Raw genomic sequence first — 72089 nt, 5'->3', positions numbered from 1 at the left:
TGATCCTAAAAGGCTTTACAAATTACACTGCTCATACTCAGACTTATGGTGGACTAAGGCCTAATCCCTCTCAGTGCTAGAGGAGGCCCGTGCCTAGCAGTGGGACAGTATATAATACAGGGCTAAATTTATTATTAATATTACTATTCTCAGACTTATTTTTCTGATGATCCCTGATTAATTCGGTAATAAATCTTCTGTCTTGAGTTTCAATCAGAATATTTTTATTAATAACTAGTTTTTGCTCGCGGCTTCGCCCGCGTGAAGGAGTTTTCCGGGATAAAAGTCCCACTATATATTTTCCGGGATAGTAGCCTATAACCTTCTCAGGGTCTTATACTATCTCCATACCAAATTTTGCTTTCTTCTACCACGTCTTATGTCACATCCCGTTCCCGTGAGAACGCGGTAAAATGTATCCTATGTCCGTCTGGTGGTTCTAAGCTACCTCTCCACCAATTTTCAGCCAAATCGGTTCATCCTTTCTTGAGTTATAAATGGTGTAACTGACACCACTTTCTTTTATATATATATATATATATATATATATATATATATATATATATATATATATATATATATATATATATATATATATATATATATATAAAATAATAATTTATATTTTATAGACTATTTTATCTCGGTACTCTGTAAAAAAAACAAATAAAGTAACAAAATTGTGATTCGTTAACATTTTATAATATTCTTGCTTATAGGGTTACAATCGTATTCCAATTTTAATATGGTTTAAGATATTTATTTCTCAAAAAAATTATATTCACTTACATTAGAAATATGTTTGACTAATATACCAAATTATACTGCATTATTGACGTTAAACTATACAAATAATACTTTTTTTCCATTGCCAATATAAGTAAACGATTTAACGGTCACCTATAGTATGCGACTACCAACTCTCTTTAACGCAGACAGCTCACCTATCGTGAAGAAAATAAATCACAACAAAACCACAAGTATCAAAACCGTTCCAGCGCCACTACATCACAATCCAGATTCACGGAGGTGTGAGCCGCGTGAATTACCGCCGCAGCGGGGGACGGGCCCCCGGACCGACCCCCACTCCGGCCCTGTTCTAAGAACTGATGAGACGATACCAACAGAGTCATTTGTCTACGCTCCCTAGTCTTAAATGTTTCGTGATCTCGCATCCAATCGGATTATAGGTTCGATTCCTAATTTGGGTAGTTTTGAAGATTGTTTTCAAAGTATAATCTGAAATTAACATCATCTGCCACTTCTATAATAGTAGGTTTATTTAGAGAAAAGGTCGAACTTGGCAAGTACCTCTGCATTTTTTATTGTTGTCGGTAAGTAGCCAAGGACCCTTATACTCTGGTTTGAAGGACATACTAACCAGTTAAAATTCTGGGCATCAACAGCACATCAATGACTCATTTAAAGGCAATCACTCATTTATTTCGAGACAGGAATTGAACTCCAAACCCATCGATTTCACAATCCCATAAAACTGAAAAACATTTAAATAGTATCTCAATCAATATCGAAAGCATTACACGAGAAAACGCATCAGTAACGCGATACGTTCATACATAAAACTTAAACGGTTTTATGTGTTTGAATTGTTTTGTATGGATAGTTTAGGGGTCCGTGTGGTACGGGAAATAAGGTTCAAAATACGGCCAAATTACTATCTTTGTATCTGTAGGTTAGTAATTTGTTACTACAGTTATTGTTGTTGATTCAAAAATCATCCTAAATCTGAATGAGATTTCCTTGGCCGACTCAAATAAATTTTGTTGAAAGTTCCTCTTATCAAGTTCTTTGGATACGTATCTTTGATTTGAATTCTGCATTAAGTCGACCTTTAAATATAAGCTGAACAGTTGCTTTATCAGAGGCAAAGCAAACCCACAGTTTTAAGCAATATTTGTACCTAATATATAACACAAAACTGGACTTGTCAACAAGACATTAGAAATCTCATAAGAGACAGATATAATACTAATCACAATACGACAGTGGTCGCATTGAATCAGTCCAGGAGCAAAAATAGTTATTCATTTTAAAAAAATATAGCAGTCCAAAAAATTACAAACTAACGGAACCCTGTGTAAAATTAGTGGGCGTTCAGCCCACCTAATTTTAAAACCTCTAAAAATCGTTTCATGAAAAAATATAAAGTAAATCCTTTGATTAGTTTGCATACCATATCAATGCTCAAATATAAAGCTGAAGAGTTTGTCTGAACTTGTATGATAGGAACTACTAAACCTATTTTGAATTTATTTGATTAATAGAAAGGTTCATTACTCGTGAGTGTTATGGGCTATTTTTATTCCGGAAAACCTGTTTACGCTAGCAGAGCCGCAGGCAAAATATAGTTTAATAACAAAAGAACTAGCTCAAAATCGTAGTATGTACTACAATATAATAATTAACAAAACCCTGGATGGTAGGCTTTGTCAGGAACCGGCCTATTGATCACACTACACTATTAATAGTTTGGTCAGCTTATGTATACAGAACCCCACACCGATCTCAACAAGGATGTTTTATTGCTCACCTGCGGGTGTTGGATTGAGTTATCCTCTCCAAAAGAATTCCAATAATCGTGTACGTGATATATTGTACGAATTAAAACGATATACCGGTATTTTTAACGCTTTCGACGCACGCTATTTACAAAAAAAGCGGTTATTTATACAGTCGCGTATTATGTTACGCTAAACATGTTTTATCGGTGATCATTAGGTTTTAAATTGTTAACTGGCTAAGGTCGTAGTTTGTAATGTCAAGTTTGACAGCTGTCATAAAAACTAAATTATTTTTCGAAAGTACGTTACGTTCTAGTTCAGATTTTTTTTCACATTGCAATCGTGTTTTTGGCAGTTGTAGAATTGCAATCATCCGTTTATTTATATATTTTATCGTATTTATATGTATAATCGTTATGATCATCATCTTCATCTTCCACAAGTCGATTGCTGAAAATAGGCTTTCCAAAATGATTGCCAGACAGTAAAGTCGACAGCCATTGACCTAGACGACGCAGCTCTCTCGATACTGATTTGTGGATTGAATTCAAACAACCTGGCATAATTGTGTTGAGTGGGGCGAGCTAATCATCCCTCGTCAGTCAACCCTCTATTTAAACCCTACTTTTATAACCATTATGTGTAGTGGGTCACATAGGCTTAGTGATAAAACAGAATTAGCGCTGGTCCCTAAAAACTATATAACCAAAATGCATGCTGGAATGTTGTTATAAAAATCTATGTGAGTAGTTACAACCACTTAAAACTAATAACCACATTTTTATACATCAAATGGGAATCAAACCCAAAATCGGCCTCTGCAATTAGACCAATAAAATATTTCCCAAACGAAAATATTTTTATTAGCTCATCAAAACTCAAATGACCAATAAAGATTTTCAAAAACAAACAACAATAAACAACGTGAATACGTCTATCTGTCAGTACGTCTGTGCCAGCACATACATTCACATCAGCTGTCTCGTCGCGAGCAACTTTACTGCCGGTGTCACGTTACACGGCGTGATGATAATGACTCTATTCGGAATATCGTTTGGAACATCGGTGTACAATTTACATCGATTGTGAGACTCCAATGGGCACCACTTATATTGAAATGGAGATGTCGGAGAGTATAGGCCGCTGTTACTATTGCTTGCGGCTTCACTCTCCTGGGATTTGGTTTGGTAAATATAAAAGTTGTTCATGTCCTTTCATGGGATTTAAGTTCACTACGCTTCGACAGGTCTGTCTGGAAATCTTTAGGAGAGATCTATGTTCAGCAGTGGCCTTTATGTGGCTGATGATGATGATGGTGACGATAAAGCTTACTACATTCAGTCAGCCACAAAAACTGAAGGTGAAGTATTCTTTTTTCTTTGTAATTTTAATTCCCTTTCATTTGATTTCTATGAAAAAAAAATTTAGAGCACAAAAGTATTTGAAACTTTGAATTGTAATTAAAATGTACTACATTTTATCATAAGGAATTCGGTGGATAACCCCCGAAATCAAAAAAGATCGAGTTACTTTCGCAATTATAATATTAGTATCAGTTTTAAATTATACTTTTAATAAATAGTAACTTCAAGAAACGTCAAGAAAATTCAGTCTTACCAAATGTTCATAAGACCAGCGATAGCTTAGTTGGGTGTGGAACGAACTGATGAGACAAATGTCCGCAGGTTCAAATCCCAAGGGCATACACCTCTGACTTTTCTAATCATTATGTGTGTATTCTTTGTGAATTATTGCTTGCTTTAACGGTGAAGGAAAGTATCGTAAGGAAACCTGCACACCTGACAAGTTCTCTATAAAAAATTTAAGGGTGTGTGAAGTCTACCAATGCGCACTAGGCTACTGCATACCTGAGAAGTTCTTTAAGAATTTTAAGGATCTGTGAAGTTTTCTAATCCGCACTAGGCCGACTAAGGCCAAATCCTTCTCAATAGTAGTGGAGGCTCTTGCCCAGTAGTGGGATTAATAATACAGGGCTGATTATTATTATATTTAAATTTTCATGAGCTAATCTTGAAACACGTCTCGGAGTGAATAAAAACCTCTGAAAACCATAAACACTAGAATGAAATTAAAACACGAATTATTAGATATTATGCCTTGAAGACTAGATCTCCTCATGCATCAATTTGTGTCACCAAATTCCGAAATAAGTACTTAGTAACAAAGGATTCCCCGTTTTAAATCATTCAGCATACTTACTGCGTAATGTCACGCGGCATACGTTTTGTCTGTCATGCGGGACCAGCTGGTCTAGGTTGGTACTACTGTCTTCTATGCATTTTGTATATTTTAAATTGCCAGAGGTCCATTCCATCTAGCTGTGTTTCATAAGTGATGATCCATTTACCACTAACTTCCTCGTTTATATCCAAATAATATGTCCTATTCCTAAAACATAGATTACTTGAGTATATAGAGTTACCCAGGATTGGCATTCGTGCTCGACATAGCGATATACTTAAACCATCACAAAACCAAAATTAATTTTGGTGCGTGTATTAGATGCATCTCTGTCTACCTCCTAATAAAAGCGTGTACCCATGTCTATTAATCATGAACACCGAAAATTCCAACATATCATTACACATTTTAATATTTCCCCAAATCATATAGTTAATCATACAATAATCATATTTTATTATACGCCATTATAGCTTGTACCGTTCCTAAAGATCTCGGCTTTGAGATGGGGTATTACTGTCTCTTTTCCACGTGTTAATCAGGTAATATTCCATCCCTCTCTAAACAGCAAGTTGTGTCCATTCACACCTGCGCATTATATAGTTTGTTTATTTGTTTGAACGTTTAAACGATCTTATTTTACTGTCTTGTTAAACGGTGGACGTTGGTAGAGCGGTAATTACAAAATATTTGGTTTATTTCTTAATTTATAATTATTTTTAATAACACTCTAATTGTATATAAAGGTGAAGATTCTGAGTTGGCTCATAATGGTAAGTATGGAAGTACCTGCTGACTCGAGTTTATTTTTTTTAAATTATGTTAACGCCATGAGTAACTGAAGCGAGAAAATATTTGAATACGTCTTAAAAAGTCGCGAGTAAAAGATAAATGGAGACCAGAATAGAATAATTATAATTTCAAAACGTTAGTTTTCTTAACTAATGGGTTTAATGTAATTGAATGTGTGACGACGATCCATAAACGGTAGTAATTAACGTCTTGGTATAGCTTATTGCTTAATTTTTCTGCCTGGATTAAAAACTTACATAATATCATCGTAATAGTATTATCGGACAAAGTAATAGTGAGGTTTTCTCTTCATTATCAGACCTGAATCTAGAACGTATATGGCGAAAAATGGTTGCACTAGTTGCACTTGTGCCTACCCGTTCAGGGATAAAATGCATGATGTGTGTTTCTTTTGTTGTCTCAATAATTTTACCGCAGTAACGTTATTAGCCTTTAACATATTTTTTCCATCTAATAGATTTTACACCTATAAAGTCGGTGTTTTTAAATAAAATATATCTGCAGCTGGCCCCAGTAGCTACGAAATTACTGGGAACCAAGTGTCATCACTTCAACAAAAAAGACTTCTACCAAGTTCCGCGAAGAAAAATCAATTTCGATAAAGACATAAAAAAGTAAGTTACGTCCTGATACGCGCGCGCAGCGGGGTTGTACATCTCGTTAGCGGCCGCTTATAAATTTGTCCGCTCGTCTGTCCGTGCGCACCTCCTGCGCCCGCGCATATCTCACACCAGAGTTATTGTGATCAGTAATTAAATATTGTGTTTTTAACTCGAATTTTATTTTTTTTTTCAAAGAAATTCTGTAATTGTTTTTGTTTAAATACAGATGCCGTAGCAGTTTGGAATAACAAAATACACAGATGGGTAAGCAGCGGCTTGGCTGTATCTCTGACAATTGTTATAGTCCATGAGCGACCACGACCTTTTGCTCGTTTGCCTACTAAACCAAAAAAAAAATAAAATTCTGAAAGATCCTTCCCGTGTCCTTTACCCGTCTACTTTTTCTTTCTTCGGGGCTTGACAATACTTTCTTTTCGAAAGTAGTGTTGATATTTCGAGGCAAACGTAATCACTAACCATTATCATCTAATTTCTCCTCCGAGAGTAGTTTCTTCTCAATATTTCATATGTCTGAATATTGATTTAGGTTCTTGTAACACTACTATAATGGGTACAGTCTTCATTGGCAACCGATGTAGTTTTTTCTTCAACAGCTCGTCCTTCGACAAAAGTTTCCTCTGAAGATATACACTTTTCCCTATCTTTTGCAAGTTACATTCTAGACCCGCCACTATTTTGGTACATTACTGCACCAATCATAGTTATTAAATATTAAAACTCAGTACATAGGTAAAAAAGGATTCAGAAAAACAACAATAAACGCTATTTTATTTTATAATACTAATAAAAAACTATCACCCGCCATTAAGTCGCTTTATCGTGAACTATTAAATTGGTTCTACAAACGGATTCAGCAGATTCAATGAATGGATCCCTTCTAGCCGAATTTTCGGCCACAGCGGCCAATCTCAACGGAGATAAGTGTTGTACGCAGGCGATATTATAGTGCACAAGTGTGTGTACAATATACAGGTGCACTCCCTGTTCCTTCACTCTCATAGTCCGGTGAGACTAGACTCAATAAGCTACCAGCGAAGATATACATAGAGATGGGCTGTTTGTCGCTTATTAGCGAAAGTTTGTATAGAGTGTCTTGGTGGCGTCGTTGTATTGCATGAGCGGTACATAGCGCTGAGGTCCCGGTCGGGCAGTAATATTGGATTATCAGCCGGGAGTCTAGAATTTCTGCCTGATATGCTCTATCTCATCACAGTACGGAACACACTTTGGGTAAAGTGCGTGCTCTGGCACTTCTGCCTACGCCTATGGAGATAAGACGTGATGTATTTTTTATGTTCTTCTACATCAGCTGCTAAGCAACATCTCATGCAGCAGTGTGATACAGTACCCTTTAATTGCAAACATATTCATGTTACATTTATGACCCATCAAGCCAGTTACTCCTCTCATCAACCAACCGTCTTCATTTCGTAACAGCTCAGTAACCCAAAAATATGGAATATTAAAACACTTTATATAAAACCTCACCCAATCTCGAATATCTCAAAGTGTCTGAAGAAATATATTTAATGTTATCATCGTTTGCGGACAAAATGTTTATTATTTAATTATTAAACAAAATTACCACTTTTAAAGGCTTTTACGACAAACCATGATCGTAAAAGAACACCGAGGCATGTTTGTGCTGGAATATAGGCTTAGGACACACTGTCAGATTTGGATTACTAGGCAGACCTTTTGTTTGCGAGATTGTTTTTTTTTATTGCTTTGAATGATAAGATAAGTTTGCCGTTCGCCTGGTTGTAAGCGATACGACAGCCCATGAACAATAGAAACACCTTCCAACACCTTGAATTACAAAGTATTGTTTAGTATTCCACTGCGCTCGCCATCCTGAGATGAGATGTTGAGTCTTATTATATCCAGTAGTTACACTGGCTACAATGTCCTTCAAACCGGAACACAACAGTGACTACACACTGTTGCTTGGCGGCAGAAATATTGTGTTGGTAACTACCCAGGCGGACGCTCACATATGAGAGACTTAACACAAGTAAACTATTGTGTACAACTTCGTCTATATATAATACTAATACTACTTATTAAAGTTAATATTCGGATTCAGTTCCTGGTTCCGTTAAAGACGTAGTAAAATTCCCCGATTTAAACCCGTACTGATTCCCGAAACTCTAACTGAAGAACGAAGCAAGAAATCGGCATTATTAAATCTCCACATCAGGTCTGTGTGGTGGCGATTAATATCAGCAAAGGAGATCATTACGTAAAGATGCCACTGTAAGGCTACAATAATGTCCTCCATGACGTGCGTGGTGATGACACTTACTGTCTTGTAAGATAAACACTGCAACGAAATACACATCGACGGTTGAAAGGGCCATTGGCATAAGCGCCATATTTTTCTAAAAATTTTAACTAGTTTAAAAAAACATTAAAAAGTGCTGATTTTAAATATGTGACAAACTTAGTGTTGCAATAATACCGTCGATATGTATGAGAGAGTAGTACCATTCTTGCTAATTTAAAGTCTTTATATTGTAAGACACTTTTTACAATACTTTTACCATTAACTAAAATCTTCCATACTCTATTAGATTCTAAAAATAACGATAAACGGACAACATAAGTAGATTATAACCAAATAGAAGCCATTAGTAAAAGTAAATTCCCGTTCAATAGTCAACGCCAAGAATTACTCAATCAATCCTCCCTAGTAATTTAAAACCCCTATAAACATACTATAGATAATAATAACTATAAAAACGGTGCGGAATAACATTGTAACTCCCAAACCGAAAACGGCCCTTCGGCATTATTCGCTATCGCTCCCTCGTGTACACTCACCTTAACTGCAGTTTTATTATAATGTCTTTAGAGGTGACAATCAGATTTCATAACATGCCACTACAAAATGACCAAACTTTTACCCTCGACACTTAATTATATACCTTATATCAATAGGGATAGAGTTAAATTTACTGCAGCCCCGAAAATGAGCTTACGATCTTACTTTTTAACATGAAATTTGAGCTGCAGAGTGTCATACGGATAGTTTATGCGAAAAAGAACTTAATTTGTGTCTTTTAGTCAGTTTATAAATGACTTTTGTGTGCGTTGCGGATAGGTTGTTACTTTGTTTATTTTTTAAAACTTCTAGAAGTTTTGCGTCATTAACACAAATGTTATAAATAGATGAAGTTTGAAAAGACGGTGGTACTAATTACTGAAACGATGCTAAAACATATTTTAATTATTAAAATAAACTTCTCCTGTTCTTGACATATGTAAGTTATTTTTTATAATTTTATGATTTAATATATCATTCACGTATAAAGATCGATGCAATTTTTTATACTATATTGATTTTTCTTTTCTTTATTTCTTTATGTCATTGCTAACCTAACTATATTGTCACAATACAGCTCTGCCAATAATTTTAAATGCTGTACTCTAATATTAACTTTTTTATTATGCATTATCAACAAAATAAAACCTATCACGCGTCACATCCTTCAAGAGACGGTACCCTACTTGGGAGGGGAGCGAACTGCCGAGACGACGAAGCGCAGGTTCAAACCTCAAGGGCAAGCAACTCTGACTTTTCTAAAAGTTATGTGTGTATCCTATGTGAATTATCGCTTGCTTTAACGGTAAAGGAAAACATTGTGAGAAAACCTGCATACCTGAGAAGTTCTCTATAAGAATTTTGAGGGTGTGTGAAGTCTGCCAACTTGTTTTAGGCCAGCGTGAGGTCTAAATCTCTCAGTAATAGAGGAGACCAGTGCCCACCTGTAGGACAGCACATAATAGAGGACTGATATTATTACGACTCGTCAGATCATCCTAGTATAATATCACGAAAATTTTCAACATTATATAGAATTCATTTATAATAATAAAAAAAGAAATTAAACATATTCAAAGTCTACTACACCATCACCAATATAAAACTGATGAAACCTGCCCGGACTTTTCGCAACACTTCATTTCCTTTCACCCGCCCGCGACGTAGGTTTTACTGTCGATTTGCTCCGACGCCTACACCCAGTGTTTCGGCGCTGAAGCGGGTTTATTGGCCATGGACATAGCGGATATGGCCGTTTGGGCCATATTACTCCCCAATATTCAATAAGCTAATACGAATGGGCCGAATTAAAATTAATTCGAATAAATTTTGGAATCGCATAATTGTAATTGTTTCGAATTTTAAATGATTAAGATCAAAATTGTTAAAACTTTTTTGTCGAATTATATTTTATTGTTATTCGTTTCGTGAAACAGGCAGAATGATTTATTTATTTTAATTAATATTTTTTTAGAGTGCTTGTGACTATTAAAACAAATTATAATATTTATTTTGCAACAACTCCAGAAAGAACTTTATTTTAAAATTAAGTACAGGCTATTAGTCCTTTATAAATTAAAAGAAGCTTTATAGCACTTGATTCAACGGTGCAATCTACATCTAATAAGCATAGTAATCAAATTTAAAACAAACAATAAAACTACTATTTATAGCTGTTACTAGCTGCCTGTTTAATTTTTATAAATAACTTTTATTAATTGTAAATATGGCATTTGTTAGTTTTAGGTTTTCTTTCATCTACCACTGTAGCCAACCATAATTGACTAAATAATATCCTTAGAAATTAACCACTGTATAGTCAAAGCGAACATGATGAATATAGGCTCTTAACTGCCAATTCTCTATGCACAGTAAAATAATTCTACTTCGTCTGACAGCAAGAGGAGAGCCGATATAAAGTGTAGACTAGGCAAGAGATGTAATCACCCTTTTCTAATTATTAGCCGCACATTCGCTTTATCTCTCTCACACGTTAACTTGACACTTGGATAAACCAAAAAAAGATTTATTTAAAAAAGGAACATACATTTACATTGCCAGTATTTCTAAAATAAGAATGATAACACATTTTTTAAATATTCCTCCCGCGAAGCAAATATTTAAGGCGTCTATAACTTTACTCTATGGCCCTTTTAAACGAGCCCAAAATGACTCATTACCCGACAAATGATAACATCTCATATAAAAAACCTTCGCGTAAAGTATTAAATGACCGACCAATCGTTTAATCAATAAAAAAGGACGCGAGCGTGCAAAGCTAAATTAATTCTTCGGATGAAAAAAGTCCGATTCGAAGCTTATGCTGTTAATGTCGGAGGAGGTGTTGTTTATGGGCCGCTGCGGATCGATCGGGTGTGGGTTTGCTCGCGTTTTGTTGGATTACGAATAATAATATATTTAAATAGAATAGAATAGAGAGTAACTTGAAAGAAGATGACTGTTATAAATACTTTAATTCTTCTAATAAATGTGTATATGTGTGGAAACGTTTGGATGTTTGTTAGAAACAAATGCATTTTTCTGAACGAATATGGATGGAATTTGGCACACGGATAAAGCATATCCTAGAATAACATATAGACTAATTTTGCAAGGAATTTGTTTCGAGAGACGTATAATTTTTAATAATTTTTTGCGTAGATGGGCGCTATTGACCGCTGTAATTTAGGATTTTTAAGCGAAAAGACTTTTACTCGAACTCATATAAATGGAGAACATTTTGGTCTACTAATATATAGAATGTAGACTCATGTTTGCTTTCGATTCGTTGTTTGAATTAATAAAATATTTTTAAATAAAAAACTGAACTAGGAAATCGCACACGTTGTAGCGAATGGTGTTTCCTCGCAGTACAGATTTTTTATTATTCAGATTATTTTTTTTTATATAATACAAGTAAAACGTATAAAACAGTACAATAATTATTTTTTAGTGCTACTAGATGTGAATCCGACATGCACTCGGTATTTTTAGTTAGTCACATAAATAAATATCATCGCAGGACAGAAATATTTTATATGATACAAGTAAAAGGTATGAAACAATAAAATCATTTCATTATTTCGTGTTAAAATAAGAGTACAGATCCTACTTGATCGAAAGAGTTTCATTTGACAGATATTATCACATACCAACCAACGGTATTTTTAGCCAAACATAATCTTCTAAAACTAATATAAATCACTGAGAATTTATAAAAGGGTATTTTTCTATGTTTGATTAAATTTATTATTGTTTGTGTAACAGAAAATAATTTGAAAAAAAATTCTTCTGTGAAATCAGCATCAAAATTGTTTGAATAATAAAGTAGTGATTCATATTTGAAATATTGTCGTGAGCAAAAGTGGGAGCGTGGTGGGGTTATAACGCTGTCCTTTTCTCATACACGCAGCTTTAAGACCGGTGGAACTGGGTGACGTCACATTTCACTATTACTGTAGATTCCTCTTTCCACCAAATTTCAAAGCTATTTTATTATTGAGTGGATTTTAAAAAATATTTTTCCGATAGATTTTGGTTGAAATACATTTTTAATTATTGTATTGTATTTAATAAATGTATTGTACCCTATTCTGTGGCGAGAAATACAATCATGTATTGCTCAATATTTAATAAAATATTATCGTCTAAGAGCCAATATATTATAAATCAGTGTTCATAGTTCTGTGGAGAGAGATACAATCTGCGCAGTGTTTGTCTACGCGGCAGATGGGCGGCGCGCGGCGGCCGAGTCCTACACTACTACGCACCTTATTGTACTATTAACCGTTAGTTGCTAATGGATTTATTGCACTCTATTTTAGTATTGGCTTTAATTGTGATAGGATAGTGTGGTGTCATTTCGTGATAGTGCCTAAAGTAAGCAAAACTTAGCGTTTTTTTTTATCTCAGTAGGGGCAGTGATGGTTGTAATACAGTTTAAATAGCGGCTTACTATAGACGTTGCGTCCCTCGGAGGTCAAAAGAATGATGCTGCAAATGTTACAGGACCCCAGAATAAGACTTGTAGAGATATTTACTATGCCTAGTTTTGCAAAACATCTACAGATGCAATCGAGGTATCTTTACATTTAACCATTCATACAATCAAATAAAGAACTGAATAAAGAGTAATTATCCCACTAATTCCAACTCAATATGTATCGTAACTGCAATAAAAGTATTGCAAATAGTCCTTGAATGTCACGGCATAAATTGATAGGTGAGGCGGGAAAGATCTTTAACAGAAAAACAACCTTTCGAAGCTTTATTGCTATACGTTTCATGCAGTCAGTGCCTCGTATACAATTCCCTTGCCAATTTTAACTCTTGAGAGTTCGCAAAGCACTTCCCTAGTATTGCAGCTAATGACTCTCACTTTCAAATGATCCTTTACATTAAAGCCTTTGTCATCGAAGTTACTGCTAAAAAATTCAATCAAAACTCAATTAGGGATGTGTCGGATGTGTGTGAGAGCGATGGCGCGTGACACAGCGCGGACGAGATTACCGCGGCCCGTGTGTGGATCATCCACCGCTAAAACAGTTTCCATGTTCCCCGCAACTGGTACAACTCTGAACAAACCAACCGCGAGGTTGTGGTGCGGCGGTCAACTAGCCATAGCCCCTACGACATAAACGAGTGGAAAGCTATTGTTATGGTTAGTACTACTAGTATTACTAGCTCTAAAGCTATATAGATATTTACATAAGTGGCGAAAGGCGAAATTTTCCCAAAGGGAACACGATGCAACATACAGGTACTAATATGTATGAATGCGGTCTGCATCTCGTTCTGATAATAATTAGATTCTACAGAAAAACTACATAAAGTGAAGCCGGCAGGAAGCGAGTTATATGGACTCTTCCCCACTGATTTACATCTTATATCATAATGCGAAATTTTGTGAAATATTTTTGGATGTTTGTAAGAAGTAAAGGCAGAAACAACTGAACGGATTTGTATAAAATATAGCACACACGTAAACCATGCCCTGGATTAACACATAGGCTACTTTTGTTTTAGTTAACTTGCACTCGTAACAAATAACTGATCTTTAAAAAGATGGCGGATCTCTATAGTGATTTAGGGACTTTTATAGCGGGAATGGCACAACATGCAGGCGAAGCCGCGATAAAAAACTACTACTTAAACAGAAATAAGTAATGCTAATGTAATGTAAATAATTATAAAATTAATTGAGATAAAGATTAGGCGTATTAAGACTTGTAATAATATTAGAAATACATTAGGCATAATATGATTTAATTCAACATATTATTTGATATTTGATTTTACATTGGAATTTGTCGGTCATACTAATATCGGTTTTGGGCATTAATATTGTTTTTTTTCTTATTTCTTTGAATCACGAGACGAGCTTACCGTTCGCTTGATGGTAAGCGATACGACCGCCCATAAACTCTAGAAACACCATAAAACACTTTGAATTAAAAAGTATTGTTTGGTATTCCATTGCGCTCGTCATCTTGAGATGTGAGATGTTAAGTCTCATTATGTTCAGTAGTTACACTGGCTACAATTAGTTTAGTATGATCCTAGTATGTTAAGGAAGTAAGCTATCTTCGAAAGAATGCTAGCGCACCGATGTTTAGTGTGTGTAGTGTACACATTTTATGACATTATAAGGGTCGTGTGCGGTGATGCGCGAGGATCCCTGCGACTCGGAGCTGAGCTGCGCCCGCGCCGCCCCTGCCTCTACTGTGATAACAAGCTTATGTACCAACTTAATGGAAATATTGAAATGTCAAATTAAACTGTGAGAAACATTTTTATAAAACACGAGTATTGAAGCACTATTATTCAAAACAAATATACTCGGCGTAGCATGGAGGAATTAATTGCATTTTGCTTACCGCATCAAAGACATGAGCCTATAACTAGAAATAAAAAGCTGTGAATTATTAGAAAGGTTGGTAATTGGACAAGGACCTCTACCAACAGAGGGTTATCGACCGAAGCTACAAACTAACACCTGACCATCCATACTAAACGGTCGTAAAACCGACCTGTTAACTCTGCAAAGGCTTTAACCCTCATTTGCCTTCCTTCTATTTCCGACAACCACAATATTTGGCATTTAAGGTGGTAGCTCAAGGTCCATTTTCATACATTTTGTTTCGGCTTTAATCTGGGTAACTAAACAAGTATTGGCAAGTAAAGAATTTAAATTCACGTCTAGTTAGTGATTAGTTCTCGCAGTTGAAGAAAAATGTAAAATAATTAATAATCATGGATATTTCGGCCTTTAAAATTTAATATGACGAAATTTTAAAGGCCGAAATATCCATGATTATTAATTATTTTACATTTTCTTCAACTGCGAGAACTAATCACTAACTAGACGTGAATTTAAATTCTTTACTTGCCAATACTTGTTTAGTTACCCAGATTAAAGCCGAAACAAAATGTATGAAAATGGACCTTGAGCTACCACCTTAAAGCGTCCCATTGCCGACACCTTCCCTCCTGGGACATTAGCCGCGGGTCGGAGGGACCGCGCGACACCTCGCAGGGTTAACCGAGCCCGTGAAACACAACACTCGGTAACACAAGCCGTGCACAAAGCACTATTTAAATGAGCTTAGTTTAAAGCGCTGTATTAGCTTACATCTGATTTCGCGACGCCGTTTTTAGGGTTAAGTGGAGGCGTAAGACCGCGGATTAATTTGTATGATGTTTAAAGGGTTGAGGCTGTTGATTGCGAGAGTGTACAGTGTACCTATTTGAGCTATACTATGATATGTTAATTAATAATGTGTAAGCTTACGGTTAAGTGAAGTACATAGTAGCAACAAATGCGCTCGCGCATCGCCAAACTTACCTACTTCCGTTTTATGTGATAACTGACTAGTTTAAACCTTTAACGTCCGCACTAATTCTAGGAAGTACATGGACGTTTTTCGAATTGAAACGTTTTGATTATAAAATAAACGATGCGAACTATAAACATTACATCGGGATTTCCGACGCGGCCAATTAGTTTCGTAATATCAATTACCAAGTATAATGCGGTCAATTATTGTCTGAAAAACCCTTAATGTTTAGTTTATATTTGTTGAACAATATTAATATCGGAAATCGAGTATTGAACGATTATATTTTATGTACCTACTTAAAATTTATGCGATTTTCCCACCCTTAACGTGTCTATAAAAACCACCAATGTTTTGTGGGATAAGCCCCATTGTGCAGCTTTGTATCGCGTTTCCAAAGTGTTGGATGTCAAACGCGCCGAAATCTGTAAATTCGCACTGTGAGAAAACAGGTGTCGCAGAACGGGTGAAGCCTCTTTACATGTCGCTAGTGTAGCCTTCAAACCATTGCTTCAGATTAATGCAGCCGATATAATGTTACCCATTCATTTATAATCGCAAAAAATCCATCACTCCATTCGTCCAACATAATCTAGTTTAGACTCCATTAATCAAAAACGTATCGATTCCCATACACCATACACTATTTATTTTTTTTATTAATTTGACAGGTAAATGCTTGGCATTTAGTGTTCGGTCGGGCCTTTTTACTTTTTTCACTTCGTAAGGTTTAAAATAAAGACATAAGGTTCAATATCGAGTGTCGTTGAGTCCACGATCGTTTGTTATTTTATCTTTTTGGCGGCTGGAGTCAATTAGAGAGGCGGCTTGTATCGATGTTATATCTCGATCGGTGGATAGGGAACTCGATTTATTAATTAATCGATAAAACAAACATGGGCCCGTCATCGTTGCGATGTCGACTCGTAGATGGATTGCTTTGTAATGACAATACCGATGCGGTTTATAACATTTAGCTTTTCGTACTACATCGTTGCCAAATGGACGATGCCCACTTTTGTTGACACGCGATAAGATGAGTTTTTTTGTATTTCAATTATCCGTATATTTAAAGGCATCATATTAAATGTAAAAGTATTTTTTTATGCAAAAACTATACTTATTTGTTTAACAAAATACATTTACAATTTTTGGGAGTATTGGATTTTTTTGATGCTGGCGGGGAAATTGCCCTACTTCGGACGTGACCGGAATTATAGTACTGAGAATTGTAGATAATGTCAACTGATGGGAGACGTTAGCGTCGTTCAACTTTTTCCAGAATAATGCCGACTTGTTTTAATAAAGTACGAGATTTTATATCACCAGATATTCAACTCGAAGGACGCTGAAAAGATTCAAAGTTCAAGGTCAAATAATAAATTATTTAGAATTATTGTTATGAATAAGAATGGATCGATTAAACCTCTTACAAATAATCGTTATTAATATGTGTTTTAGCCAATCACAGCACCATAGTGTTAACCAAAAATTGGCAGGAAACTATCAATTTCTTTGTTACACTAAATCATTTCACTCAACGAAACAAAAGTTTTAACACGTAAAATATTGATTGATTGTTCATTGATGAGGCACTTCTTATATTTCTTTTATATACTTTAATACTTTTAACAATTGTTACAATGATGATGTTGATGTTACCATTCCGCATGACGATAACTTTGTTAAGGCCGAAAAAATAATGTTTAAATATTTAGACTTGGCATATGAGGTTACGTATATCTGGGTTGCGGACTCTACAATTATTGTTCCGATTGTCGTTCCTACGCAAGCATAGATAACAAAGAGCCCCGACCAACATCTTCAGAAGTTTTCAATTTCTTGTTAGGTCAGAGACCAGATGCAAAAGTAGTATTGCTGGACACGGCACGCATTGTGAGGAAATTTCCACACTTTAAATTCCTAGTCGCCGGTGGAGTGGGTCTTGAGCTTCGCCATGAGAGGGTGATTGATTTTTTAATATTTTTACATGCATTGTTTTTTCAAAAAAAAATATGTATAAAAAGGTAAAAAAGAATTTCAGTAATAATGAGGAATATATTTATTACAATGAAAATATATTCATATTTATTTAACCACATTACGTGTAGTAGAGAGTTTGAGGCAAACCAAACTGACTGTTGCCTATACCCGACTAACTCCGCGTGTAATCTCACAATAGAATTAACAAAAGTTCCTAAAAATCCGATTAGGAAGATCAAAAATTCACAGAAAGTAACGTCGGAAACATAATTTTTAAGCGTTTTTAAGTACTTTTTAATTTTTTGTTGGTATAATCCGTGCTTGTAGATTATTTGGTACGTGAAGGGTTGTGTGTAATAGCGCGTGAATATTGTGCCGTGCGTGTGTGCGTGCGTGTCTGTGTTTTTGTATGTGTGGATGTTGATGAGCTTACACTGCGTCTTTATTGCAATATGTGTAGGGGCGCCACGTATTATAATTAATAGAGACTTTCTTCCTGTCTAGTGGAAATTCCTAATTATTGATTGGTCATATCGTCATCATCATCATTTCAGCCCTTGAGTCGTCCACTGCTGGACATAGGCCTCCCCCATTGAGCGCCACAGGGACCGGTTCTGGGCCGCCCTCATCCATCGGACTCCGGCGACCCTGACCAGATCGTCGGTCCATCTCGTGGGGGCCTGCCTACGCTGCGTCTCCCGGTTCGTGGTCGCCACTCCAGAACTTTTCTGCCCCAACGGCCATCAGTTCTACGAGCTATGTGCCCTGCCCACTGCCACTTGAGTTTCGCAACTCTAAGGGCTATTTCGGTTACTTTGGTTTTCCTGCGGATCACCTCGTTTGTGATTCGATCCCGCAAGGAAACTCCGAGCATAGCCCTCTCCATTGCCCTCTGAGTGACTTTCAACCTTCTGACAAGGCCCATAGTGAGCGACCACGTCTCACTTCCATATGTCATCACTGGCAACACACACTGGTCAAAGACTTTCGTCTTGAGACACTGCGGTATTCGGGACGAGAAGATGTGTCGGAGCCTCCCGAACGCTGCCCAGCCGAGTTGGATTCGACGAGTGACCTCTTTCTCGAAGTTGGACCTACCTAATTGGACTGTTTGTCCCAGGTAGACGTACTCGTCGACAACTTCAAGTGTAGCGTCTCCTATCTTGACAGGGGTGGGTCTGACATGGTGGTTAGACATGACTTTTGTCTTATCCATGTTCATTCTGAGACCCACTTGTTGGGAAACGCTATTGAGGTCATCGAGCATTGCGCTAAGGTCTTCTAGGGTCTCAGCCATGACTACGATATCGTCGGCAAATCGAAGGTGAGTCAAATACTCGCCGTTGATGTTGATGCCGAGTCCTCTCCAGTCCAGAAGCTTGAAGACGTCTTCCAGTGCAGCGGTGAACAGTTTCGGAGATATTATATCTCCCTGTCTCACGCCACGCTGTAGCTGGATAGGTTTCGAGTACTGATCCTGGAGGCGGACTGACATGGTGGCGTTTTCGTATAGGCACTTCAACACTTCAATATACCGATAGTCAATTTAGCACCTCTGGAGAGACTGAAGCACTGCCCAGGTCTCGATCGAATCGAAGGCTTTCTCATAGTCCACAAACGCTTGACAGAGGGGCCGGTTATACTCCTCGGACTTCTGTATAACCTGCCGCAGCGTGTGTATATGGTCTATGGTACTATAGCCTTTTCGGAATCCGGCTTGTTCGTGAGGCTGGAAGTCATCGAGACTGTTAGCAAGACGATTCGTGATGACTCTCGAGAACAGCTTGTAGACGTGACTCAGGAGCGAGATGGGTCTGTAATTCTTTATTTAAGGGTTTTATCGCCCTTTTTAAAGAAGAGCACCACCACGCTCCTGTGCCATGCCTGGGGCGTGGTACCCTCGTGAATGACGGAATTGAATAGTTTTGGAGAGCCTCTAATATTGGCTGTCCGCCCGCTTTTAGAAGCTCTGCTGTTATTCCGTCATCACCCGGAGCCTTGTTGTTTTTCAGCTGCCCGAGAGCCATACTAATCTCGCACAGGTCGATGTCCGGGATGTCTTCGGTATAGTGTCGGATTAGTGGGGCTCTTGGATCTGTGGCCGCACTGCAAACAGGTCGTCGTGTTGACGTGTATAACTGTCCGTAGAACTTCTCTACCTCACCCATGAGCTCCGGTCGGGAAGATATAATCCTGCCGTCCTCGGTCTTCAGTTTGGTCAGCAGGCTTTGCCCAATGGACAGATCCCTGGCGAACACCTTAGAGCCCCTGTTCCGCTCAATAGCCTCTTCAACACATTTAGTGTTGAATTGGCGTATATCACGTTTCAGGGACTTACAGATCTGTCGATTGAGCCTCCGGCAGACTGTCACGTCACCAGAAGACTGCAGGACCATCTTGCGTCTTTCTACCATGAGCTGTAGGGTGGGATCTGAGATCTTTTGAGTTCTTTTTGGACGCTGGGTCTTAAAGAACTTAGACCCAGTCGTCTGGACAGTTTTCACGAGCCTGTTGCTATACTCATCCACATCTACGCACTCACCTAAGCACTCGAAGCGGTTCCGGAGTTCGAGCTGAAAGCTCTCGGGGTTTTGATATGGGCAGATGCTGGTCGGAGCATGGACTTCATCAGTCGAGACCTCTCAAGCGATACGTTAAGATTCAATGTGCCTCTTACCATTCGGTGATCACTCCCGGTTTTCACCGCATTGATCACAGAGACATCATTGAATATACGCCGTTTGGTCGACATGATGAAGTCAATTTCATTTCTGGTAGCACCCTTGGGACTCAGCCAGGTCCACTTGCGCTGACTACGCTTTTGAAGAAGGAGTTCATCATAAAGAGTCCCTCCCTCTCCATGTAGTCGGCCAGCAGCTGACCCCGCGCGTTCCGTTGCCCATACCCAAATTTCCCCATTTTCAGCTCGTTGCCGCTACGTGTGCCCAGTTTCGCGTTGAAGTCCCCCATAACAACGGTGAAGTAGGTCTGGGAGCTATGTATAGCCCGAGATATATCCTCGTACATAGCCTCCACCTCATCATCGGAGTGTGCCGAGGTCGGGGCGTAGACCTGAATAACCTTCAGCGAATACCGTTTGGTGATTCTGAGTATCAGGTACGCCACCCTTGCCGACACACTCTCGATCTTCACGACGTTGTTTACGAGGGACTTGTGGATGATAAACCCGACACCACCTTGGGACTGCTGGTCGCCCTCCCGGAAATAGAACAGGTTACCTGACTTGAGGATTATCGAGTCCTCTCCCTGCCTTCGGACTTCAGATAATCCTATAACGTCCCACCGTAACCTGCTCACTTCTTCCTCCAGTTCGACTAACTTCTCGTCGGTCCGCAGTGTGCGCGTGTTATATGTTGCCAGGGCCAGTTTTCGTCGGTTGTGGTAGCCTGGTCTCTGCCGGGGATTCTTAGCACCCCTTGCCCCGCCGTTACCATGACCGCTACCGTAGCCAGGAATAGCGGGGCCGCCGGGGACTAGGGGCCGGTTTTTTATGTGGCCTTACCATAGGGGTTTTGCCGTAATCGCCACGCTTGGCAGGCGGGTTGGCGATCGCAGTGGCGGAAGTCTCATCACAAGACGCTGCTGCCCGTCTTGTGTCTTGTCACTTCCTTCCGCCGTGTTGGAATGGTTTTACCGCCATTAGTCGGTGGACTACTTGCACTAGTGGTAGTGAGCACCACTAGTGAGCGGTGGGGGTCGTCACGCCCCTACGCCAAAATACGGTCATATCGTAATTTGTGAAAATAATCAAATGTTACAAGACTTCCGCATAAAAAAGTTTCTTATCTGTGCTGTGTGACCGAAAGTTGGTTTTACTTAATTATATTCATGCTTATAATATAAAACGAATGTGTTTGATAAAGAAACTATGGGAATGTACTATGTTAAGTGTAATTGTTCATTAGGAAAATAGGTATTGATAAACCTTTAAATTCCTTGAATATATTTATAAAATAATTACAAATTACAGGAAATATGGTATAAATAATTTGTATATCTGTGTTTCCCCCAAAATAAAGGAAATTAGTGAACGATCACGAACATTGCATAGGAAATAAAATTAATTAACAAAATGAAGTTTTAGATAAATTTTGCACCTTAATTGACCTTGAGAAATTTTCCTCTAGGGTTTTACGTTGTTATGTCACTTACAAGGACTTTACATAAACATAATTATTTTGCTTGGCAACTAAATTGGAATTTTTATGATGTAATACGTACGGTTGTTGGTGAATTTTTATTACTAATGGACGAAATTCTGAGTAACATCGACGTAGGAGGATAAGTGTGAGTTATTAAGTGGAGTCTAAGGGAATATATGCATTACTTGAGAGGAGTAAACACAGGTTCACCTAACTGGTCGTTCCTACTTGTTTAGTTTATGCTGTAGCTGTGTGAATATAAAAATCTCGTTTGAAGTTTTTTTTAAATCCAGTCTTTGATGCGTTGCTACTTGACTGAAATGCAGTAGATACAGTAAACTTATGCAACGTTGACTCTATATGTAGAATGTAACTAAAATCCCCAAATGATGGTAACCTGACGACACTCAACCCGGATTTGTCCGCTTGGCCGCATCCTTTGCACTTATTAACTATATCTCATATTAATAAATCTGCTCAAGCTCGTCGCGCCGAGGCTGAAGTTCAAGATGGCGGCGATTTCATTGGATGCGCCTGCGCAGATGTGTTACGTCTTTGTTGTATAATTTGCGTTTTCCGGTTTAATGGTCGCGTCGAGGAGGATCACCTCGTATGAAGGATCAAAGTTACGTGTTATTTGGTTACACTGGGGGAATGAAAGAGGCTTTGTAAAAATAACCGATGGTTATACACTGATGGTTTGAGCGCGTCAAGCAAAAGCGAAGGTTTGTGAACAGATCATTAGAAGTGAGAAGTTACTAAGTGGTTCTCTGGCATTCGTGACTACATATTCATATGCCACTGCTTCATCTGTTTCGACTGGTAACCGGTAACTTTCTGTTTTGATATACTTTGCAACCAAAAAAATATTTATCGTTAACATTTCCCAGGATATTGTGAAAATTACCCATGAAGATATTTGTAAGTCGACATTACCGCGCGGCGTAATCATCAGTTTATCTGTAGTCCTTGTTGATCTCGTTCTATTAAAGAAAAACCCATTACGGGACCTGGAAAACTACGTGTTTGAATTTATATGAATAATGCGGACTAATAAAAGGAAATCTTATCTATTCTTACAGTAAAACCTTTTCCTGCTATAAAAGTAAAATCTTAAGAGTAAATCAAATAAACAAAAGCAAATTTTTCGTAAGGAAATGTATTTCACTATAAGTATTCGAATCACTTCAAAAGTTCCGAAGAACAATAAATACCAATTTATTGGCGTAAAGTTTTCAAATATTCAAACAATAGTTGACTCAGAATTGGAATTATGTAATATTAATATGTTATTAGGGTAAAAGTGCCTATTGTGGTCGCGTTAGCTGTCGACGCTCGGTTGATTTATGCCGAGCAATTATTCCTACACGGGTATAAGCGACCGGCGACTTTATAACGTGTTTCATGTTATACAAACACTTCGGAGGTTGTATTCTGTAAGGGTTAGAAAACCGTGTTCTATTATATATAACTTGCAATAATGAAAATGATTTTTGTAGTCAAAGTAATATTGAAAATAGGTATGCCAATGTCTGTATGTTTGTGTTTGTTATTGTTTAATAAATAACACAGTTTATAATACAGTAAATAGGGCCGGTATCATTAACTCAACTTGTAGCATATTTTCAATTTATCTTTTGGTCAGTCCTATCATGGGCAACAAATTTAAGAATCTTCTGAAATTACATCACTGCGTAGTGGTAAACATTAACTATAAGATCATTCACTTGCTCTTTTGAGTATTATTTGCTAAATCTCTTAAGGTAAATTTACCAGTGGCGCTTTTTATTACTTAACAAGTATAATAATCGCTAGGTTTTGCAGATAACAAAAAATCATGGGCCAACAATCGATGTAAAACGAATCGGATCAGAATAGGGCGGTGTGTGGGAGTGAATCGACGGTCGGCGCGGACGCAAAGCCCGCGCGATTGAGTCATCCGAGCCGGCTTCAAACGTACCGCGCCGTGCCCCTTTGCCTATCGACAATAGGTGTTTTTACCTTACGTGTGATGACAACAACAAAACTAGACATCAACCTTACTGTTTTAGAAATACGGTCCGTTTTTCCATCGTATTTTATTTTCTGTACAAATTTAAATAAATTTGTCAAGCATTATCCATTTAACCCTATATTGTTGTTGGGAATTTGTCAGATGCGTGATGTGTAGGACATCTTTTGATCGTTTTTTTTTAGTTTTTTATCCATTGTTGGTACATTAGGCGTCGTTATCCGATCGGTGCTGTGGAGTGCTAATGTGCTATTGTGGCTAGATATGCATTGTTGAGTTTTTAGATACTTTATTGTGATAATTGTGTATGGGGCATGTCATGACGCTTCAGGGAACTAGGCAGTACTTATGTAGACCTTTTGCTTTCACTGTAAACTTATTACTTATTAATTATTAATTAGGGACATTAACAATGCGAACACAAACATATTATACAATTAACTTAACAATGATATGTTTAAAATAGTGCTTACATTTGTAATAGATATGCATAGACATATTTTTTTTTTATTTATAAATGTACAAACAAAATTTAGAATGAGAAGAAAAAAAAAATTCAAATAAAAAACAGAAAGAAAATAATGTGATTTTAATGAGACGAATACTTACTATTAATAAGTGTTTAATTGTTTTGTCACTTCGTTTCTCGAGTTGATTCCATAGTTACAAGACAAAACATTGAACACAAATATTTATAAGTATTGGATGCAGGTTAACTGGGACTGAAAAAAATATCAGAAGAATGTACGAATTAAAAAGATATTTATACTACTTAGCGACCATTCAGGACGTCCACTAACAGGTTCACTTTCACATCTAAATATCGGATGCTTTTCGCCAATAGCGGATTCACAAACATAAATGTCTCTGGAAATTATATTTTTATATTAAGTATATATTTTATCGTATAAGTGTACCTGTGTTTATGTAGAATGTATGTTTTATATAATATATGTATTATCTTATTTTTTTTTATATACTTACACTCACACTGTCTCATCTCCGCATCATCAAAAGGTTGACTGTTAGAAAATGCCTCAGGCATTAAGTCCACCTGTATAGTGTATATATCTACTGTATATAAAGTTTAAATAAAAAGGAACAATATAACCCTCTTGTAAACTAAAATTTTTCATTACCTATATTATAATTATAATTTGCTAAAATTGTATAAAGAAAGTGGTTGTATATTGTTTGTACAGTTGTTAATTGTTCCGCTGTGCCGGCATACAAAAGTAAAATTATTTACTTTGTTAAAAGGATCACTCGTTAAGTTCATGCTCAATACTAAGGATGAGCTTTTAGTATCGACAGTCGATTAATATAATATGGCATAACTTTTTCAATTATTGACAAAAAGATGACTACATTATTTTTTGTTTGTAACGTTTTACATATTCATATCGATTTATGATTAACACCTCCTAATCAACACGCATTTAATAGGTGACGCATTATTAACTTGACTAAAAAGTGACATTTAAGATTTTTCAGTAGTTATCGTTTTTAATCAAAGTGAATGCGCGCAATTTCTGGCGGATGCGCTTGGTCTATTGACGTACAGATAATTTTGGGTGTTAGGTCACATGCAGCCCCGAATCTTTATGTTTTTCAAGATGGGACAAAATCTGGAAAATGCCGCCTCCATCCACCTATATTTTTACCGTTGTCATCATCATTTCGGGCCCCGCGGAAAATAATTTATGTGTTTAATGTACTGGACGTGTCATTAGTCAGATTTGCGTTAATGATGACTTGGATATTCGTCTGCCAAGTTAGAATTTGCCGCCCGGGGCATGGACCCGGCTTGCCCCCCCTAGATCCGGGACTGGTCACATGACTCCAATGTTCTTTTTTGTTTTAATTATTTGGGATAATAACATCTGCTTATTCTACTGATTCGCTGTACGTTCATCCGCGTGCGCACGCCACGAAGCAGTCGCGAACTAATAATCGCGCCTATAAATCTAAATATAAGAAACTATAACACCCGTTTTGTTGGCTAGATATATACAATCCAAGTTATTGTGTCATAAGTCGTAAAGCGTCATCATCTGAAGAAGCATTAGTCTTTTTTCTAAAGGAAGTAAGTTGTATTCAGTCAAAAGTCGTGCATACGGTTCGTAGTTTAGTTTAGCTTCTAGTTTGCTTTTAGTAGTAAATTATATTCTTAGCATTGTTAAGCGACTACTTAGCACCTAATGCCGTCTATATGGAACGTGACGTTCCCCCCACAGTTTCTAAAATGATGTCAGCCCGCTGTCATTAGACAGATGACTTTCTAAATATCGCACGAACACGCTGAATGCGAGCCGCTTTTCACAGGTCCATTTGGGATTCTTTAGGGGTTGACTTAATGTGGCTGATAATGATGGGCTGATCGGGACTCCACAGTCGGACTCTCAAGAAACTTCTACGGTAACATTTTTTAACATCTTTCACCATCCAGTTAGGTATTCAATATTACTATTGCTCGTGGTTGAAAGTGAACTGGTGTGTAGTTATCGACTGACGTGAGATGATTATTTCTCGCCAGTTGACACAATTATGCCGTCCTGATTTTATTTTTTTAACACAATAGTTATGGAGTAGAGTGTGATATCTAGCTTCTGATAAAATGGTTTCAGTTTGTTAATATCTATGCCAAAATACCGGAGGTCCATGTCGAGTGCATCGCGTGTTTATAGTTTAATCATCGACGCAGCGGAGCGTTAATTAGATTGGGCGGCGCGTGCGCAGGCCCCGCCAGAGGCGCGCTTAGCCTTCCTTGGAACATTATTATAGAGAAAAATACAGCTGAGTAATTAAAATGGTTCAATATATTTCTTTAGTAATCGGTTAGGTTATAATTAATTATTGGAGGGTCAATTTTTATCAGGTGATTTTAAAAATCAATAGCCAACCGATAGAGTTTCTAAAGCCCTCTTTGGTCGTTGGTAACATTTTATTGACTCTACATGACTCACTATCAGGTGTCAGGCATTTAAAACCTATACATAGATACAGATAATAAAATATAAAAAGAAAACGGTGGTATTTTTTGATAAATATCGTCATCGCCTCCGTGGCGCAATTGGCTAGCGCGTTCGGCTGTTAACCGAAAGGTTGGTGGTTCGAGCCCACCCGGGGGCGTTTTTATTTTTAACTAAAAAATTTTTTTTCTTTTTCGAAATTTGAATTCGTACATAAATCATAATCCTATCCATAAAATAATACTTATTTAATTATAATTACGGTTACGACCAAGAGCGCCAGATGAATAAGATTATCGCTACTCTTAAAAAAATTCATACCACGCGGGAAGTATTGCGCCTTCAATAGAAATGATCCTATTGTACGCGTTAACAATATGCAACTAACAGCCCATCTAACAGTTGATCATGTTAATGTGAAACATTTTCCTTCACAACTTTTTTGACAGTGGGATACCACCCAAAACTTCAATACACATATAACTGTACGGCGTTCTTCACTCTATAATATTAAATTGATCACGCAATAAAAACTATCCTTGTAACCGGATCACATATATTTGTCAGTAGAGATAGTCAAAGAGCTCACCAGACAGCAGTGGCTAAGGGTCCGTATAATTCTTGCCGCGTTTCCTTTTGTATTTTATGTAAAATCTAATTATCATTAGAACAATTTGCAGACTACATTTATAGCATAGGTATTATATGTTGTGTCGGGTTCCTTTCTCGAAAATTTCACCCTTCGCCACTGCCAGACCGACTCCCGGACTGCAAGAGTTCTAGTAAGAGTTTCACAACGTTCGGAAGGTAAATGGGCCCACACCAGAGCGGTAGTGTTTGTTGACGCAATAGTCCAGTAATCGCCATGATGTCATTGTTGGTAGCGCACGTCCTGCCACTACATACCTTTGTGTCTTGGGCCTGCGCTTCCCAAACTTTGGGCTTCAAGATAATATCGATTGAGATATAAATTCACGATCTCGTAAAAATAAATAAGTAAACAGACAAGCAAGTAACCAAAAATTAAGGCAGATTAATAAGCAAGTAACCTGATAGTAGACTTTAGTTATTGTTTGCGGGATGGAACAATGAGAATAATTAAAATCGGCAAAAATAGAGGAATAATTAAAATCAGTTCACAACCAGCAAAGATATCGCGTAACACCAACGCAGAAAAAATAGTACATTGAGAGCTTCCTCACTTATTGAAGTCGATTAAAAACAAGGAAATATTAAGAATGCTTTCACACTCAATATTGACGCCTGTATTGACTTATATTGTAAAGAAAATATTGGTTACAATTTCCGTCGCAAAACGTACTCATGTACTGAAATTGTACCAAAACACCTTTACAAATAGTTGTACGAAATAAAATATGGAGATAAACACAAATGTTAAACAGTGGCCATTGTTATTTAGATGAACCGCGACTTACTGTCGACTGTATTCAGACTTTAGAGTAGACTGAAAAACAATTGTCGTCCTGCCAATACCGTTGTGTTAACGATGCATTACTTTTGGGACTGCCCACTTATATGATGTTAACCTCCACAAGAATGTCAATTCTTAGGCAACTAAAAAATATTCTTACAACAAGCTGTAAATCGTCACAACTAACAACACCATAAAGACATCAGCATTTGCCCACATACTATTGGAAAAAATCATAACGGCTTCAAAAAGCAAAAAATAATTTAACATTACCTATATACTGGTTCCTAATTTTGGAATCAGTAACTAATTAAAATTGCTAGTTGTTAAGCTAGATAAATACATGGACAAATGTACGTAAACAATGTTTTATTTTAAGTAGTAGATAACCTTCTCCTTTTTTGAAGTCGGTTAAATAAAACCAGTTTTCGGTTTTTATTGCGTTTTTTATATTTGAAATTTCTTCGAATTTTTCAAATTGCAGGTTTCATAGTCACGGGTTAAGTTAAAGTGTTAGCCATCCGAAAAGTTAAATTTACAATATCTATATACATTTTACAATTATACTAACATAAAAAATTAAAACATTAAAATCCATGATATAATTCGAAAGCAAGTTTAATTTCAATGTTCATATTCGCGTAAACATAAGGTATTATTACAGATACATATTGCTAATAAAATAGTACCAAATAATACAAAGTTTGAGTACCGGCAGCGTTGTCTAGCCCGGAGGATGCGATACGAGAGTGGCGGCTAACAATTGCGCCTAAAGTGAACACATCCTAATAAAGCACAGTGCTTTGCTTGAGAACTGTGCCCGTCTTGTCAATACTCGGGTACTCGCCACGCTTCCTACTTACCGGCACAAAGACGACGCGTTATCCTGAGCACTCACACTTTACTTCCAGAAGTTATTAGTGCCTGGTTTTTATTACTACAGTACAGGAACAGGCGTAACAATGTCCGTGATATGTATATTAGCGCGTAAACCAATTATTATAGTAGTCTATTTAATGATTTTGTGGACATGCTATATGCTTTTTGATTTTCTGCACGTCATCACATCTTGTTATCGCAAAAAATGTCATTCTAATGACATCTTCCAATACTAAAAATAATAAAACACTCAATAAACCAAATGTGACTTCTTTATTGCCTTTAATGACGAGATGAGCTTGCCGTTCGCCTGCGGCTGATGGTAAGCGATACGACCGCCCATAAACAGTAGAAACGCCATCTAACACCTTAAATTACAAAGTATTGTTTGGATTTCCACTGCGCTCGTCATCCTAAGATGTGAGATGTTAAGTCTTATTATTTTCAGTAGTTACACTGGCTACAATGTCCTTCAAACCGGAACATACTAGTGACTACACAGCTGGTTGGCGGCAGAAATAGACATTGCGGTGGTACCTACCCAGGGGAACTGTCACATATGAGAGACCTACCACCACCAGTAAATGGATAATACCACCAGTAAACTAATAACTGACTACGAAAATCTCAACAAAGCAAAGAAAAAGCCAACATTAATGTTTGAAGTCATAGAGCGAATAAACTACCGCATTATCCAGAGTATACCCATGGTTACAGTAACATACGTAAGCACTAAGCAGGTTATTATAACTACGTTCAAAAACAGCTTTACCCTGGGCGTGAGCTGTCTACAAGAACTCATTAAATGAACTTATTAGACAATGTGCTTTGTGGCGATGATGTAGAGTTGGAAACGGAAGAGCGTTCTAGGGGTCTTAGTCCTCAATATCACTGATCTAAACATTACTTCAACATGTTATTTGGGACTAGAATATGTATCTGATATAATTTATGTTTATTTTTGCATATTCAAAAGTATTTTACCATGCTCTGTTTTTGCTTACTTTGAAGGCGTGAGAGATTATGTAAATGTAGTTATTCATACAGCAATAAAAACAATTGCGTAATTATTGTAATATTGTTGTTTTTATGTTGCGCCATATTATTTAACATTATCACGAAGGGCACAATTTAGCTAATTGTACTTATAGACATACTATCTGACATACAACAAATGATGAACATAAACTCAATGCTTTTATCGATTGGATAATTGTTTTAAGGAATGAGGTCCTTATTTTATCAGAACAGTAAACATACAAATATATTTTTTTTAAATAGCTATAAAAATATCCGAATTAATTAAAAACTTCAAAACGTTATACATTAACTTCAATTTAAATATTCATTTTTCTTTATCTAAAATAAACCCTTTGAAGATTAGTTTAATGCAGAAAAAAGTAGTGTTCACACAGAGATGAAAGTTTAATAGTTCTAATCCCGAGTTGAGCAGGGATATTTGGGGTTTTCTCCTCAGTATCAGCCCGTCTGGAATTTGTGCCCGATATCACAATAGGCGCGCCCCTGTCACATCATGGGACGAAACACACATGGCGTAAACTGGGCGCCCTGGCCGGAGGGCTACCCTGAAGGAGTAGTCCTCTGTCTACCCCTTAGGCAATAAAGGCATGCGTGCATATTATTTCTTTTTTTTATTTCATGACAAGAGGACGTCGCTCATCTAGCGGTAGATTACAACTGCCTTTTACCAGTATCAGTATTTCCTATAACTTTCAATAACTAAGCTTCATATACGATTGATATGAGCTAGACATCTGAAGTATTGGTCTTCTTCCCTCCGTCCATCGTAAAAGGTTTCCATTCCTTCTCCTAAACGTCCTTCAAACAGATGTCCACTCCCAACTTTCCTTCGGCAGTCGTTAAGCCGGGTGATTCCAGTACAACACACAATCCGTGAGTATTAGGGATTTTAATTATTATAACCTCTCCTAAAAACTTAGGGATAACGATTACTTATCCTTCGCCGAAACACAACTGTGCTTGCATATTGATTAGCAACATGAATAAACACTATCTTGCTCTTGTCATAAATAAACCCAACAGATTTGGCACACGGATTCACCACATTACGCAGCACCATTAAAATCAAATTAATTACATATTATTGATGATCAGGTGCCATTAGGGTCCGAGGCCTACGTGACCCACGACACGATCTAATGGATGCAATCAAAACAAACTATTTGCTTCATAAAAACAATCATTTAAATATCATTAATGTGACACAATGTTTTAGTCTATTTTGGTTTGAGCGTAATTCTTTGGTTTTAAACCTTCTGTATTCGAGTTCCTTACTGGTTGTGTGACTTCATTCTTTAAGATTGATTTAGTTTAGTATATTAAGACTTTAGGGGAAGCCATACTAGTACTACCCAACTTCGCTACGTGAACTAACTACGCGACGCTCCGGTAAAAATATTACTAGGCGCTTATAACATAGTTAAAGGACAAACAAAAATATTTTATTTCCCGGAGATTTTTTTTGTGTGGTGGGTTCCTTAAATTTTTATTTAATTATTGACGATTTGTTCTAGTTCGTGATATTGCGTTTTCGGTTGGAAATTAATCTCTGGGACTGCTGAACCAATACTGAAAATGATTTGTCCTCCTGTTGTCAAAAATAGGTTAAGTCATTCCTGCAACATGCTTCAAATGTTGTACTAACCCCATGTTAGAACCTAAGGGAAGGTGGAGAAAGAATAGAAGCTACACTTCCCAAGGACCATAAGTATCATTTGCTAAGCTTACTCGTTTACTTTCCTTTCGTAAGATTATCATGTAAAGAGAGCTCTGAGTAAAAGTTCGTGTATATATGAGACTATGTGTAGTACGTGGCTTCATCCGCGTTAATGACCATTTTGAGATAAAAAGTAGCATTTAAGAATAATGTACTTTACTAGTACTGAAAAAAGAAACAAAATCTGTGTAGTATTTCTAGACATTAGCGAGTTCAAACAACCTCTTCAACTTTATACATTAGTTTAGATTACATTTTTACTGAGTCATAAGTTTGGAAACCCCGTTAAATCTGTTTATCTTAAGTAAGTAATATTTTATAGTTGGGAAATCCTTAATTAATATTTACATACTGTACACATTACTGTTATTATTCAAAACAAATAATTAAATCATTTTTTATCATTTAATAGACATAGTTGGTGAGTCAGTTTGTTTACAGTCCGAATAGGTCAGCTGGACCGGGGTATACCCACTGTCTTACGATAAACAGATAAGTAACAAGCTGATTGGCTGAAGTTGAAGAGAGTCTTTAACCACTTAAATGGTTTCAGTGGTTATACTGGTCCTGAATTAAAAAAACCTTTTTTTGGTGATTACTTCCATCAAGTGATCAACTTGTTTAATCTGGTATAAAAATGTCAAGATCTCCGATAAAGGGCGACAATGTGTCAATCGATCGCGACTGGCGACCGGCGACCGCGCCGCTACCGACAACAAAAACATTTCTCAATGATCACAATGGAACTTCGCAAACGTGCTAACATTCATTCTAATGCCATCTCTCACTTATTGCAGGATGGCGTAATTAATGAAAGACGAGCGATAAAGTTATATTGTCATCTGCCGCTGAGAAATATCAAATTATGTTTGTTATGGATTATACTAAATACTTTTGTATTTCTATTAAAGGATGTAATAAAATGTTTTACAAGAAAAATCATGTTTCCGTGGAAAATCTCGTTTATACATGTATATTAATTTGACTATTAAGAATGTAAAACGAATGCATGGTATTATACATATATCCAAATTTATTTTGATTTTAAAAAACATAGCCAAATGTATATAATTATCGCAATTTATTAATTAAAATATGATATAACTATATGTATAAGTTAAACCATTTATAACAATCAACCTGTATTAACGTATGTTATGGCATTCCAGAATTCGGCAAAAACAAATATAAAAATCATTTTTATAAGTAGGAAATGGCACTATGAAACATCCAAATATCTTAGCTTATATTCTATTCCATAAACCACTATTTCAGAAAACTTACTTCCATTTTAGGTAGGATTACTAGCAGCATTTAAATAGCCCGACTTGTAAATTTGTGAACTTGTTGAACTTAAGTTATAACCAGTGGCGGGGCTAAACGACTGGAGACCCCTGGCGGAGAAAAATAAAAGCTCCCTGTTGTAACAGTTTCTTCGGTATTACCGTAAAAAAGGTCCTCCAAGGTACCGTGCGAGACCTCTAGCGGTTGCCCAGTTCACCTCCAAGGCCGCCTTCGTTTTTAACTGAAATATACCACAAAAAAGGCAAACATTTCGAGTCATTTGCATCCCGCCATTATCTCCCAACTTGTCCCACAAGTGGGTTACCTGTGTTCCCGCTAGTCGCTACAACAGACAGTCCGGCTCGGCTGTCGCTAGCACTCCATCATTAATCATCCATCATCGATGAAGGCTCTCGCTGCATTCGGAGAAACATTTTAAACACTTGTCAAACGTTTAATGCGATCCGTTATGGTTTTATTGTTCAAAGTAATCGGTTATTCCAACATCTTTATATATCTTGCTAGATGTTACTCGCGGCTCTGCGTGCTTGAGAGTAAGAAACGAAAATAGTACATGAGTATGTCTATTTCTGCCGCCAAGCAGCAGTGTGTGGACACGGTTGTATTCCGGCTTGAAGGACATTGTAGCCAGTGTAACTACTGGATATAATAAGACTCAACATTTCATATCTCAGGATGATGAGCGGAGTGGAATATCGAACAATGCTTTATAATTAAAGGTGTTGGATGATGTTGCTTCTGTTTACGGTCGTATTTCCAATACCATCAGGCGAACGGCAAGCTCCTCTCGTCATTCAAAGCAATAAAAAAACATCATGATTTTCACAATCTATCGATTAGGTTAGTATGTGATTCAACTGTATCTGTAATGACGACCTTGCTCACTAGAGTATTGCCTAGATTATTGTGTGTATGTGCATACGCCAACAGACTCCGCAACGAGCCACCTTAGCATATTGTCCGACAATGTACCAAAATTATATTTATTTTTCACGTTTATATCCCTTTATACGCTATCAGCGTAAGATGTTATACTACAGGTGACAATCACTTTGCTGCCACACTTTTCTAGAAAGTTCTAACCCGCGGTTTCATTCCCATGGAACATTTTACCAGAAATAAATCCACAGAGGTAGACATTTGTCAGCGGTGAGTCTTTTTTAGTCTACTGTTTATACACTATCTATATTTAAAAATAACTCCTAGGACAAATTTACGCATTATATTACAGTGTATGTTAGATTAGTTTTTGTATGGAAATTTAAACAGCGCGCCGGTGAGCACATTTCGAACTAAAACACGGCAACATGAATATTGCGCGCGTTTACACTTTGCATAGCAATTCGTGTAATAATGTATGGAAATCGACAACTCGAATTATATCTTTTTGACGTATATTATTATCAAATAAGTATGAGGAAATACGTGAACGTTAATTATGTCAATATTGTAACATAAATTCCTTTTAGTGGTAGGTATTGTAAATTTATCGAAACATAAAAGGAAAATATACTTTCTCATTTATATTAATTACGGATTATCAAAGCGAGACGTCGGGCATCCGCTTACTCTCTAATTAATAATTTTCGACACTAAGTATATTTCAGTTATCGTTTTGGAATTCCACAGGATTTTCCTGCTTTTATTACAACTATTTACTGTTAGGTATATTTTAAAAATATCATTTATACAATAATAGTTTCTACAATTATATGGGCTACGTTTTGATAAAGCACATGGCATAACGTCCACTCAACAAATAAAAGTTATTATAATTGCATAGTGTACGCATATATGGCGAAAACCCCGCCATAATGGTACATCTCTCATTATTTATTTATATACTTTTGGGAGACATAAATAGTACATAAATATAAACATTTAAAGAGAATACCAAAATCATTTATTGGCGTAATTTGCGAGACCGAGAGGTCATAATTTGCGAGACTATCAAAAGGTAAAATGTCGCTTGTTAATATTTTAGTAGAGGGCATTTACTTACCATCAGGCGTCGGTTGGGTTACCAGATGACAAAATTCAAGAAAACACAATCTTTTTTTTATTCTGTTTTTATGGGCAATAGATACACATAATTCTCCCGAAATTTAGAATTATTTAGGGTGTCCGTACAGTTTACAATTTCGATTAATAACTAAATAAAATAACAATTAATTTTTTACCTTTAATATTCATACAGGTACAGGTAAAATATCCCGGTTTATTTTCAACTCAAAACCTGTGGATAAATTACTCTTGAAATGCTCAGGAAAGCTATAAATATAAAATATTACTCCGTATCTAAAAAATTTAATTGTAGTAGATAGGCTTCGCTATGTCAGGTTAAGAAAAACACCTCTTCCTATACTTTATTGCACAACTAGACATCGTGTAGACCACATCAATGGTAAGACACTGTCTACCTTTAACAGTGGTAATATCAGAACTTTACGTATACTGCATGACACTGCTCTAATTATCCTGACTTGACTATAACACTGTTTTGTTTTTGTGGGGAAAACAAGTTATCGCCTCCGCTCGTTACCAGAGGACTGGACGGTTATGTTGAACTCACCGCGTTCTAGGCTCAAGTCTTTCGCACGGATAGGAGACATCAGATGGCTGGGACAATTTGCAAGTAATATAAAAATGTGAAACGCACATCTCAAACCCAATGCTTCTGTTTATATGCTCTTGGCAGGATCAAGTGACATGACCATCATCATCATCCTTATCATCTGCAACCTGTAGGGTTCCACTGCTGGTTATAGGCCTCTCTAATATCCTGCAACCTTTTTCGGTCCCGAGCCAATCGCATCCAGGTTGACGTGACCATACCTCTGCCAATGCCGAAGGTCATAAAGCAGAAAAGAAGTGGTACAAAGTACTAAGGGTACTGTAAGAGCTCGAACTGGACCCTCGACGCCTTGATAACTCATATTAATTCCATGATATGACAGGCAGGGGATGTGGAATTCTTCAAGCATCTTCAACATACAGCATGACACTAACAAAGGATGTCTTATAATACCTAGATAGTAATTTCCTTGTCCGCGAATGGCAGAAAATACATTTAAATTAGTAACTATGTTCGACACCTTGATTGATAAGTGTTATTTATGACTTATTTGTTTATGTTTTGCCTCACGTCGCCGCGATACGGGTCGGATTAATCGGAATATATACTATCTACAACATAAATCATCGGTGGTCACAACACACGTAATCAGCGAATGTCCTTGTTGTAAACTACGAACAATACTTAGTACCGAGTGGCGAAAAACAGTGGTTTGACATGGAAAGAGTCAGACAGCGATCGGAGGTTATTTGTTCGTCCAGACAAACTGACGTAATGTTAGGCGCCAGGGTAACATTGTTCTTTATTTTACATGCTACAGTCAAAGTAACATATTTTACAAAATAATGTCTAATAATATTAGCTAAATGATAATTTATATTTCGTCTTATCGGATAGATACCTAATCTAGCTACAAATAAATATATGAATATTTGAATATCGGAAAGTCCGGGGACAGAAGTAAATCCCGCATCACCAATCAACTACACATTAATCATTCTGTAGATAGGTATAGACAGGCGTAACAAACACGGTATAAACCCTGCCCACCCGCTTGTCGTGAAGGCTTCACGATCGATCGCCCTCAAGGGACCTACAGGCACATGAAAGAATATCTTTATTAAATTATTAATTTAAATCTATATTTATTATTTATTTATTTATTTGCACTTCATATACAATAAAATTTGTACATAGGCGGACTTAATGCCATAGGCATTCTCTCCCAGTCAACCTTAGGGTGGAGCAGAGATGAACAAAGTAGGTGCATCAAACAAACCTGTTGCGGTAAGCAAATACAACATTAGATATAACTAAATGATGTATACAAATATTTATGTAATTAATATTTAATTAATTTAAATGTACACATAAGATAAAAATATATAAAATGAATGCCTACTTTAAATATATGTATATATGTGTATATATATATATATATATATATATATGTGTGTGTACATATATATATATATAATTATAATTATATTTATATTTTTGTTATTTATTTATATTTCTTCTATAAGTGCACACCTTATCATATTTTTTTTAACAATTATAACTATTGCTTTATCTCATCACTTAACAATATGCAACCACTTTAGGTTCGAAGAATAATAAACCTTATTTGTAGTATTGAGTTAAGACCTAATTGCTCAACCGAGATGCACAGTGCAGTATCCTAATGTGTTGTAACACGTAGTTTTGGTGTTGCCATCAGCCGAGCGCCGATAAAGACTTGTCTGAAACACAAATGCGAATTTTCTACATTTTGATTACATTTTCCTTGTATAATCAGCGCAAATTGCAGTCGATGCTTGTATCATATTTATCCACTAATCGTTTTATAATGATAATTGTATTTGGACACAATATTGTTGTTTTATGGTGCAAACACTATTGGTTAAGTTTTAGGGTTCTTTATTCGTGCTAAAATAATCATTTTTATTTGGTTATTACATAGTTTTATCTTTGTTTAGCAGAATAAATATAATAACACAATTATAAAAAAAAATATATTGCGGAACATGAGGCGTTAAAACTGATATTGTCTAAAAATCCATTGACGAAATTAAGATAAGTAATATTACAATTAAAAGGTATATACTTACTGCCATGTTTAAAATCTGAAAGGGTACTTTGTGATTACGAATTACTCTCTTTCTTCTTCATGGATTATTTCAACAAAACACTGATTACCTACGTCACTAAGATATTTTTTTTAGATCTGTATTATTTTTAAAACATACGATATTTTTAGATGTTCCGTACCGTAAGTAAATAGAATTTTTTAGTACATTAATAGATAAACTGTAAATATAATGACAAGCATAATGCTGATATTGTATGTGTAATGTGTTGATAACAGGTAAAATATACAACTGTTAACATTGATAAAAAGTATTTTGGTCACAAATGACTAATGGTGTCTACTTTATTTTGAATTTACCGTTTTTGAAAACAACCCTCAGGGGCACTGAAATAAAATAAAAACAATGTACAATAATAACAAAGAAGAAGTCTCATTTTTTTTCTCAACAAGATCATAAATATAGATAAACTAATAAAAAAAAATGCCTCTTACACTTTTTTTATTGAACAAAAAATATTATCGATGTGAAAAAAAAAACGTATGTTTAACGTATTGCACCAGTTATGTTTAATATATTTTGACGTATAATGGGTCTTATTAAAATAACTTACATCAATTAATAACTTACAAAAAATTGCAAAACCCCTTTTGCATGCAAATATTTTCGCTTGCACAGTATTAACACAATCATTGCCAATGTTATCGTTTGAGATTGATCGATATTTTTATAAAAAACATTTAAAAATATATTGTCATGCTATATGTGCGTTTTTTGCTAGAAAAATATATATTATCGTCAATTGATATTATTTTTATCGAAGTGAATAACTTGACGACCCTCACCTGCTGATAAGCGTCACGAATAAAAATCAGAAACAACGTCCACTAATGACGAAGTATTGCACAGCATTCATTGTGTTTGTCACTCTGAGTCATTAAGGGCCAGCAAATACTCCTGTTATTAAGACCTAACCGCAAGAAGACTGTATTTGTACGCTATTTGGCGGTAGAAAAAGAAATGTGCGTTTTATCTTTAATATTATTTCCCTATGACCTTTGTGACAGTGTAGCCTTTGAATGGAATGACATTAAGTCAATTTAAGTACCTGTCCAGAAATGGAAATAATAATACGAACTAATAATGGAAAATTTAAACTGTTTTCATGTCTAATTCAAAGAACCCCCCCTTCCTTCTCACAAGGTAAATATAGCTACAGCGATAAGTAATGGACTGTAACAACTCGCCGTGACTGATAGTGCGCGTTATCTCATCTCCAATCAAAACGATCCTTTCATCCAGTAGTTGACGTAGTTAACACATCAAAATACAAGTGAATGCGGAGTTCAATAGACGCATCATGTTCAGAAGCAATCAGCCGGTTTGTCTGTCCGTCAGACAGCGCGGATTAGCCGCCCATTGTGAACACATGAGTAATCACGCATAGCTTTCTAGGTGTATAGGAGAAATTATACGCATTTTAAACCTAATTTAGACCTTTCAATTGTTGTACAATGTTATTTAATTCAAAAACACACACAATTACCATTTTATATGCATAGAGTTTGTATTATAAACGCTTTCATAAAACTTTTTTAAAGAAATATTTGTTACTAAAATTTTGACTGCGTCTTATGATTTTTTTTTGAAAATGGCTTATGGATATTTTCGTAATGTCGCATCTTTGACTTATTTTGTTTAAGGGCCGAGGCACACTGTGAGTGATTAGTAATGGGGACCCATAAGCCATGGTAATCCGCAAACGATCACGTGCACAAGTGGTGCGACGGCAGCACGTTCCAATGAAAATTGTATGAAGTGTGACCTTCACTATGTTAATAAAATTGTTCGTTTAGCACTAGAAATGTTTACATCGAGTAAAGCAGTCCTGACCTAACCTAACTTTTCTTAAAATAAGAAACCGTGTCATAGTCTAAAACTAACAATACTTATGCGCAGACGCAATATTACAACCAAAGAGGTTAAACCGGGGTGAATATTGTTAATTGCTTGATAAAGCCGACGAAATAAATTCGGCTGGCTTATCTTACACTGGAGCTTAAGCGCTGCGATCCAATCCTTAAAATATCCGGCTTATTCAATTATATTCAAAAACTATGGATTTACCATTAACATCTACAATCTCAAAACTTGGAATTAACAAAATTATGACGTTTTCATACACTACGCGTAAATGATTTTTGTTCGCACTGGTTTAAATACGTCATGTCTAACACGACATGTCAATAAAGTGAAATTTAAAAGACTGCGTATAACGGTTTTTTTTTTTCATTTAATTTGTCAGGGTATGGCGTAGGTATACTGTTTAACATAACTGGGCTTATGAAACTCAGTTTGTTTTCGTGACATATATAATTAGTCAGCCAACCTCTTTTAGACCTCATAACGAGCAATTGGCGGTTATCGCTCTCCTGTGTGCGGCACGCCATGAGGAAAAGTAGGTACCTACTGCCGTCTGAGTATAGCCACCTATTGTGTAGCAAGTACAGTGAACCACATAAGTAAAATTAAAACTTCAAATCGCCTATACGCGTTAAGTTTAATAAAAACACTATTTTTTCTATGCGTGAAGTAACGTAAATCTCTTTTATTTCATATTTATGAAGTTATATTAACTTAAGTTACGTATTGCAGGAAGTGCGTAACGCATGTCCGAGCCTCGAGGTGACAGCACTTTTGCTGCTTGTCATCTACGATCGAATTTTGTGGCAGATACAAGTCCAATAATTTTACTAATTAAATATTTTAGTCGTGGAATTGTGCTAGCAATAATAATAATATCAGCCCTGTATTATATACTTGCCCACTGCTGAGCACGGACCTCCTCTACTGCTGAGAGGGATTAGGCCTTAGTCCACCACGCTGGCCTAGTGCGGGTTGGTAGACTTCACACACCTTCGAAATTCCTATAGAGAACTTCTCAGACGTGCAGGTTTCCTCACGATGTTTTCCTTCACCGTTAAATCGAACGATAAGTTCACAAAGAATACACACATGATTTTAGAAAAGTCAGAGGTGTGTGCCCTTGGGATTTGAACCCGCGGACATTCGTCTCGGCAGTCCGTTCCACAACCAACTAGGCTATCGCCGCTATGCTAGGCTATCGCCGCTATGCTGGCAATATCTAATAGGAATTAAATAAAAGTGCGGAACAAAATTATTATTTATTTCGTTGCGAGTAATTTTATAATTATGAGTATTTTGTGAAAGTTAAAAATGCCTGTAACTGGCATGCATATCAGCCAACTGTTTACTTACAATGCAATGTTTTCTACAATTAGGGATACGTATGCTGTTGGGTACCTTATTAAATAAATATAATATAAAATAAATGCAATGACAATTGTTTATACTAACTCCGCAGATAATGAATACATGTGTCAATATAATATAATTAATGAAACAAATTAATGGATTATTGTTTTGTATCGATAATATTATTTTATTCTTTGAATAATAATCGTAAGACAGTAATCTTAGATTAGCGAATATTAATTAAATGCGACGGTCGTAAAGCTATTACATGTAGCATAATAATAAGCTTTGTGTTGTAAATCCGTTTCTTCCTTTCTTGTAATCGTATTACTTGCAGATCTACGGCAGTAGTATATACATAAATGAGCGTATGTAAAGTCGTACTTATACCTCCGGTTTAATCATAATTTCGATTTAAATTTTGAACTAATTGGTGAAATCGCGCAGGGCGAAGACTCCGTGCGTTGATACGTATACTGACTTACCGACTCTTTCGTCTCTACCAACCCGATCATGAATGACGAAGTTAAACATTAGATGCGTACCTGATGCTAGCGAGTAGCGTGTGGTTCCATAGTTTTTAAAAGTCCAGTAGGTCCTTAACACAGACGCAGTATAATGATATCAGTAACCTTAAGGGCCTCGAGTACTACTCTATAAAAATGTCCTTTGATAACGAACTAAAACATATAATGAAAATAAGAACACCTTTATTTTATGAAATTTGAAAAATTACCTTAAAATTAAATTCCATTTAAAAAACAACTACTTAAAACAAAAATATTTTTAAAAAGACACTACAGTTTTATAGTTATCTAAATATATATTTTTTAAAATAATTACGTGTTGCCCATTGACTCATTAGATTAAGCCAAGTTGGCTTATAGATGTTAGATTTACCATTCCCTGAAGTGTAAACGGATTATGTAGACGGACAGCACACTGTTTTGTTATTAGATTCGTCCTATCTGCCGCTAAATATTGGCTTAGGCCTAAATATTTATTTATCGTTTAAGGACGCGCGTCAAGGCATCGGTTTCCTAAAACAAACACAAGAGGGTAACTCAAACCGATTTAGACTAAAAAACATCCAGTAATCACTCATAAATATCTTGTGAAGGGAACAACACGGGCTGTTTATCCTATGTACAAAGCAAACAAGTCAATGCTCGGAAATTTTCTTTTCCAAATTTCGCATGAAAACCTAACCAACCATTTCTTTTTCTTTTATATGAAGTAGTATAATTATTAAACTATTGCTTAATACAATATCTTATTTAAGTAATTATAATTTAAAATAGTAAACAAATATTACCTATAAGAAAAAGAGCCTATTTTAATTAAAAATAAACTGGCGGTCATTTAGCCATAATATTATTTCCATTCAGCCTCGGAAATGTTTTTATTCAATTGCATTTTTATAAAATGTCAAAGAAATCGAATAATTATGTTTATTATAATTAACAACTGCAACCTACCTGTAGTGATTTAATTAAACATAAAAATAAAATATTATCACGTCATTAATGTTGAGTGACATTTTAAAACACTTATTAATTGAATTTTTAATTTAAATTATGCATTAAGTGCATTGCGATGTATTTAAGCAATTGATGTTGATGCTCACACGTTATTGTATGACCTTAAGGTGAATTCATATTGATTGTAAGGAATTCCGACGGACCTGTCGTGTTTCTTCTGACCTCTTATCGAGTTGTATAGATCCACGTGAACACTGGCTGGGATCAAGGCCTACAGTTCGGAGAATTTACTATATCAATTGTGATAATGTAATAATTTCAGTGATATAATTTCGTTTTAAGTAGAGCACAATAAAAGATCCTTTTTTTTTCCTTTTTTTTTAAGTTTACAACAGCCCGTGAAGTAAAATTAAACCAATGTATAAAATGTACAGCACGACTGAGTTAACGAATATTTAAAAAAAATAATATTATTCAATATTCAAATCTGTTTTATTTGTCAAAACACGCTTTGAGTCCTAATTTTCGAAGATGATAGTATGTGTATGGTGTACGAAATATCAAAAGACCTTTGTCACGTAGGTCACCTTAAATTTCAGTGGCACTTGTTGGTCTGCTTACCCGTCCGGCCCGTATGAGTAGGTAATATGTTCAATGTTTATCTCTGTGTTTATGTTTGCCAAGAAGTTATCTAAGGCGTGATGTAAGTACTTCATATATATTATGACGATTGCAGCGGCTCTCTGTTTATAATAATATCATGTTATCTTGTCGCAAGTATAAATCTGTGATAATACTAAATCATCACTCTAAAATAATGTTATTACACGATAAACATAAATAAACTTTATCACCTGCATTATGCGGGTGTAAGTAAGCTATTGTTTGACGTCATTTCAAATGAAAAATTCATTGTAATAATTTATAGCCAAAAACAGAAGATTGCCATGACTACTTACTTATGTTAAGAGTTCATTTTAAATCCTTTAAGATCCGGTAAGCCGTAGTAGTATAGAGGTAAATAAAAGAGATGTTTAAAGGGCGAACAATACTTTAGTTTTATTATAATACTCTCAACTTAAACCTATCTATATTAAATAAATATACAACTTTGGAAGTGTTTACAATAGCGGAATGCTAGGTCGATATGGACACCGCTGTGCGCCGGCGCACCGCGGCGCTCGCTAACGCTCGGCGGTGGCACTGTGGAGATTACCTGTCCACTGGTCCCACACTAATAACTAAATCACAGATAAATAAAACGTCAGAACACTGTTACTGGCTCAGCATCAGATCGCGAGAGTCACTGCCGCGTCAGCACAGTCACCGGCTTGTAGATGTGCGGCGTGAGGGCGTGGTGCGAAGGCGACGGCAGCTCCGGACTCGACGAACCCGACGGTGGAGGCGAGTGCAGCATCGGCGGCGACGGTGGTAGTAGCGGCGACGTCTGCGCCAGCATGGCCGACGTCTGCGCGAGGGGACCGCTTTGCAGCAGCGCCGTCTGGCTGAGGAACGGCGCCGATGGCAGCCGCTCGTACATTGCCGGGGAGTACGGCAGGCTGCCGTACGACACAGAGTCACGGAACGCGGGATGCACTGCACTGGGGGCCACGGGCGGGGTCTTCATTTGCATTGGCGCGTACCTTTGGTACAGCAGTTGAGAGTACAGCCCAACTAGCTGCGAGTAGGATGCCGGCGGGTAAGCTCCGGGCAGCGCCGCGCCGGGGAACAGAGGCCGCTTGAAGCACGCCAGCCGCGAGCGGCCGTTGAGCGCGGACCGCCGCCGCAGCTTGCCGGTCGTGCCGCCGATGAACACATCCTCCGCCGACGCGTCCAGCATCCAGTAGTTACCCTTGCCGGGGTCGTCGTAATGCCGCGGCACTTTCACAAAACACTTGTTCAGACTGAGGTTATGGCGGATGGAGTTCTGCCAGCCCTGTCTGTTCTCCCTGTAGTACGGGAAGTTGGTCATGATATACTCGTAGATTCCATTGAGCGTGAGCCGCTTCTCGGGGCTGTTCCTGATGGCCATCATGATGAGCGCGTTGTAGCTGTAGGCGGGTTTCTCGTGCTTCTTGTCCTTGTCGTCGTCTTTGGGTTTGGTGCAGTCGACGGGTTCGGTGCCGGTCACGTCCAGCTCGGAGTCGCTGAGGTCCGCTCGGAGGGCGACGCGTCCGTAGACAGCGTCGGCGAGGGCGAAGCCGGCGGCTTGGACGCGGCATGATTCATTAGAATCGAATTTATACTGAAGTCTCCTTCGAACTTCACCATTTTGATCACTGTACACTCGTAGCGGATAGCGCGTGCGTCGTGTGTGCGAGCGGTGAGTGAACTGGCGGGCGCGGAGGCGGGAGAGCGCTTTTATACCGCCGTATAGAGACTCCGCCCCGAGAACTTTGTGGCGGCGGTCGAGCCAGTACGCGCGCGAGCTTTCCGTCGTCGGGCCACGCCCCGCGGCCCGCAAGCTCTGCGCGTCAAGTCGGCCGGCGCGGCCGACTCGGCTGCCACACACCACCACCGGCGTCTTATTATCGGTTATCTATATACTATTTGTTATCTACTAATAAAATTGACGTTTGTTACGCAGTTGATGCAATGGTGAACAATGCGAAAAATTCGCTGTTTATATTACAAGAATTTATTAAAAAAGGAGATATTATAGGGAAAATGCAACGAGAAACAGAAAACTCATTACATTAATTGCTTTAAACATAAAACATATTACGTTAATGATCTGTTAGCTATCACTTGCCTTATGTTGTGCAAATAAACAATAAAACAGTGCCATTTATTTATATCTACTCTGTAGACCCAGACACCTGTTTGCATTTATAATTAGTTTGACAAATGTTTTGTATTTTTGTTTTTGTTTAAACAGTGGCGGCTCTAGGATTTATTTAAACTTTGTTTTGTACTTACAACACTGAGTTTCGTGCATTAGTAATGCATTTTTGTCATATTAAGATAGCCAGACCACGATGTCTCGTTTCTCAAATTATTAGGTTATTAGAAAGATAAATTAGAAATATTTACTTATTATTATTTAAAAGTATTATCTAATTATCTATGAAAAATAACTTTTATAATATCAAATGACGTGTGCACTAAGACCTTTGTATTTGTACCGCAACACAAAATGAGCCGTGTTAAGGAAATAACAAGTTTTGCGAACATATATGTATATTATATTGATATGTAGTCCCATTGTTTATATAACAAACGGTTTGTAAATATTTGTTCATATTATTTTTAGTTTATTAATTGGAACCAATTCAAATCACCGTTTTCTTTATGTTATCCACTAATCGGACTAGATTTTAAAGATGACATTTTGCCATAATCCTCTTTTATAATGCCATAATAAATAAACAGTTTCTAATCTTGAACGTTTGTTTTATAACTAGATGAAGAGATCAGTATTTCGCACTTTTCACGGCGAACACCATTACAGCTTCAAAAAAGTCCCATTACCCAAATTTGAATTACAGTAATATACTCCGCTCACTGTTCCCACCTTATAAATCTTCATCTTTCCCCATAATTTGTCCTCATTAAGGTATCACGCCTATTCAACTTGTTACTCAAGAATGAACACATAGCGACATCGAACTAATATTACTTTATCATTAAAATGAATTGATTTCTGATGATCTGTTGATGAGTTTGATTGGAGAAAACGTCTGCGAGACACCTTACAGATTACAATAGATAGCTATTTTACTAGCTACGATTTTTTTGCTTGCACACTATTACGGAAGAATAAACAAATAGATATTTCTTTATCCAGGACATTTTTTGAAAAGACTGATGCGGTAACGTTTAATTAAAATTGATTATTAACACTTTTAAAATTAAGTTATATTTTGTACTTAAATTGCACGCGGTATTTCCCACCTATAAACATTATAATTATGTTTATTTTGATATGAATTCTTGAAACACCGCCGCAATTGAGTTATTATGAAACGCTTCAATTTCTACGTAATAACTTATTTATAATGCCTTTAATCTTAGGGATATTGCCATTACCAATACGCTCAACTAAGGATGCGGTTTATTGTTAAATAACATTGATTGCATTATGTAATTCTTTTTTATTTAAGTGCCCGTCATTTAAATGCTATTTTATTTAGTTATTAGAAGTATTTTTTGGAAAATTATAAAGAACTAATTGAAGTTCAGTTTTGAGATACTGAAGATAAAACTATTTTGTTTATATTTCAAGTAGCGTCAGATAAAAGCGAATTATATTCAGAAAAAAATTATACATTTCTAGCTTGCGCTCGGCGCATCGAAGCTTTGCCAGCGTGAAAGTCTTTCAACGGCATAGAAGCTCCGCTCAGCCTATTCCCGGGAACGAAATCTGGCGCTTTCTCTATCCGTATGCGAAAAATATAAATACTATACATTTTATACTATTGCTCTCACATAGCTGAAAGTTTTAAGAAAAAACAATTATGTAAAAATTTATAACAAACTTATGATTTGGAAGGATTAAGATATCGTTTTTTATTTAATACTAAGTATAAAATATTTATATTTTATTCACATTCTCTGCAGTTTCTTTCTTACAGTTTCACCTTTGTAATAATAGCATATATATATATATATATATATATATATATATATATATATATATATATATATATATATATATATATATATATATATATTTGTAATCTAATGTAATTGTAACTCTGTATCTCCGAGGTTCGTTGATGTTCCATAGTTGCCCGAACACGAACGTTTTTAGGCATTTCAGTTGTTCTAAATTTGCTATTCAACAGACTTTCAAATGTTAGTACACGGGCTTAATGCTAAACAAATAACACCACAAATATAGGTATTTTAAAGAAGAATTTCCCATTTCAATATTACGAGTTGTAATGTAGTGTAATCATGACAGCAATCCTTTTAATCTTAACCAAATATTGATAATTTTTCGCGTGTTCATTATTGAGTTTGCATTTTGGAAAAAATATATACATGCATAAATTATATTAAAATGATTCTTATCTATACTACGACTACAAGAAAGAGCTAAATAGTATGTTTGTATATTCGTTTGGACGCGGCAATTTTTGGAACTATTAATTCTATGGTAAGAAAAATTTCACCTCTAATGGGCAAACATGTTGTTATAGATAAGAAGTGAGGACTGAAACCACCAGCAAACCTAGTGTGACGTACATAATCGTATAAGTTACCCAGGTTCTCTGAGCTTCGATGCCTTAACAAATTAAGCTAAACCGAATGGCATAGATACATATATTTAGTCCATTGAAAAGTTACATTTGGGGTTGCGTTTTTTAGAGGACGCAATTTTATTTTTTAGAAGTGTAGGGGGGGTCAGTGTAAAGCTACAGCCAAGTTTGTGGGGTCGCCACCCTTGTCCACGGCCGCCATCTTGGGTTGAAATGGTTTTACGATGTATCTCTTAAACTATTTATCTGACAAAAATTATAAAAATGTTAAGCAATTGCTTCATCTGTCCCAAAGCGATTCAGGATCCAAGTAATTCGCGTACAAGCCGACAACCGCGGGTTTGTGTTGTACGTATTATGAACCTTATAAACACAGGTTTTGATGACGTTGCAATGGACATTGCTTAACATTGAATTTTTTAACATTTTCGCTTATAACTTTTTATTTATAGTTCTACGACAAAAGTTACTAGACCAAAGTTGTAGAGAATTTAATTTGCAACAAAAATGTTTATAATTTTTTTTGTCAGATAAATAGTTTAAGAGATACATCGTAAAACCATTTCAAACCAAGATGGCGGCCGTGGGACAAGGGTGGCGACCCACAAACTTGGTTTTTAGCTTAACACTGACCCCCCCTACACTTCTAAAAATAAAATTGCGTCCTCTAAAAAACGCAAGGTAAGGCCTAAAAAATGTAACATTTCAATGGACTAATTAGTAAATTTTAATTGTCTCCTAATGCGTTCGAAATTCAAGAGTGTTTTGTCTCGCAAATTGCATTTTTTTATACGGTGTATAGATAACCTTTATTTAAGAATGGTTAGTCAGAGATGCAACCTTAACACCCACTTTTCGCTGTGTTCCCTTTCCATGATGTGTTAGAGGGCGCTCCTAATGCTGCATCGGGCACAAATTCCACACTCCGGGCTGATGATGAGTAGAAAACCCACCGATACTCTGCCCGACCCGTGATTCGAAGCCGGGGCATCAGAGCAACTTTTTGTAATAATACAATCACGCCGCTTAGGTAGTTATAACATCAGGTACTGAGAAACCATGAAACAAATGAAAGCGCTGAACCGCTGGAGCACTCTTTACACCCGTATAGGTGGTAAAAGTTATATTAATTCCGACTTTTATGTTTCTGTCTATTTAATTGATTTCATTACGTGTACAGGGCTCACTATGTATAAACAATTGTTTTCAGTGTTTAGTGTCATAACGCATGCCACTGTCTAGCCTTGTCATGTCGATACTACGTTTTAAATCAGATAAGTACTTACTATGTTTTGTCTTTGTGCCGTCAAGGATTGAATAGTAGAGAACGCCTTCAGCATTAAGTCCGCCCTTACACAATAAATACAATATACATACAAAAATAAGATAGCTTCATAGTCACTTCTGTCTACCTATCAGAAACACAGGTGTGAATATAACTATGAATATGTTAAAAAACGTGACAATTACTTATCGAACATCAAATAAAAAATTGCGTATAATGCTGAGAATTATGTTGTTTGCGATAATTATGTTATCACATTAATTATTTATGTTTAGTTTTTGTACAAGATATATAATTCATGTTGAATTACATCGCACGGGCTTCGTCAAGGCACATGCCATTGAATATGATATTCCTACGAAGTTCCGTATAAAATTAAGTACTTAAAATACCCGTATACTTAGATATGTCTTGTACCGAAGTTATGAAGTGCAAGATAGCTTAGGTCTTACAACAGATCGATAAATCGCTTAGAAAAATGCAGCAGATATTATTCTTAGAATGTTTATAAGTCGCCGGAACTGTAAAGTGATAATCCGATATAAAACCGACCGACTAATAAATTATTGTAATAAAATAAATTACAAATGAAAATAAAATATCCATATCCCCAATAACAGAGATAAAAGGAGGAAATTCCATAATACTATGTAATCCATATTTTTTGAGCAATATTTAATTACAAGGATAATGTTAATATTGTTTTCCCGCATGTACCTACGCTAAGTTGATTTTTTTGTGGATAAAATTATATTCAACTGATTCTTTGGTAGCAATTATAGTATTTATTGTTGATTATTTTATGGGTCGTGTAGTTACGATGCGCATCCTAAAATTCTGAATTTATTTCCAATACAGGTGAAGTAAAATGTTATAATTAATTGTGTTAGTTTGGGCCTGAATTTGTGGCCTCATTGATTTTGATCTGATTCCTTCCTAGCCGAATTTCAGCCGCGGCGGCCTATGTCCACGGAAATCAGCCAAGTACGCAGGAGATATTGTAGTGCACAAGCATGTGCGCAATACACAGGTGCACTCTCTGTTCCTTCACTCTCATAGCCCGATGAGTCGAAAATCCGACATGACTGTAGAGAGATCAGGCGCAGGACCAACGACTTTACTAGCTTCCGAAGGTTCGGGGGTATCACACTGCCAACCTCCTGACTCCGAGTTGTAACGGAGTAATTTGTTAAGGTGGAAAAACCCAGTCACAATTATTTTTGTTTTGCCTTATATAGTTCATTGGATCGTCCCCTCTAATATCATAACACATATATAAAGTCGGCGAATTGCAGGTGCACAGGGGCTATAACTAAGATCCAAGACGTCTTTCTATAGATTTATTGCTAGATATGTCTTTCCCATACAATTTCTGTTTTCTGTTCGAGTTAACGATTCTAGAAGGAGATCTTGTCTGCAGCCCCTATAAATGTATGTCATTAAGTATAAAGTCCTCTTACGATGACGCGACAAGTTTTTACCGTTTACTTACGGAACTCAAATAAACAAGAAAATATAATTTAACCTTTAATGATATTTTAGTTAACTTTTTTAACGCATTAGGCTTTATAAAAACACACAACAAACTATAATATGGAAAAAATCAATTGTAAGTATATGTTGTCAAACATAATATTATAGAATAATATAATATATATTTATCCGGTGTGACATGACCGGGGAGAGATCAGGTGCAGGGCCAACGGCTTTACGTGCTTTCCGAGGCATGGGGGTATCACACCTCCGACTTCCTGACTCCGAGCTTCGACTGAGTAATTTTAAGGTGGAAAAACCCAGTCACAATTGTTTTGGCCCGACCCGGGATTCGAACCCAGGAACTCAGCGCGGTAGTTGTACAATTACAACTTCGCCACCGAGGCAGTCAAAATCATAGGCACGTCTTAATCAGTGATGAAAGACCCGCCATTTCTTCGTCTTAAATTTACAATATGTATTTCTCTATACGTAATATCTTATCTCCCATGCTCTCAATACCAACAAACGCGAGATACGGCGCTTTGGAGAATGCAAACATCACAACGTCACGTTCTGATAGAGCTGGTAATCTAGCCATCGGTAATCACAAAGTGGATTTTTTGACATATTTGAACGCAAGCTTATCTTATAAGATGGAAACTGCTGGCCCAATGACCCGCATAAGACTACGAAAGGTGACTCGATTAGTAGACATCTAGAACCTTCCAATCATGAGAGGCGTGCAGCGTGTGTGTGAGAGCCTCTCAGTGATCTTTATTACAATATCTATATTTATTGCCAAGCATCATAATTGATACTGTAAGGATTGTAGTTTTTGTAGCAAGGGCGTAAAGGCTACGTTATAGTATTCGTTATAGGAATTTTAACCGTAGATAGGTACAAATATAAATTTTAAAGCAGGACAGATTAGCATTCTTAGTCAGATTTTATCTTAAATATTCGGAAGTTTCTATATTGTGCATGGGGCACTTGAAACTCCATTATCCTACTAATGATACAATATCTATCATGTTAAACAATATAAAGCTGAAAATATGATGTATTGTTTTTTATTTGAACGCGCTAAATTCTGGAAATACTCGGATTATGAAAAAAATAACTCTAGTGCCATGCCATACTGTTACTGAGTTTCAGTCTACTTATTATCGTAGAAACGAACCTTCATGTAGGACACCGACATTAACACGCGCGGAACCGCAAGCAAAAGTTAATTAAAAAAAACACGTCAAATCTTTTCCTTGAAAGGGTAGGTAGTGATACAACCAGCCCATAAATATTTATCAATCATTCCATCCCATATAATAAGGGTGTAACGTCATATCGGGCACAAATTCTAAACTTCATGCTTGGTACTGACCAATATAAGTTGATAATACCATTGTTAAAGTGTTCACCAAAACCCGCTATTTAGATTCAATTTGGTATACACGCGTAAGCCAAATCCTTTGTGAATATATGTTTAATATACGGTTTCTTTTATCTGGGAAAATAGGATAATTGGGCTTTCATTCTGAGAAAAACTGTCACGCGGCCGAAACTGCCAGCAAAAGCGCTTTTATAAACTACGTTAACATTTTTGTATTGTTGATTAACTACTGAAGTTTATAGCATAGACAAAAGATCTCGACAAGAACTTCACATTGGTTAAAAATGGTAAATCAGATAAAATACTATAATATTGATCGAAGGAGGCAAGCAAATAGCAACGCCATTCCTTCATCGCCGATTTTTTTCGGAGGGCCGAGATATTCCCAGTCATCATTGTAATATGAACAAAGTAACCATGCATAACAACCTCCTGTCACCGGAGACTGACCCTAGCACCCTTGGATACAGCCTACGCCACTCACCTGAAGGACCAATTTCAGTTATTACCTTTTCTTAAAATCTTCATCTAGAATTACCCCAGACGAATACTATCCGGTGATACATTCTGTCATCACTCCCGAACCTCCGCAGCCTGCGATTCGACTTGAACAGCCATAACAACGTGTACACTGTCGCGATACTAATCCACTGTTGTTTAAATGTCACATCGCCGCCATATATACAAGGTTTACACGTGCGGGCCACGGCAGAGCCATGCCTGCTGACGCAAGCGAGTTAACAAACTTATTACCGTATAGAAATACGTCTACACGGTAGGATATCGTAAAAATGCGAGGCATATGTGTACTCAATTGCTTTCAGCAATGCAAATCAATGTTATTTTTATACTTTTTTCCTTATAGCAACGGTAAATAAGCAAATCGTGTGTTGTTGCCGATTACTAATGCCCCTAATTACAAGAATTTGGGGGAGAAAAGGGTTGTTTATGTCTCCGGAAATCTTCAGTTGCTAGTTATCTTTTTATTTACTTTTCTATGAGACAGGGAGACCCCTGTAGTCCAGATAATCTTTTTTCTGCAAATAAATATGTCAATAGCTCGACTATTTTTAAGAATGTGAGTAAATTGGAAATTAAGCAACATTTTTAATTTAAGCAAAATTTTAGAATTAAGCATTCTAAAAATAATTTTATAAGAAACTATAATTTACTTTTACTTAAGATATAACCGCGTATTACTGTGTCCTTGTAGTTTTCCTCCTTTGAGTGCCAGTTATGGACACCATATGTTATTACGTAGGAAATGTTCTCCAACTATATACAATACGAGCTTTAGCTCGCGGCTTCGACCGCATGAAAGAGTTTTCCGGAATAAAAGGCTCACTATTTATTTATTTATTTATTTTACTCTTTATTGTACAAACACACACAAAAACAAAACAAACAAACAAAAAAAAACGGCACATGTACAAATGGCGGTCTTATCGCTCTAGGCAATGTCTTCCAGACAACCATGGGATGGATATAAAAACGAGAAAAAGAAAGAGAGGGTAGTGCAGTAGATTATATTATATTAATAAATAAAAAAAAAAAAAACAAATAATTTATAAACATTACATACATAAATACACGTATAATATATACCTACATATTACATACATACAAAAGAAAATAATAATGATAGTAAAAATAAAAACAAATGTATAATACATACATACACATCAATGTATCTGTTTAGTGAGAAAGATAGTAATCTTTGACTAGCTGCTTGTGCTGCTCACTATACCTAGTCTTGCCATAAATATTGTAATAAAGAAAAAAGAAAATTGTTAACTGCAAATAACATTTATTACTTTTACAGTGTGTCAGTTTAATACATAAATATAAAACAATTAAAAATATAAAAAGCTTATTCGAAGTGGTCTCCATTGGCTGCAATACAGTCCTTTAAACGATGAGGCCAGTTATCAATAGAAGCACGCACTCTTTCCATGGGAAAATTCTTCACTGCCAATCGTATAGATTGTTTTAGGGACTCCAAATTATCATGGCGTTTAGAGCAAGCTGTACTCTCTAAAACTGACCACAAATCATAATCCAGCGGATTAAGATCGGGACTAGACGACGGCCAGTCTTCAGCTCTGATGAAGTCCGAAACGTTCGATTCCAACCAAGACTGCGTGGACCGAGCTTTATGACCCGGCGCCGAGTCTTGCTGGAAGGACCATACTTGGTTATTGAACATGGTGATGTTAAGGGGCTTAACTACCTTCTCAAGAATGGTATCTTGATACACTTGTGCCGATGTTTTGATACCTTTTCACAAAAATATGGCTCAGTCACTCCTTCATAGCTAACACCCCACCAAACCATCACTGAAGTCGGATAATGTCCACGTTGCACTCTGTCGACTAATTGGGAAGCTTCCTTAGAGCTTTGAGCATAAATACGGTCATTTTGTTTGTTAAAATGTTGCTCAATTGTAAAAATTTTCTCATCCGTAAACAAAATTTTTCTGTGACCTCCCTTTGCGTACCGCTTCAGTAGTTGTTTCGATTTTACCACCCTATTCTTCTTTAAATTATCAGTTAAGAAATGGCCAGTGCGTCTCTTATAGGCTGCAAGTCCTAAGTCATCTTTTAAAATACGCGACATGGTTCTAGGTGCTATCTTCATTTCCCGAGATAAAATCTTTTGCTTTCGGACAGGATTTCTTCGAATTCTTTCCCTTACTGCTTTGACCACCTTTTTCGTACGAACACTACGTGGACGGCCAGATCTTTTCTGTCACAAACAGAGGAGGTCTCATTGTACCTATTAATAGCCCGGTACACAAACATTTTACTAATACCAAGTGTATGGAGAGTTTTAAAAATTGCATTTGGCTCCATACCTACTTTGTGTAATGCTATCACAGCGATTCGGTTCTCTTTATCACCCCACACCATTTTAATATCGCAAAATATTTTACAATGTATTGGCGCCAAAATGAGAAAACACAATGAACAATCGTATAAAAATGACAGATTCGAAATTCAAATGTAATATTTTTTTATAATTAAGTGTAACAGTATTTATGGCCAGACTAAGTATACTTTCCCAGAATAGAAAGTGTCCCACGTCCTTCCTAGGGCTCAAACTACACACATATTATCAAATTTCATCACAAACCATTGCGTAGTTTTTTAATTTAGCGCCATCACAAAGCAGACGGGTGCGGAGGGAGACTTTGTTTTATGATATATTTTTTAGAACTTTTATAGAGGAACATTTCCGTCATACATGATTGTTGCGTAACTTTAACCGTCTACGCAGCGCACGCAAACAGAAATAAATGTTCTTCCTCTTTGTAACATTTTTCATTATTGCTCTTCTCCTGTTGGGTATAGCGTGATGCTATATAGCATATAGCCTTTCTCGGTAAAGGGCTATCCAACTCTAAAAGATTTTTTCAATTAGAACACACGTACGAAAAACGCGCTAATCGTAGTTCCTTAGATTAACGCGTTCAAACAAACTCTTAGCTTTATATAACAGTATAAAGTAGATATAAATAAAATATAAATGTTTTCTTTATTGCGTAGGCGTTGCACTTATGATAAGTCAAAGGACATAAGAATATTTAATTATAACTTAAATAAAGTCGCTTATAAAACTAAAGAAATTTTATATTGGACATAAAATAAACGAAAGACTATAATGTAAACAAAGAAGCCAGCTCGGGCTGGCAGGAAAAAAGAAATAAAATAAACTAGTTACCACTAGTTTTTAGAGTCTACAAAATTAAAATTCTATGTCGGGTAAACCGAAGCCATTAGCACTCGGAAATTATGTAGTTACCCAATAGTAAAGAATTTTCAGAATATTCGAAGCTAACGCTTCCAAGCACACAAGTAAGATTTAGTTCAACCAGCATCAGTGGTGAAGAGTGAAATTTTCCGAAAGGAAACCTGAGACAACATATAAGAACTTACGTGCATGAATGCGATCCGGCAATTGTTCTAGCGATAGATTCTACCTGAATTACGTAAGGGAAGCCGGCGGGTTATATAGTCCCCTCGCCACTGATCAGCATACATAGATTTCAATGCGGGAATAAAAGTGTTTCTCTTTCACACTAGCCTATTGGACCACTTAAAGTTTTGTATATCAGTCATCGTTAGCTTGAAAAATATGATACCTTTTTAGTAAAACGATTAAGAATTAACAACTATTGTCTATGAAATGAAAATGGTTACTATGTCGTCTATTTTCATTTACTTATGTCACGTTAAAGAAAAGTGTTTGAACAGTTGCGATGGTGTTACTCGTGTCGACAAGTTCGAGTACCTGGGACGATTTTGGCGCTATTAGTTAACGATCGGTAAGTCGTATTACTATTATACCGAAATGTTTCATTTAAATAAATCTAATTGACAATGAAATCGTATCAATGGGATTTTGCGATCGTTAACTTATATCTCGAATACAGTTGCTATCCAGAGCTACGTTAGCGTTTAGCCTTGATATGACTACGTGTTAAAATTGCTAAAAATGAGTCAATCCTTAAGTATTCTAACATCTGTGTTAACTCGCGCGTACTAATTCAACACTTGTTTGGTTAGTATAAAAGGAGTTCATTCGCACCGAATTTGGCACGTGCTAAAGAAACCGATTCCTATTGTAGTTATCTTCTAGAGGTTTTATTTACACATCTGAAAGTTTTAAATAAGAATTTACTAATATGTGACACGTACCTACATTCATCTAGAAGATAGGAGATCACCCCCTCTCCATTGTGAAGGATATCGCGTCCAACAATAGGACAATTAATATCAGCCCTGTATTGTATACTTTCCCACTGCTGGGCACGGGCATTCTCTACTACTGAGAGGGATTAGGCCTTAGTCCACCACGCTGGCCCACTGCGGATTGGTAGACTTCACACACCCTCGAAAATTCCTATAGAGAATTCCTCATGATTTTTCCTTCACCGTTATATGACAATTTAATAAAAAGTAATTAAAAATGGCTAATGCTATAAATGTAAATTTACATTGCGTGGGAGTAGAATCATTAAGATATCTCCATGTAAAAATTTTATGGGTGCCATGTAAGTAAAGTCGCACTAGACAAGCGTGGTGGACTAAGGCATACTCCCACTTAGTAATAAAGGAGACCCAAGCCCAGCAGTGGGACAGTAATAATACAAGGCTAATATTTTTATAATTAACGTTAGCAGCATTGGCGCGGGACTGCGGACATCCTGCACTGACGCACACACGGTCATTTGCGAATTTCCGAATAAAATTACAACTTATAAAATATCATCTTATTTTATTTGTATGATGGTATTATATTCTATATTATATATATTTCACTTAATATTAGTCAGGTAATCATGGTCATCAATTTATGTTAAAATATTTGTGTATACACTAGTACAATCTATCGAAAATTTTACTAAAAAATTTAATAATTAACACATCATTTCCTTCTTTGCGCTCTCCTGTAAACTATCTATTTTGCAAATAACACGTCTTGCTTTGCATTCGCCGAATATATCATTTATGTACATACTTTCATGGACCATCTATGTTATGTATGAAATATTACGCAATATTTGCATATCTAGATATAGAATATCTGTAAAATTGATGTCATATTCTTAAATATTGCAAATAATATTTCTATGTTATCGGATGCAATTCACGTTTGTTTATCATCTACATTTCGTAACTTATATAAAGTTTAATGCAAAAAAAGTGCATCTTGAAGAAGGGCAATACACCCTTCTTCACGATGTCGAGTAAAAGTAAGACGTTACCGAACGAGATTCGATTTATATCTTTCAAAGGTAGATTCTAGCAAATCAACAAGCCTAAAGCCTAGTAATGCATTGTGAGACGTCGTGAGTGTGTCACAAACCATCCCTTCTCCTTTTTATGAGTCTCAGCCCCTATCAACATGACTAACTTTATAAAATGCAGTAGCAAGAATCGCCTGCCAAAATCGTGCAAAATACATTTGTTTTGATTAAGTAGTTACTTTTGCTAGAGGTTGTCGTAGCACTGCCTAATGCGTCGAAGAGGCCTACTGCTGGATCTTGTACAGGAAAGTATATATATTGTTAAGGACTCGACCCAGCGATTGCCTAATGTTTTCATGTTATTATCTATAATGACTTCATTAGGTACGTACCTATAATGAAGGAATGAATAAACTATTATTTATCCATACCTTCATTATAGTTTCAATAGTTATGTTTTCTATTGCGAAAGCCTGTGCAAATATTTTTATGTTACACATGTTTACAGGTTTATTGTTATTTTACAAAACAGTATCGTTAAACATAACTTTATGTATTGCTAATCGATTGAAGAAAAATAATTATCCGTATTATTTTGGTATTGTTTTGTTATTTATTGAATGGAGATGCAATAGATAGTAATCTTACATTTAACTTGCTTGAGGAGATATTAGATCTTCCATATACAAGGGTACTACTAGTACCTAACAACATATTTCTTAAGTTTGAACAGAAAGGAAATGGACTTTTTACTGGACATTCTCGATTCGACTTTTAAATTGGGAAAAGCGCGTTTTAGTAGTAATATTAACCGGGATGTGAATCCCATCTAAGACGGCTAATTGTGAAAACAATCAGATTGGAAAATGTATTCTACGTCGATCCTACTTTAGAGTAGTACAGCCGGTGTACTGTGAGTAGTGTTGCTTCAAAACAGTTCAGTTTATGAGTTCTTATTGAATTACAAGCAAGAGGAGCGTGGGCGCGGGCGTATGAGTAAGCGGCGGGGCCAGGTCAGTTCGCGGCCCCACCTTCAATTACCGACGAGAGCTCAATGTTTGTGACCCGCACCTTAAGTAAGGTTAAATAATTGATGCCCACAGACTGACGGTCAATGATGTGCTAGGCGCGGGGGCTATCGATATATATAAAAAAGTGAACATTTAACTACTACTATTACTTATGTTAGATTTGATCGCGATACAATCCTTTTGGGGAATAAAAATAGAGCTTATCCTTTTTATGGAATAAAAAAATTTACAGCGCACAATGTTAATTTATTATTTTATCTATCGTTTAAGGCATGTTCATTGTTGTCTCATAATTTATATTTTGTATATAGACATTATACAGCACCATACATTTTCTAAAGTGTCGACCGATCGAACGAAACCATTTTCAAAACGTTAATAGTATAAAAGCTAACCACTTGATGCCTTTGCGAAAAATAGTTTTTGCAAATTTCCTGCAATAATAATATAATTATTTAAAAATGCTAAAACTTTTTACAGTATTGATGACTTAATATAAAATATCTATACTATTATATAAAGCTGAAGAGTTTGTTTGTTTGTTTATTTGTTTGTTTGTTTGTTTGTTTGTTTGAACGCGCTAATCTCAGGAACTACCGGTCCAAATCGAAAAATTCTTTTTGCGTTGTATGGCCCTTTGTTCGTGGAGTGCTATAGGCTATATATCATCACGCTATACCCAATAGGAGCGGAGCAGTAATGGCTCATCTCAGGAAATACCGGTCCAAACTTAAAAATTCTTTTTGCATTGGATAGCCCTTTGTTCGTGGAGTGCTATAGGCTATATATCATCACGCTATACCCAATAGGAGCGGAGCAGTAATGGCTAATCTCAGGAACTACCGATTCGAACTGAAAAATTCTTTTTGTGTTGAATAGTCCTTTGCTTGTGGAGTGCTCAAAGTCATATATCATCACGCTATGACCAATAGGAGCGGAACAGTAATGGCTAATCTCAGGAACTACCGGTTTGAACTGAAAAAATCTTTTTGTGTTGGGTAGCCCTTTGTTCCTGGAGTGCTATAGGCTATATATCATCACGCTACGACCAATAGGAGCGAAGCAGTAATGAAACATGTTGCAAAAACGGGGAAAATTATTAGTTTTGAGAGCTTCCGTTGCCTGCGCTGCGTAAACGGTTAAAGTTATGCAACAATGATGTATGACGGGATTGTTCCACTTAAAAGTTCTAAAAATATATTATAAAACAAAGTCCCCCGCTGCATCTGTCTGTCTGAACGTGTTAAACTCAAAAACTACCCAACGTATTAAGATGAAATTTGGTATGGAGACAGTTTGAGACCCTGGGAAGAACCTAGGCTCCCGGGAAACTTCTACTTTTATAACGGAAAACTTTAGCCTGAAAAACTTTATAACGCGGGCGGAGCCGCGGGCAAAAGCTAGTCTTTAAATAAAATTCCGATTCCTTTAACAACTTTTCATTATAGTTGATTACAGTACATCACTAGTGCGAAGAAGGATGCGTGTATTTATGAAGTTTGTATGAAATTAAATTATAAGTGGTGAGGTCGAGTGGCGAGCGTGGGCGACGTCCCAACTATCTGACCACCAGCGCTACCATCGCCTCTCGAAACAACTCGAACCGACGTGACAACTCGCAAAGGACGACATAGAACTAAATAATAAATAGAGGATGATGATGATGATATCACGCTTTGATAACCCTTAATAAATTTGTACCTCCAATTGTAACTCCTTTCAGCCTTCATTTCTTTCATATTAAGCACAGTGTTTTGTATATGGTGTACAATAAAGCTATGAAATAAATAAATTGTTTAAGTTGTTATTTTGAGAAAATGAAACGATATATACGAAATGTATAAATCAATATTCTCGACTAATTAATGCATACAATAAAATATTTTCAAAGTGAATTGAGTGATTAAATATTTGGCGCTATTTGCATAACGATTGTTGCTAATACACGAAAATGAATAAATTAATCGAATTTAAAATGCGTCATGCTTATTCAGACATAAATGTAAAATTTATTATTGTAGGTACCTACTAATGAGTAATGACATTGTGGGTTTCATCCATAATGTTGCTTTCATGTTATATGTATAAATCTGATATGAAGAATTACCTATTTTAATTCCTATTACCAATGCAAAAATACGTGGGTACATATTAATTATTTCTTGACTTAATTTTAAAGCCAACTAAAACTAAAATGTATGCGAATTAATCACATCGCAATACCGCCTTTGTGATAACATTTTGCACTTTAATGAAAAACGCAACGAGCAAGCTGCTTGCTGCAAGCGGCGATAGCCTAGTTGGGTGTGGAACGGACTGCCGAGACGAATGTCCGCAGGTTCAAATCCCAAGGGCACACACCTCTGGCTTTTCTAAAAAAATCATGTGTGTATTCTTTGTGAATTTATCGTTCGCTTTAACGGTGAAAGAAAACATCGTGAGGAAACCTGCACATCTGAGAAGTTCTCTATAGGAATTTCGAAGGTGTGTGAAGTCTACCAATCCGCACTAGGCCAGCGTGGTGGACTAAGGCCTAATCCCTCTCAGTAGTAGAGGAGGTCCGTGCTCAGCAGTGGGCAAGTATATAATACAGGGCTGATATTATTATATTATTAAGCTGCTTAGTACCCATACCCATACCATACCCAAACCTTACATTACTAAAGTCTAGCAATAAGACTGTTCAGTGTTCTAACCGGAATAAAATAATGCTGGCACAATGTTAGTTGCCGGCATAGAAATCTAGGACCCTCAGTGACCATCACTCAAACTTCAAACTCACAAGTTTCTCGATAATACCACGAATTACATTCACTGGTAGTATTCGCGTTGGAATTAATTAGATCACAGCATCAACAGTGGGAGAGTGGAGATGGGAGGCCGGGGATTGCGGGGCGTGCGGGGAGGTGAGGAATCGTCTCAGAACACGACGTGTCTCACTTCCTTATTTCGGTCAGCGGTAATTAGGCATTAACAGGCATTGTTAGTGGAAATTGGAGACAATCATGTTTATTTGTGGTCTTTGTTAGCTTAAGGATAAGTATATCAGTGGGTAAGCTTAAATATAGGTCATTTTATAATCTTTTAAGATATTGAAACCATTCTAATTCGTAACCCTACGACAATATATCAAATGGATAGGTATTGTCAACCCACTGCCAGAGTATACACGACAGGGATAACATTATCCCTGTATCCGACAAGAACCCCTTGTGTATATTTTCTCATTAAAACCAATCACTGATAATCGATAAAACTCATTAAATCACCGCAAGACCGCCGTAATACGCAACTAGATCAGAGTATTTCACAATTTATAAATCCACCAATCATTTCCAAATTCGGAGAATTTTCTTACCGAGCTATCAATATCATTGATATATTAAAAGAGTTTGTAAATCCCACATCATGGACGTTGGGGTTCAGGGAACCGAGCTCAGAAGGTCTAGAGTCTAGACCAATCAGACGCTGTAGCCCCGTTATAGTAAATACATGTTATTTATAAATAAAACCGGAGCCGGCAGTGGTTCGCGTAATGAGAGTGGCAACTAATCATGCGCTGAATAAAATAACCATTCCCCATGTAAATGTGTGTATGATGGTAATTGGGTGCCCTGTGGACTGGAAGACCAGCCTCGGGACTTCAGCGAAGTGCGGAATATCACTCTCTAGAGTACCGTATTGAAGCAGTTAAAAATAATTTTCGTGTCTTTTTTGTGCATTCCTACAAATACCCCTTTTTTGAGTAAGGTCATTTGAGTTCTAAAGGTGCGTTTCGACGTTTCAAAAGCGAAGAATTGTCTTTTATTTTCATAATTGCGTTATTTATAAACCATAATACTCGTTGCAATAGTAGCTCGTTTAAGTTTAGTTATGGTTAAATATTGAGAAAAGGATTTAAGTTTGATTATAATTAGTTATACAGCATTATTCATTAAATATTTAAAAAAATACATCTTGATAATAATTGACTTTAAGACTTCAAAGACACGCAGTAGAAAAATTGTTTTTTCCGAAAAGTTTATCTGATACCAGCTATGCGATGTTATCTATAATGTGTTGCGCAATTAGTTGCAATATTTTTTTCTAGCTTATAATTCAGTTGGAATAGTTTCGACAGGCGGTGTTTACGTCTTGTTTCGAGCGTGAAAATAACCATGTTTCTGCAACATGATTTACAAAGTTTGTTGCGCTGACCTCATGAAGAGGAGTTTCGGCGGGTGCTAGATTTAGACTAGCCTACAAATGCTTTTCTACTATTCATAGTCCTCCTTACCTCACCTCTCCCCCCTCCCGAGACAATTCTTGTGCACTCGATCTTCACAGCGAATGCACGCGTATGTATGCCTATGCACAGGGGGCCATTGTCGCGGCCTTAGGCACACAGTCCAGTATGTACTCGTATGCCTCTTGGTTTTAAATGAACATGGAGACCTAAAGGGCACGCGAATATTTCCTTCTTTTTCCCCCATTTCCTTCCAAATTTTCCACCGATTCTTGGCAGCCCCTAAGCCGGGAGATTCCAGTATACCATTTGCAGGTATCCCCAGGTGTTAACTGCAGCGTTGCCTACATACAAAAAAAAACTTCTCATGATTGAAATGTCATTCGGCATTGCACACCGCCAAAGGTTTGTTTGATAGCCTCCTACTGGTATTCCATGTAAGTGACTTAAGATTAATGAGGCCTTACAAAACTAGAAGCGGGCGACCAACCCACTATAAAAGAAGCTGTTCAATAAAATGTTTCCGCCTTCCACAATTTTTCCCTGCATCTTATTCCATAAGGTATTTATGAATGATGAACGTTTTATGTATGAACTGCAAGGAACCGTTGCCTTGTTTTTACTTTAGCAGTTAGTACTAGCCCATTGATTATTTACGAAGGTGTAATTTATGTTATCAGCGTTGCGTTTCCGACTTTATTTACGGATAAGGTATCTGAAGATTTAGATTATAGTTACATGCCTTCGAAACGGCAGTGACTTAACATTTTATATATTTTTTCTTATACGTAAAGTTCCGTCATCACGATTACCAAATCGCGTGATAAGATGAGCTGTACGTTATTTGTTGTTTTATCTTTATTGTGTATTCATAATATACTGATACGTTGGAGTACATTGTAGAAAGAGTTCTTATTTATTTTTTAATTGCTTTGATTGACCAGACGAACTTGTCGTTCACCTGATGGTAAGCGATACGACCGCACATAAATACCATCCAACACATTAAATTACAAAGTATTATTTGGTATTCCACTGCGCTCGCCATCCTGAGACTCGAAATGTTAAATCTTATTATGTCCAGTAGTTACACTGGCTACAATGTTCTTCCAACCGGAACACAACAGTGACTACACACTGCTGTTTGGCAGAAGTAGACATAGCGGCGGTACCTACTCAGGCGGACTCTCACACATGAGACACCTAGAAATGCGCGGGTACAAAGCAATTCAAGAGTCAAGTGGGAGGCTTGTAGGGATGATGGTGAGATATATCCTGTGCCCAGTTTATTAGAAACCGAAGTAAAACAGAACGAAAAATACGAAATTCTGGCTCGTTATGGAAACAGACAGTGTATAGCTAGTAGGCCGCCATAATTGTGATAATCAGCAGGACTCCTGTTAGCATTATGTTTACATTACCTGTGTTAAGAGTTGGTTTAGCGTAGTCAGTAAACCGTGGAAAGAAAACTGTTTAAGCAGAATTTGTTCGGGAATATCTAGTATGGTAGCTGCCTCTATATATTTTTATTTATTTATTAAACTATATGAATGTTTATTAATTGGTAATTATGAACGAGGCACCTAAAACCCGTGAGATATCACGAGTCAAACTGATTTCGCTTATATTCCAAGATAGTTATGAGAAACCAGGTCAGTTATAGTGTTGTTGGCAATTATTGTACTATAGTGTAGTAAATCCACCTGCAACCTTTAAAACTTTTACTGGTCCTTTTCATTAAAACTTAACAACCCTGCGTGCGTTTCGTAATCAGCAATGGCAATCACAATCAGGTGTTTTGCTCGATTGGCATTAAAATGATGTACCAGGGTCCCATAACCAGCGCGGAGCCCCCGGTGCGCCATCCGCGTTCGCGTTTCACTAATGATTCCGCTGATAATGTTATGCATGGAGGTGTCGCGGCGCAGCGGCGCGCCGGCCGCGATATATAGCGGCCGAGGTGTGAACCCGCACTCCTGGTTCCCGCGGAAACATATCTACACAACCGACGCATTTGTTAAGGGATAGCACGGCATTCGAAACGTATTTTCGTTCTTAACATTAAGTGAAAAGCAACATATCATATTTCACCAAAAATGTTTTCCTTTCTTCCAATGCTAAAAGTAGTAAAACGACGTTGTAATTAGTGTTGTCTAGATAAAAAAAACTATAGTGGATTGATCTACTGTCTATGAATGCCAATAGTAGTATTCATGCCCGTAGTTATGCCTCACGGTTACAAACATGGTATTCATGAGCAGCAGTAGGCTTTTATCAGGTGACTTTTCATTAGTTTTCAGTTTATTATCTGGTCTTCGAATATAAAAAAAAAACTATACATAAATACTTGAGACTTTAAGTACCGATGTGTCAGTAAAACTGATTATAATTCGCAACCCGGAGACGCTAGTTATCAGCTATAGTAAATGACAAGGCAAAAAAATACAACATTACAACTTATTTCGCAATACCCGTCCCTTAACGCGCAGGCCGCGCGGCGGCGCTCGCGCAATGTTTTAACGCGCATGACACGTAATTTTTACCACACCGAGAACAACAGATTAAACTTGTCAAAAGTTGCAACAGCTTTATTGACCCTTATGAATTTTATATTAAACTGTTATCGTTAGTTTCGCGGTTACCGCTTTTTAACTTTTAGAAATGTAAGAGACGTTATAAGTAAATGTTTATTACGTTTGTAAATAAAATGTTTCGTTTCTTAGCTTTCAGATTTGGAGAATTTTCTACGCTCTAGTTGTAAATACCCTCAAAATCACTTACTACGATCTCTACACTGTAATGCAAGTCATGCGACGTAGGTCAGGTTTGATACCTGTTGTAGCACTAAACGCCATGGTATCGACCAATCCAGGTCCAAAACAATTAGTTTTTCCCTCTCTAACAGTAGAAGGGACAATTAAACCAGAATAATTTCATTTCCACTCACTCATGGTGTTAAAAAGTACGGACGCTGTTAAAATTACATCACCATAAACCCTTTTAATTATATGTAAATAATTAATTATGAGAACATCCTGCTGTCAACCGGGCTATATTAGTTCCGGTTCGCATGTAATGGTCAATGTAAATACTTGACATTATACATCTTAATAGGTTGCAAACGGCTACAAACGGCAGCATACCGCCACACCGGACTTATAAAAAAAAAAAACAAAAAGAAACGACCCTGGCCTAAAAAGATGAAAATACTTGTTTAGCGCTAAAAATTTTATTAGATAAATACGTTTAATAAACTAACAGGACAATTTTATTTTCAATTTTTAAAGGATTTTTTTTATGTCGTGTTTAATTTTATTTTTCATTTAATTTTCATTAGTTTTACTATTGGGTTTCGAGCATCATCTATCTACACGTAGACGTCTGAATACATTCATAAATTATAGCCAGTAGGCATCTCGATCACATCACCCGTCTTTTTGCGTTGGCGGTTAATAAAACAATGTTTAGGTAGTGTTATTGCTGTCTGTTGGTAGTCATCAGACAATCGACATCCAGTCCTCGCCATAGGCTAGGGGGGGGGGGTCGTACCCCACTCTAGAAACGTCTGAATTATACAATATACATACAAATATGAACTGTGTTTATATAAGCCCCTTGACTAAAAATACATTCCATATACATTATTGATATGTGATTCCTGTTACTAATCCGAAGACGTTACATTAACTTGAGCGGATATTGATTAGACAACGTTTTTTATTTGATTATATTTTAGTCCTTTATCATAATCTATATTGCTATTTACCTACTTTTAAATATGTTTTCCTTGTTTGCAAACATTTTGATGGCAATACATTTTCGTAAGCGATAACAGCGAACGATCGGCCGTATATAATAATCAATATATTATCTCCAACTAACAACACGACATAACCTCACCCTTAACCTCGAAAGGGTAGGCAGAAGCGTAACGAGTCCACTTCGCCAAAGTTAGATTGCTTTCATATACGGAGACGAATGTAAGTTTTCAGTTAGATTACTGATCCGTGTTGGAATTTATTAATATGAAAATGATTATTGGTTCCTGAAGAGTACCTTTTAAACAACCCATAAGACTTAATTTTTAGCTTCACAACCTAATGTACTTCTCAATGTCTATCCGCTAATAGTTTGTAGTAGAGAAATCCACGTGAAAGTGTTTACTCACAGTAAAGTTCAATAGGAACCATGTATTTTCCATGGTTTGTGATGCTGTCTTATTCCAACCAAACACGTCAATCCCTTATTGATTATAAAAATGAAAACCATCCCACTTTTCATTAATATTGGTAAGGACGGCCGTTTTTCAAAAAGACTTTAGACTTCACATTCCTCATACATACACTTCCAGCAAAACTTGATAATATATTAATTATTTCATATTTAATCTTTATTTTGTTCAATTTAATTAAATGCAAAATATTATAAACAGCTAATACGATCGTAAATCTATTTTATCTTTATCGGTAATTGTATCAAAAAATTGTAAATTAACTTTTTCATATCGAAACGCCGATAAACGAATGACACGCATATAAAGTATATACAGACGGAGTGTTTTCACGCGTCGAATAGGCGCGTATTTAGTACACGTGTTTAAAAGTTACACTCACACATTCATGTCTTCCATCAATCAATTCAAAAACAGGCGTAACCAAAGCACCAAATTTTCGCTATGTCTATATCGTCCCATGATGGGATAGAGAGAGACTAACGCTATATTGGGACCAAATTCCAAGCCAATACTGAGCATAAGATCCAATATCAGTTTGCTCAATCCCGGATTTGAATTCAAGACCTCAGGACGGTAGTTCTGCGATTGCTAATCGCTTTGCCGTTTAGTTGCACTCTCTACTGTCACTTGTCAGTTAGCAGCTCCAACGAGCGTCAGGTATCAAACCTGTATTATATCAAATTTAAGTTCTTCACACTACCACACTGGATTAATAAATCGAGACTTATGTGAGATCGTCAAACAATAGAATTTTCTAGAAAAAAACATATTATCAGTAAATGAATTCATCAGGGCAGGGCTGATATTATTATTATGTTGTATCTTTCCTGCAGGAAATCACGGCATAAAGGCCGATCCTGTTGGAAAGCTTGCGTGGGGACATAGATCCAACACGTAGAGGCCCCTTTAAGATACATTACTTTAGTTGGGGTTTATACACCTTGCGAGTACTCTCTCTGTCTGTACTTATGAAGGAAATACAGCCAAAGACAGCGCTTGCAAGGTGCAGGGACTATTGCAGAAAAGATGGGAATTATACTGGGTTTATGGATGGGATCTAGCTGGACTGGTTGCCGGGCTATTGATTGAGACAACGGGACGCCTGCCAAGTAAAATGTCTCAATCTTATGTATTCAAGGCAGACGGTGACTTGCCTCCCACTAGATGGGCATTCCATAAGTGGCGTAAGCCAAGGACGCAACACCGGTGTGGGTGGCTTAAGGGTGTTGAGAGGTGTGCACCGATTTCACCATCGCAGGTCGCTATCGCCTCCCGGAGCGGGTTTCCTCGCTATTAAGCAGATTGAGCACTTCCACCCTGGAGCTGAGGTTCTTAGCTCTTACGACTTTCACCCCTAGCCGACCAGTTAAGGCAAGCCAAGGGTCAGGGGGTCTCATTTAGCCCCCACGGAATCAGGGAACGCGGTGTCGCCACTTACCGTCGGTTCACCACAAAGCCGCCCCTGCGGGCTTATTATTATTATTATTATTGCCATCGCTGCACCTGCGCTGCCAGGCTATCGCTTATTAATATTACATCACAATGTCCACTACTGGCTCTATCATATATTTATGACAAACACCTTCGGCATTCGGCCCACTGTGCGCCGATAACTAATCGTGGACGAAATCGCTCACGACTTCCAAAAATCAATTGTCAAACATGTTAGGAAATTACGTGGAAAATAAAACGCATCAACTATCTCTCCACATCTAACCAAATATAATTTCATTGTACCAAAGATTTAATATTTCACGCCAAAGTAAAATGCACACAGTGTGACTCTAAATAAGGACTAAGGCAGACAAAATTCGAAATTGACATTGTTACCCAACTGTCATGTTCCTCGGATAGGCGTTACAAAAACGGACAGACAGACACGTAAGTCACTTGATGGTCATTTTCGATTAGCTATTCCGTAGCGATATGTCCATCTTTTGATATCATGTTTTCGATTTGTTTTTTTGTCCGCGCGGAGTGTGAAGCGTGTCCCGGTGGGAATGCGACAAAGACGCCGCCGCACTATTTGTGTACCGTTTGGTAACGAGATGGGTGACACTGACGTTTGATTTTTTTTCAAAATAAACGTTATAATTACTCCTATTTTAAAGATTGTTACTTTTATAATAAGTATTATTACCATCTTTTTATTGCTTCGAATGACGCCTCATGGTAAGCGATACGAACCGCACATAAACATTAGAAACACCATCTAAAACCAGAGTTACAAAGTCTTGTTTAGTATTCCACTGCACTCGCTATCCTAAGACATGACACTTCTTATTATGCCCAGTAGTTACATTGACTACAATGTCCTTCAAACCGGAAAACAACAGTGACTGCACACTACTGCTTGGCGGCAGAAATAGTTATTGCAATGGTACTTACCCAGGCGGACTCTCACATATGAGAGACCTACCACCAGTGTAGTGGAGTAACCTAGTCATGCCAGATTTTAAAAAAATGTAATAAACAAGATATTGAAAATAAGAACTTCGTGGCTTTTTTGAACAGTCAAACAAGCATAATCTACTGACCGAACGAGTCCAACATTTCAAACATAAATCTCAAATCAAAACACAATACGGTAAAAGTACGTTATGATTTGAATCGGTCACAACAGCAGTAATTTGCCTCGGTTCACATGTGGTGAATAATTAACCGGGTAGGAAGCGAGCGGCGATCGCGCCGTGGGACCCCACACCTGGGCTCTTGCGCCTCCGCTATAATCAAACGCGTCCTTCACTTCCTCATTGGAAGAGCATCACTATACGTCAATAACTATCAAGCAACGGCAAGCCAATGGACGCTTTTTGAAAATTTTGTTTATGCGTAATAAGTATTTGTTATATTTTTACCCTGTTAGATAGTAGATACTAAGGAATAGTATTCATAAACCGAGCGAAATATCAGGGATAGATAGGTTTATTTATCCACAGTTTTAAATTTCACACCAATAACACAGCGATCTATAATCATTAGAGTCTAATCAGCAATAATAATGCAGACAAGATATTATCAGCCGCAAAATATCCACTGCTGAACATGGACCTCGTCCAAAGCGACCTATTGGAAATGGCTCGCATCCAGCTATAAAATATAGTCTATATCATTGTTATTTCCTATAGCCCAAACCTTCTAAAATGATTTCAAACCATAATAATTCGCACAACACCCCCCACGGAAATTGATTTCATTGCACCAATTATTACAAAGATATTTAAAAAACCCTCCAAACAGCGAAACGTGTGAACCACTTGATGTATCGAAATGTAAAACTAAGACATTTGTACACTTTAGAGTCTGGAACATTGACATGTCCATCTCATTGAGCAACTAAGTACGTGTGATGTATTCGGAAACTTAAATCGCCCTTGGATAAGCCTCTTATTTTATACTTGAGTAGAGATTAGCGTGTGAGTGTGTGAGATTGTAGTAACAGTTGTATACACATTGTTATAAATTATAGGCGTTTATTAAATAAAAAGATCTCTAATGGACACTACTAAGTATGTAACATATTATGATGAAAATACGAAAAATCGGTTACCCATATAAGTTTATATTAAAATCTGTCTTTTAAATTACTAATGAATTTAGAATTTTATTGACTAATAATTATTGATAATTTGTTCCTGATATGCCTACCTTGTAGGAAATTTCAGGAAGACACAATTGAAACCAAATCAATCACTAAGGGTTGGTGGTAGGTAATATTTTATTTCCGCCCGGATAACGACCACCGTACACAACACGTTAAAACCCGTCATAGTGGCCTTAGCATGTGTGTCGCGTTCCGGGATGAGCCTGTGTATTTCCGGTTCCAACAGGCCGGCAAAATTGTGTCGACTGCCGAAGGGTTATTAATCTCACGTCAGTAGACATTCTTTTGGACCCCACTCCACTTACTATCAGGTACAGTGGGGTCACTACACCGAGCAAGTATGGAAAACGAAAAAAATATTGTAACAATACTTACCTTCAAATAGGTTTTACCTACTAGTTTTCAATATTCCATAACAGGCAAGACATAACCTTACTTTCGAGTTTTCTAAACTTCAAATAAAAATAAGAAACATTGTTAAACACAACGGAATAACTCAAAACGTTTATAACAGCCATGTTATTGAATAATGTAGGCCGGCATGGCGTCCCCAACCACCAGCAAATGACAGTTTTGTGGAGTTTTCCGCGAAATTACCGAACGTTTGGCCGCCGATCGCGCCGCCTACGATCCCCGTGCCGTTTAATCGTATCCATATTTAAACAGATCATTATTCATGCATTGACGTGTTTTTCAGTTAATGTTGTACATTGCCGGCTTTAAATGAGTTTTATAGGTTTTTAGATTCATTATAAAATAAATCCACTTAGTAACACTTTGTAACATTAACAGGTGCTACTACTGCGCTATGGTCAGTTGTTTTGTAGATTGGAGATATGTCGAAAGCTGCACCATTCGTAACAGTTAACAAGACCAGACTGAAGACTGTTAGTTGACGCACCGTAGTGGTGGCCCATTTGTAACGGCAACGGCCTGTTTTTTTTACTAAGCGTCAATGTACTCAAAACTACATTTACCAACGCCACCTGGTGCGTGCTCGGAAGCCCTGGGAAGGTGATCAGGTGGCGCCCCGCCCCGCGTCGCAAAAGCACTGTTTTAATGTTGTGGTCACAGTTTATTTAATTATCTTTATTAGTTATGTATGTCGTTATTGCCGCCGCTTGTTGCCGGTCATTATTATAATTCGCC

At 36.8% G+C, this 72089-nt stretch overlaps 1 protein-coding gene, 1 long non-coding RNA gene and 1 other non-coding gene across 3 annotated transcripts; 1 reads left to right on the top strand and 2 right to left on the bottom strand.

The window, feature by feature from the left end:
• The first annotated feature begins 27035 nt into the window (after positions 1–27035).
• On the top strand, positions 27036–27109 carry Trnan-guu. Its single transcript has one exon. It is a non-coding gene; the product is annotated as a tRNA-Asn (tRNA).
• A 10188-nt stretch (positions 27110–37297) lies between these two features.
• On the bottom strand, positions 37298–38300 carry LOC119190513. Its single transcript, XR_005112961.1, has 2 exons — positions 38010–38300; positions 37298–37640 (listed from the first exon to the last, which is right to left on the bottom strand). It is a non-coding gene; the product is annotated as an uncharacterized LOC119190513 (long non-coding RNA).
• A 5478-nt stretch (positions 38301–43778) lies between these two features.
• Positions 43779–45100, bottom strand: LOC115449742 (fork head domain transcription factor slp2). Its single transcript, XM_030177626.2, is given in 2 exon segments — positions 43779–44902; positions 44905–45100. Coding segments are annotated over 2 exon segments (966 nt in total). The 5' UTR covers positions 45017–45100; the 3' UTR covers positions 43779–44048.
• Positions 45101–72089: the final 26989 nt, after the last annotated feature.

The sequence above is a fragment of the Manduca sexta genome, chromosome 24 (assembly GCF_014839805.1).
Source record: "Manduca sexta isolate Smith_Timp_Sample1 chromosome 24, JHU_Msex_v1.0, whole genome shotgun sequence".
NCBI lineage: Eukaryota > Metazoa > Arthropoda > Insecta > Lepidoptera > Sphingidae > Manduca > Manduca sexta.
Note: the sequence above shows the minus strand (reverse complement) of the source record. Positions and strands in the feature narration are given on the sequence as shown.